Raw genomic sequence first — 72089 nt, 5'->3', positions numbered from 1 at the left:
CTAATAGGAGGCCTTGCGTTTAGGCAGAATACCTTGGTTTGATGGCTCGTATTCAGGAGTGAATCTGAAGCCCATGATAAAACAGGGAACATTGTACCTCTGAGATGTGCCTTGAGGTCCAACCCCACTGCAGGTGTAAATCAGGAAACACTTAATTGAATTTGGTGGGTTTAGACTCACTTACATCAGCCCAGGAACTTTTGCTGAGAGCATGATTCCAGATGGCATTTTGTAAGCATGGGGATTATTTAACTGTGTGGCTATTACCCTTGCATTAATGGTTTACAAATAACCCCTCCAAGGAGCACCCACCTCCACATCGGGACAAACAAGCGATTGAGGTTTAAAGGGTCAGCACTTCTTCAAAAATATAGTTTCGTCTTAATAAGCTAAGAGGACATCAGCATATCCCCCGTGCCTAATTAGGAGATACTGCTCAATCTTTCTTTCTCAAACATAGCAGGGCATGGAGTATGGGGAGAAATGGAGAGCAAGCACAAAATAAACACCTGGTCGAAAATGCATAGGCTGCAAAATGGAATGGGCTCCTTCTGATTATAAAAAAACTCATGCAAAGTGAACATATCAGATGGAGAGCAAGCCCTAGTTACACACAGAGAGAGAAGCCCATATACTATTATTTTTCTTTCAGAGATCTTAGCAAGCGGGACACAACTCACCCACCAAGAAATATACTTTGTCCCTTCTGTACCTCCCCCTCCCCTATTTTTATTCTGGCACCACCACTGCTTGTTTACCTGAGTCCCCAGATGAGACTGAGCAGTCCAGAGGTGGGGAACCTCAGGTCAGTGGCATAGTGTTGGTTGCTGGCTCCATGGGTGGGTGAGAGCATGTGCTGGGCAAGGGGCGCCAGCCCACCCCTCTCTGTTGAAAGTTCTAGAATCATCCCACCCCCACCAGAAAAAGTGGGGCCCTGCTGAGCTCAGGGGGGAGCATGGCCGGCTGAAGCAGCCCTTGGTGGGCAGAGAGCAGCACTGGGCCAGGCCATACTAGCGTTGCATGGGTGTGTGTGCCTGGTTCATGCCCCCTCAAAAATTGTGCACTTGGGACCACATACCCTCCAGCACCACCCACGCTATGCCCCTGCCTCAGGCCCAATGGCCAGAGGCTTCACTGTACCTCTTGGAACTCTCCCCAGACCACACCCCTGACTGGCCCAGTTTCATATCTACGTGAGTGTTTTGTTTTTGTCTTCTTGAAAGGTTCCCTTGAAGTCTGATAATGCCTCTTGCTTGCCTAGGTAGAGGATAGAGGGTGTGTGTGTGTGTGTGTGTGTGTGTGTGTGGGTGTGGGTGTGCGCGCGCGCTTGCAGAAACTAGCACTGTGCACAACCCCTCGGCTAAATCTAGGGCCCTAGATTGCTCTGGACCCAGGCTAGACTGGCCTGAGGAACAACCAACCCAACCAGCATCAATTTGAGAGCATAGAATCATAGAATCATAGAGTTGGAAGAGACCACAAGGGCCATCCAGTCCAACCCCCTGCCAAGCAGGAAACACCATCAAAGCATTCTTGACATATGGCTGTCAAGCCTCTGCTTAAAGACCTCCAAAGAAGGAGACTTCACCACACTCCTTGGTAGCAAATTCCACTGCCGAACAGCTCTTACTGTCAGGAAGTTCTTCCTAATGTTTAGGTGGAATCTTCTTTCTTGAAGTTTGAATCCATTGCTCCGTGTCCGCTTCTCTGGAGCAGCAGAAAACAATCTTTCTCCCTCCTCCATATGACATCCTTTCATATATTTGAACATGGCTAATGGGTTAATGTTTGCCAGTGATGAGCAGGGTTGCCAGTAATGAGCAGGGTTAATGTTTAATGTTGGTTTGTTTATTTAGGGTTTCCTCATCTCCTGACTGCACTGCAGAGTAGGAGGGTCAAACCTGTTGGTTGCTGCTTCACCAGCACAGCACATTCCAGGTTCAGAACGTGCTGGGGAAGCAGACGCCAGAACCATGCAGGACTGAATCATCCACTGGTGAGTGGAGGCAGTGGCATAACCTGGAGGGGCACAGGGGCGGTTGCCCCAGTCGCAAAATTGTTAGGGGAGCAAAATTTCAACACCTGGTGTTGCCTCAGTACAGCTGTGCACTTCCACCACTGGGCTCCATTCAAAATGGTTTCTGCATGTGAACCAGGAAATGCCCTCTCCAGACAACGGCTTTTCTTTTCTTATCTCTTTGGTTGTGATCTCCTGGGTGAAGCAGATGCCGTTGGGCAGTTGAATGAGCATGCATACTCTGTCTGTTTCCCTCCCTCCCCCTCTGCACAGTCCCGGGCACTGGCAACCCACACTATGCTACTGAGTGGAAAAGTCAATCCTGTTCAGTTTGACTGTACATGTGTATTCCCATGCTGGGATCAGTCAAACTTTCTTGCTACCTACTACAATACTCCCTAATGGTGCTGAATTTCCCCGATTTGCTGTGATTTGGAGCTATCTCCACCTGCCTCAACTGAGGCTTAGATCCTGAAGAATTGCCCCAATTCTATTCAAGATTCAGGAGAACCTGACACACAACCCGAGTTGAAATTAGCTTCCTTGCTGGCAGTGTTGTTTTTGCTGCCTTTCCTTAAAAACAGCTTAATTTTTTTGTGATTTTGCTGAAAATGGTCAGGAATTGTGGGCAAAGCTCTGAAAAGCTCAACAACTTTTCTGTCTGGAATTTAACTGTTTGAAATATAATAATAATAATAATAATAATAATAATAATAATAATAATAATAATAATAATTTATTTATACCCCGCCCAGCTACTCTGGGCAGCTCCCAATCGAGTGTTAAAAACAATACAGCATTAAATATTATAAAATTGCCTTCAGATATCTTTTAAAAATAAGATAGTTGCTTATTGCCTTGACATCTGATGGGAGGGCGTTCCACAGGGCGGGCGCCACTACCGAGAAGGCCTTCTGTCTGGTTCCCTGTAACCTCATTTCTCACAATGAGGGAACTGCCAGAAGGCCCTCGGTGCTAGATCTCAGTGTCCAGGATGAATGATGGGAGTGGAGACGCTCCTTCAGGTATACAGGTACACAGGGCCGAGGCCATTTAGGGCTCGTTTATGGCAACCCTACTCCTATACAAAAGTGCATTGTTTGTGTGTTGCTCCACCCACTATGCCCTCTGACTCTGCCCACTGTTGGCATGTGGCCCAAAGAAGGGAATGTGGCCCTCCAGCTGAAAAATGTTCCCCACCTCCAGAATTTACCTCCACCCCTTGACCTGGTAGAAGCCAGCTTTTTGCATCTCCAATGACAGCCAGTCTGGTGTGGTGGTTAGAATGCTGGACTAGGATCTGGGAGACCAGGGTTCAGATCCCCACTTGGTCATGAAGGTGACCTTGGACCAGTCACTGCCTCTCAGCCTAACCCACCTCACAGGGTTGTTGTGGGAATAAAATGAGGAGGAGGATGACCATGTACACCACTTTGAGCTCCTTGGAGGAAAAGGTGGGATATAAATGCAATAGCTAAATAAAAGTTATTTATTAAAATTTGATACTAATGAAATGATTTTTTTTTAAAAAAATGTCATTTCATTAAATTTAAAAATGTAATAGCCCAGTGCAGGGGTAGCTTGAGTCTTCCAAATCAAATTCATAAATAAATGAGAAAGCGAAAGAAAGGTAATATTTTCCAAAGTAATAGATAAACATTGAAGGCAAACAATCCTTGCAGGAAGATACACGTGGCTCAGCTTCTGTCAGGAGTACATACCACAGCAACAGCCTGCTGGCTCAGAAATAAACATTGATGACAAACAGAGACAGAGGATCAACCGGCAGCTGTGACTGACACTGAATAAATGAGTGAAGGAATACATGAATGAATACATGCTAAAAAGGAACGTGGCTCTCCTGTGAGGGAAGTGAAGCTTTTCTTCTTCCCTCTCCCCCTTTTTATAGAAAGTTGTGCTGGGAAATGAAAGGGGGGACATCCTCTCAGTTCCTGAGGGGAGAGACGTTGGCTGGAGAAAACTGTAAATGCAATTCTTGAAATGCACTAAAAAATAAATAAATGAAGGATAGTTCAAGAAATGGATATACAAAATGCAAAGCAACACACAGGGATGGGGGGATGGGGGGCGCTCCAGATGTTGCTGAACTCCAGCTCTCATCAGACCCAGTCAGTGTAGTCAATGGTCAAGGATGATGACATCTGAAGTCCAGAAACTTTCTAACTTACTTACTTTCTTTCTTTCTTTCTTTCTTTCTTTCTTTCTTTCTTTCTTTCTTTCCTACGCTTCACCCCAAGATCCTGGGGCAGGTTACAACATTAAAAGACAAAGTTAAAAATAGTTCAAAAAACACTTCCAAACATAGAAATATAAATAAGGTGGGTCCTAAAAATATGCACCTCAAGTATCACAGGTCAGGGTAAAGGGAGACCCACTTAGGGACTACTACAGAAAATGTCTTCTCCTTGGCCACCATATCCGGAGCTTCTGAGGGCAGAGGAACTACCAAGAGGGGCCCCATTGCCAATCTCAGCACCTGAAATGGTTTGAAGGGAATTAGATGGTGGTTTTTTTGGATATTTGAACATCTGGAGGGTCACAAGTTCCCCGCCCCTTTGTTTGCTTCTGTTGAGAGTTGGAGACAGCCGTGTTTCTGAATACTAGTTGCTGGATGCCACAGGAGGAGAGAATGCTCTTGTTCTTGAATGTTGCTCACGGGTTTCCCATAGGCATCTGGTTGTGAGACCAGGATGGTGGACTAGATTGGCCATTCTCCTGATCCAGCAGGCTCTTCTTACTTCTTATGTGTCCTTAATGTTCCATTAGCTCAATAAGCATTTGTCAGCTAGTCCAATGATTAAAAAACCTGAGGTTCTTGACTATGTCCTGGTTACAAAGAGATTCTTTCCCTCCCTGACACCCTTTCAATAGGATTTAGCATGTATTGTTCACAGCTGGGTTTGTTTTCAAGGAAGGGACCGTTTTATGTCACACTATTAATCCAAAGTCTTCCCCGCCCTCCCCAGTTTGACTTGATCAAAGAATGTCAAGAATGTGCCAGCTTTAAAAGTGAAATGTCTCAGAAAATTTGCATTGCTGGGTTGTTGCTTTTGGGAAAAGAAAAGAAACCACACATTTTAGTTCTATGTCAGAATATGAGCTCCTTTTCAAGTTAACAAAATTGTGAAGTGAGAATGCAGATTTTGGAACAGCCTAGCGCTATTTAATGAATGTGTGACAAATCAGTCTCTCTCTTTGTTTTCCTAATTGTAGCTTGCAAGCATTTCTGGATCTTCGCTATGGCAGGGAAGACTCACTGAACTCCAATGTCTATGTTTTTTTCTGCTGGGTGACATTACCCCACAAACACAGCCCCAGAAAAAAAAACCAAAAACCTCACCTCATTTGCAGGTGGTGAATTTGGGAGCAGGCAGTCTGAGGTGATGTGGGGTGTGGATTCTTTACAAATTTGGTGTTGAACAAACATACGGCATATTTTCCTGCCACTGCTCCTCAGGTTGCATGTTTTGGGATCATATGAAGGGAACCCTATGCACAAGCAGAACACCTACCTACCTTCTTACTTACAGCTAATCTAGGGGCTGGCTCTGGCGGTCCGCTTCCTCCTCTATAGAATTAGTTGTTGTCCTTGGAGAACTCAGCAGGGATGAGGATGGGGAGCAAAGTTGGCTGGCTCTGTCACTGGCTCCGCCTCTGCTTTCTAATGGTCTCTTTGCCCTCCAATCCTAACAGTTGCAACGGACAAGATTGCCAATTGCAACTGCCAATTTATGTTGAGTGCTCTGTGCCAAACCCTGGACCAAACCAGGAGCTTTGTCAGGAAGGAGTGGAAATAGGAGAAAACAGGCCCAACCTGGCCTGTTACTGATGGTGACATTATTAAAATCTTACATGCTGAAATACCAGTACTCAGGGATGTTTTCATGCTGAATGTGTGTCTGGGAGGAGAGAGATCAATTTCGAATTAAAAAAACAGACAGACATTCCACATCTCATCCAGAATGCCCCCAGTCCTTTTGCTTCTGAAACTCACCAGCTCTAAATCTGCCCCTGCAGCTTCCTTCTGCCACCAGCAGGACACCATTAGTTTCATGGAACCCCATTATTTAATGCTTCCCAGAAAGTACTATCCTTGTCTTTAGCACCACCCCTTCTGTCGGTAATTTTAAAACATTCTGTTAATCTTTGGCCAGAAACAGTGTCATATCCATTGGCAATACCCTTTGGCCTCCTACTAATAATACCGAGGGCATGTAAGTGAAAGTCAATTAACAGCTATGGGGAGAGCCTGTTGTATATTCATGAAGAATCACAGTGTATCAATTTATCTCATAAATGTTCTCTTGTGAACTCTCACTCCTGTCTCGCTTCTGCCTCATCTCACTTCACCCAAATCCCCACCTGCTTACTTTCTCCAAATCCTTCCAAATCAGTCATTATTTGCCTTTGGCATTCCCATTCATTTCGACTGCACTTCTTGGCCCACTTAAGTCCAATTGAATTCAATAGGATTCTTTTCTCTCTCTGAGTAGCTCTACATATGATCACATTGTTAATCCCCATTCTGTATCCCAGCCGGTAGCATTTCTATAGTTGGCAGTAAGAGGGTTTCCCCCCTAAAGTTTTGGAATAAATCTCTAAAATTATTTAGGAACACATTCAATTCACCCCACAACTGGTATTCCTTTCTTTATTTGAGAAGGCTACTAATGACATGAAATCCAAAGGTTTGCTGACTTTTGTTTGTTTGTGTCTGCACGCTCCTCAATTGTACAAAAATCAAAACCTTTGAACCTCCATGTTTCTTCTTGGTTTATAATGTTTGGAATACTGCTCTTCTAGAAGAAAACAAAACACATGGCACACAAGAGCCTTATGTGGTACAGCAAAACTAGATTCATTTCAAGCTACATGTAGGATGTTATTGCATATACCATTGCAGAACAACTACAATGATCTTTGCCACCTCTTTCATTAGACATTTAGAATATGCGATTTAAAACAAACAAACTAAGGATACTATTATATCGTGTTTGTTGACACCCATGAAATATGAAATCAGTACAATATGCTTACATCCTCTCTTTTTGTATTTTGTATTATATTGGGTTGTTTGCTTTCCTAAACTTTTTGCTTGGCTAAAAATCAATACAATTATATAGTTAAGTAGGTAATAGTGAACAACAGATCAGTTCACAGTTTTGCTTTGCTTTGATGGTTCTCAGATGCCTAAGGATGTAATAAGGAATCATTTTCTATTTTGCCCTGTATCCATCACGCACATCACTGTTTCCTTTTCACTGCAGTTCATCTTCTGCCAAAAACTATTTATTCATCTCTGTGTCCACTGTGGTAAAATAACTTGCGTAACCTATGTAATTAATTAATTAAATTGCATTGTGATGATATTATTCCACCCCACTCATTTCAGTGAAAGGAAATGCTGTGCAAATGTGGGACCAGGGGGGGGGGAATTTAATTAATTTTGTATCATTTGTGAATTAAAAGCAACAACAGCTAATACTGATTGTATTTGCCGGATTGATCTCCACTCTGGACATGGGGTGAATAAGTGAACATCAGCAATTTCTGCTCCTCATTGGAATTCTTCACCATCCCTACAGATGCCTCCCTGAGGTCCTTACAAGAACCAATAGGTACAAATGGAATAAATTAAAGGCATGAATAGGAATGACAAAAAAGTATCTTGTTTGCATTTAATCATTGTAGGCAGAATGACATGAGAATGATTTCATAAAATGGGGATCCCCCCCCCTCCAAATGCTGTTTTCTTTTAAAATGACTTGAGCAATTTTTAAGTTTTAATCGACAATGCTGCTTCTTATTCTTTCTGCCTCCCAGTGCAGGGGGTGAAATGGAAGAGACTGTTCTTCATAGGACCATTACAAGTGCTGGTGATTCTCGGGGAAGCAAGTTGTCATTAGCAAGCAGTTTCACAGCAGCTGCCGGGGCAGCACTTGAAGAGCAAAATTGCTTGCATTTATCAGTGTCAAAGGCTTTTGACCAGATGGACTGAAGGGCCATAGGGAGGGGAATTATAGCAAGCATATCACTTGTAAATTCTGTCAGAAAGCAGCCGAGAATTCCAAGGCTAGGAAGTTCAAAGCGCCCAGAATTCAGTGTTCTCTGATTTAAGAAAGCAGCAGCTCAGTTTGGCCTCAGCTTGGAGCTGTCTTTTGTACATCAGTGCTGAAAGTACAACAAAAGAAGACACAAATTCATAAGAAATGATTCCTCAGTACCCCAACTTTGGGGGCTCCAAGCAACTGACAACCAATGTCTCCTTGCCATTTCCCATATTTTCTGCATATAAAGATGAGCTAGTGGGGGGGGGGGAATCCTACCTGGCTTTTTAATTGAAAATTTTTCCCTCTAAGAATGAGAAGCTTTTCTCTGTTTTGATCCTTTATTAGTGTGCTGCTCTAAATCATGATTCTCTCTATTTCCAATGTTTTGGTTGGGAGTGCAAATGCATATTTATTTATTTATTTATTTCATTTATATCCCACCTTTTCCTCCAAGGAGCTTAAGGTGGCATGCAAGGCTTTCCCCCTTGTCAAACAACCCAACCCTGTCAGGAAGGTTAGGCTGAGAATGAGCTCCTACCCATGGTGGCTATGTTCTACCTCCACTGCCAGAGGCATCATCACTGCCAGAGCTCTACCTCTCTTTTAAATCAGAACCAATGAAGGCGGTGAGGGTCCTGTATGACCTTCTGGAGGCGTTTGGAGGATAGAGGGAGGCTAACAGATTGAGGTTGAATCCTGACGACAGAAGTACTCTTTTGGGGGGACAGGGGGAGGGCAGGTGTGGAGGACTCCCTGGTCCTGAATGAGGTAGCTGTGTCCCTGAAGGACTAGGTGTGCAGCCTGGGAGTCATTTTGGATTCACAGCTGTCCATGGAGGCACAGGTCACTTCTGTGTCCAGGGCAGCTGTCTATCAGCTCCATCTGGTACGCAGGCTGAGACCCTACCTGCCCGCAGACTGTCTCACCAGAGTGGTGCATGCTCTAGTTATCTCTCGCTTGGATTACTGCAATGCGCTCTATGTGAGGCTACCTTTGAAGGTGACTCAGAAACTACAACTAATCCAGAATGTGGCGGCTAGACTGATGACTGGGAGTGGCTGTTGGGACCATATAAACAGTCCTAAAGGATCTTCACTGGCTCCCAGTGCATTTCCAAGCACAATTAAAAGTGTTGGTGCTGACCTTTAAAGCCCTAATCAGCCTTGGCCCAATAAACCTGAAGGAGCGCCTCCACCCCCATCATTCAGCCCAGACACTGAGGTCCAGTGCCGAGGGCCCCTGGCGGTTCCCTCACTGCAAGAAGCAAAGTTATAGGGAACCAGGCAGAGGGCCTTCTCAGTGGTGGTGCCCACCCTGTGGAATGCCCTCCCATCAAATGTCAAGGAAATAAACAATTATTGGGCTTTTAGAAGACATCTGAATGCAGCCCTGTTCAGGGAAGTTTTTAATGTATGATGTTGTATTGTATTTTTTATATTTGGTTGGAAGCTGCCCAGAGTGGCTGGGGAAACCCAGCCAGATGGGTGAGGTGTGTGTGTGTGTATTCATGCTCCTGAATGACCGTTGTTGGGAAAGACAGGTGGGCAGAGGACTGTTGCCCTCGCATCTATCTTGCAGGTTTCCCACAGGCATCTGAGTGACCATTGGAGAACATGATGCTGGATCAGGTCATTGGCTGGATCAGGTCATTGGTCACATCCATTGCTCCACCCACATTTGGTTTTGGCTCCACCCACAAATGGCATGTGGCCCTTGTAAGACAGTGTGGTTGGAAAGGGCTCCATAAACCTGCTCCTTAATATGTACATGTCACCCAAAAAGTGGCAGCTACCAGTTTGGAGGGGATGCTTTTGACCTCCCAACCCCACCCCAACTATCCTGCGTCCAGAGTGTTTCCAGAGATTGGGGAAGTCACACTTTGGGTTTGGTGAGCTTCAGTATGAATACAAACATGGGCACGTTGCAGAACACTGACACCAAACTGACTCAATTGATGCACTCATGAATCATTTCATCATCTATCTATATCTATATAAATTCAGCTGGGAATAATCCTCATGGGAGCCCAGGGATAGTTTGATTGCTATTGCCTCTATGTGTGTGTGTGTGTGTGTGTGTGTGTGTGTGTGTGTGTGTGTGTGTACACACACCTATATCGCCAGTCAGTGAACTGTCTGGTGCTTTCCACTAAAGCTAGATTTAATTGAACAACAAGGAACAAGCAAACAAAAAGAATCTGACACTGAACAAAGGTCATTTAATAAATGTGGTTTGATCACCAGTAAGGGGGAAAAACATCAGCAGCTGTTCCTCACTACAAACCAGGCTGGTTAATAAAGCTCCCAAGCTGCAAGAGAAGCATGTTAGAAAGGAACTTCATATGTAACCCTCAATGAACCAACCCAAGTTGAAAGCAGAAATGCGCTGGATATCTGTGCCAGATTGAGGAACATAGGAAGCTGCTTCATAAGCCAGAATGTTGGTCCATGTAGCTCACTGCTATCTCCACTGACTAGCAGTGACTCTTAAGGGAAGCAGTCTTCCCTAGCTCTATCTGCAGGTGCTGCCGGGTTGAACTTGGGACTGTCTGTATACAAATCAGATGCTCTTCCACTGAGCCACAGCCTTTCCCATCTGGGTGGAAAATGCACAAACAATCTCTCGGACTGCGCTCGTATGACAGTTCCATTTCCCCGACTGTTGAGTCCCACATTGTATCTGAGCTTTCATACGATGTAAAAGTCACTTCTGGAACCATTGTGGAACCTAGCACAAGTTTGGCGCTCATTTCTGTGTTATTTCCTTCCATGGAAAGAAAACCCGTTTGCAAATAATTTGGAGTGCTAAACTGGCACCGTATTCCACTACAGTTCTGGAAGTGGCTTTTAATTGGTTTGACAATTTAAATACAAGGTAGAAATTAATACAGTCATACCTGAGTTTAAGTATGCTTTGGTTTGAGTACTTTCAGTTTAAGTACTCCGTGGACCCGTCTGGAACAGATTAATCCACTTTCCATTACTTTCAATGGGAAAGTTCGCTTCAGGTTAAGTTCGCTTCAGGTTAAGTACGGACTTCCGGAACCAATTACAGTCATACCTCGGGTTAAGTACGCTTCAGGTTGAGTACTCTGCGGACCTGTCTGGAATTGATTAATTAAGTACACTTCAGGTTAAGTACAGACTTCTGGAACCAATTGTGTACTTAAACCAAGGTACCACTGTAGTTAGGGAAATGTGAAAATGGAAAACTGTCATGTGAACACAGCCCGGGAGAAAGAGATGCACGTGCTCATGGTGTCATGCTAGTAGCATCATGTGGTACCCTCCAGGTGGCAGTGCTGCATTAGCTGGAGCAGGGGAATAGGTGGGGCAATGATGAGGCCAGGGATGCTGTGGACTGACAACATCCTTATCCTGGAGTGGGTTGCTGATGCTCCTCCCTGACCTCCCTGATTCCTCATCTCACACCAAACCCAGCACTGCCAGGAAGGGAACCACTGCTCTGCCCACCCCAAACACAGACTGCTGCTGCTTTGTGGTCACTTTCAGCAGCATTATAGTTCATTTGAATTTATATACAGCCCTTCTTCTCAAGGGCCCCAGGGCAGCAAATGGAACAAAGCAAAGCAATAAAATAAATAAAAGTACCTAAAGCACTTGTTGTTGTTTTTAGAAAACTCTCTCTCTCTCTCTCTCTCTCTCTCTCTCTCTCTCTCTCTCTCTCTCTCTCTCTCTCTCTATATATATATATATATATATATATATAAACAATCCCTTTCAATATTGTCAGGAACAGTATCTTTCAGCCACCAAATGTCTCTTTGCATGGACGCAAATGGTAGCCATCGTTTCAAGGACAATCTAAGCTGCCTGCTTTTATTCCCCTGTTGCTTTGAAAGGTGCCACTATCTTCTTCTTATTTGTACAGGTGCTTCACTAGGCAGGTGCAGCTACGCATGTTCCCTTTTGTGACTCGGTGGCTTTGTCTATATGATGTACAGCAGCAGCTATCGGCCAGGTTGCTGGTCCCTCTGCAATGATGGTACAGGTTTAAAATGTAAATATTTTTCAGTATGTCTGGCTTTTTAGGAGGTTGCATTTTGTATTGATGGAAATGTTTGTTTTGACAGAGAATAGGAAATGTCATGTTATGGGGGAGGGGGATTTCATCATTTAAAAACCAGAGAGCTTAACCTACTGCTCTTTTGTTACTTGCAGGCTGTGTAATATCAGCTTTTGGCCTAACCAAGAAGGAAAAAGAAAGATATTCAAATGTGTCCTTTTTGTGGCTATTTTATTTATAATAGTAAGGCATGGAGGAGAAAACCAATTCAGTTTGCATTTGAATCTACCCAATTCACACTTTCCAAAACAATACATGAAACAAAACGTAACCATTCTTCAAAATTTGCACTTCTCTGAATTTTGCAATGCAGTTCCCCATCCAAGCAAAGTGTACAGAAACATATTAACTAAGGCAAAGTGTGCATTAAAATGCATATAATAGCATATAATCCCATTCATGGCAGCGATTTGTAAATTCCACTCAGACCAGGCTCGGTCTAAACCAATCCAGACCCAATCTGACCTGCCTCGGATCCAAATCCAGATTGTGATCTGCAAAATACATTTTTTCCCGTAGGAATCAATGGAAATCACTGACTCGTTATGCAAACACTCGCCTAATGAACAGTTTACAGGGAACGCAATGTTGTTTTGGAAAGCAGGACTTGCGTGTGTTGTTATATACTTACTGCTAAAATAGACTTGTAAGTGGTTTACAAATTTTACAAACCAGTAGCACAAGCATCAAAATATAAACATCCTTAATTAAAATGCACAGCAAAGCATTCCTGTTAAAAGATTGAAATATAAAGATCCATAAAGATCCCATTAAAACAACACAGCAATTAAAGCAGGAGATTCAGGTTGAGAGGTCACCTATTTAGATACCAGCTGATGCACCTGTCTATGCTACACAGGCATACAATTGCCTGCTAGAAATGTCTAAATACATAGAATTTACCTCTTACTAGCTCTGGCTCCAGCTACTGTTGGTCTCCCTGCCTTCTGCCCCATCCGTCCCAGTGGGCACCAGCCACAACTGTGTAAACACACAAACAAACAAACAAAAGTCATGTGTACAGGAAGATGATGGTTCCAACTGTACTGTACCTACTTGCAGTAAACATTGCAGAGGCTTACCACTCACTGTCCTGAGACTCCAGGCTGTTGGGGTGGAAGGGTAAGTGATTAGCTGATATGCAGAATTCATCATGCAAAAGGTTGGACTGGATGAATCCCAAACTGGAATTAAGATTGCCGGAAGAAATACCAACAACCTCAGATATACTGATGACACAACCTTGACGGCAGAAAGTGAGGAGGAATGAAAGAACCTTTTAATGAGGGTGAAAGAGGAGAGCGCAAAATATGATCTGAAGCTCAACATCAAAAAAAGATCATGGCCACTGGTCCCATCACCTCCTGGCAAATAGAAGGGGAAGAAATGGAGGCAGTGAGAGATGTTACTTTCTTGGGTTCCATGATCACTGCAGATGGTGACAGCAGTCACAAATTTAAAAGACGCCTGCTTCTTGGGAGAAAAGCAATGGCAAACCTAGACAGCATCTTAACAAGCAGAGACATCACCTTGCCGACAAAGGTCCGTATAGTTAAAGCTATGGTTTTCCCAGTAGTGATGTATGGAAGTGAGAGCTGGACTATAAAGAAGGCTGATCGCCGAAGAATTGATGCTTTTGAATTATGGTGCTGGAGGAGACTCTTGAGAGTCCCATGGACTGCAAGAAGATCAAACCTATCCATTCTTAAGGAAATCAGCCCTGAGTGCTCATAGTCATGATGGCTATGTTCTGCCTCGACAGTCAGAGGCAGTGTTGCCTCTTATTATCAGTTGTTGGAAACCACAGGAGGGGAGACTGCCCTTGTGCTCAGGTCCTGCTTAAGATACAGGAAGTCGTTTGTCCACTGTGAGAAGTTAAGTGTCCCTATACAGTATTCCAGGGACTGCAAGAAGATCAAACCCATCCATTCTGAAGGAAATCAGCCCTGAGTGCTCACTGGAAGGACAGATCGTGAAGCTTGAGGCTCCAATACTTTGGCCACCTCATGAGAAGAGAAGAATCCTTGGGAAAGACCCTGATGTTGGGAAAGATTGAGGGCACTAGGAGAAGGGGACGATAGAGGACGAGATGGTTGGACAGTGTTCTCGAAGCTACTAACATGAGTTTGACAGGAGTGCCTGGCGTGCTCTGGTCCATGGGGTCACAAAGAGTAGGACACAACTAAATGACTAAACAACAACAACAAAGGGGCCTGAAGTTTGCAGACTTGCAACATGATTTTGTGGCAGCCTCGTCTTGCATTGCATACATTTGGCTATTTCCTGGAATTAGAAAACAGCCGATAAAATGAGATGAAGCTAATCTCCCCGTTGCTTGAAGCCTAGCACTACATGGCTTCACCTTATCTAGTTGCTTGCCTCGGTGGTTCTCACCGTTGGTGCTTAGCATTCAGATGATGCCACGATTAGCACAGATAATAATGAGACTTGGCTGGCAAAACAGTATTACCTGCAAGGTGTTAGAAGGGAGATATTAAAATTGTTTGCTGGACATTCCAAGCATCTAAGGAATTATAAGACTGGTATTATGCATGAAATGATGGAAAGGAAGATGCCAATATTGGCATAAAAATATTTTGGGGTAATGGAAGAAAGGCAAGGTAGTGCCCTACATTTGAGGGAAGGGCTAAGAAAGGAACATAGGAAAATGCCTTACTCTGAGTCAAGCTAATGGTCCAACTGGCTCAGTATTGTTTACACTGACTGGCAATGACTGCCCAGAGTTTCAGACAGGAAGTATTTCCAGCCAAGCCTGGAGATGTCAGGGATTGAACCTGGAATCTTCTGTATCCAAAGCAGCTTTACCACTGTTCTATGACCTTTTCCTAAAGGTATTTTTTAAAGCTCTGTGATAGCAAACATCTCCAGCTAAAAGTATCTCAAGTAGTAGGGCTTGCAATGGCTCTGTTGAATTACGTATTATTATTATTATTATTATTATTATTATTATTATTATTATCATTATCATTATCATTATCATTATCATTATCATTATCATTATTATACTGTCCTTCATCACAAGATCCCAGAGTGGTTCACAGGGTAAAAACACAAGTAAATAGTTAATAATAATAATACCCCACTCCCACAAACACGTCCTCCTGTTGTCTCCCTCCATACTGTCACATGAAGGAGGCACACAAAGAAGGGCCTCAGATGCTAAAGTGCTACTGCCAGCAAGAGTAGACAATGGTGGGCCAGGTGGAGTCAATTAGCATAGCTTCCTTTGTTCTTGCTTCTGTGATATGTTATTCTAAGGATGGAAGAAAGAGACAAGATGAAAATTGCTTGATCCAGAGTAGATTTACGTGTAAGGGCTCGGGGAGCTCCCCTTTGGCACTAGGGGAGACTTGGTAGAACAAGGGTATGGAATCTGTGACCCTCCAGCTGTTTTTTGGAACTCCAGCTCCAATCATCCCTGACTATTGGCGATGCCGACTGGGAATTCAACAACACTTGGAGGGTCACAGATTCCTCACCATTTTGTCTAGGAACTTGGTCTCGGGGTCAAGAAGGCAGTTGTACATTGTGCACAAACCATTGCATGCCAAGGGCAGGGATCAATATGAGCCATGGCTGGTCATGAAGGCTGGTCTCTTGAAATGTGTACTGAAATGCGAATTTTATGCAGATTTAAACACACACACACACACACAAATTATTGCAGAAATGGGGTGGGATGGACTTATCAACAAACACCCGCAAAACAAAATGGATGATAGACTGATGGATCTATCCCTGTGTTTTGGGTGCTGGAACAAGCTGGAGAGGACATCTTTCATAACCTGGTGCCCTCCAGATGTTCTAGGCTACAACTCTCAACTTCATCCAGCATGGTCAGGGATAATGGGGAGATACAGACTAACAACATCTGGAGGTCATCAGGCTGCAGGAGACTGGTTAAATATGGAATCTTATTCCTCAAAGGCAGAGATGGCGTGGATACATTAAAGCCTGCTGAATGAAGGGTATAAGTGGGGTGGCCTTATGGATGCCCTTTCCAGATGCCCATAGCTCTGTGACTAAGTGTAGTGCCAGCTGAGTGGTATGCTTTCCAAATGATGGAGCCAGGCCGTTTCCTTTGCTCTAAGAGAGACAGTGAGGGTAGAGGAATTCTGGTGTTTTTATATATCACTTTCCCCCGCTAGCAGTTAATGGGCGGTTTAGTAGCACAAATAGAAAATGCTGCATATTCATCTTGCATGTCATAAGGCATCGAAATGCAGACAACTAATCAGGGAGAAATGCCTGGGGCTCATTGTTACAATCTCATCCTCGGCAGCAATCCTGGAAATGAAGAATAACTTAATTACCACATATCACTCGGTCTGCTTTATTTGCTCTTTGTGGCTGTCCCTTGACACCGGGGCCCACATTCTGACACATACACGGCAGGCAGCAAAATCATTGTTTGATTAAAAAGCCCCGTGGAATGACGATCCCTGGCCTATTTCAAGCTCGCATGGAGCGCGACTGAACTGCACAAGAGCCAGATATCACAGGGCTATAAAAATATGCCTGGCCCTACAAAGATAAAGGAGTGAAATCTATTATCCTACCTAGTACATTGACTTAGCATACTGATGATCCAGCCTGCAAAATGATTGGCTGGATGATCTGCACCAACTCAGCTGGAAGATGAGTCCTGGAGAAGCAGAACCACAATGAGCTCTTCTGTGTCTTGTACAAAGTTAGGGACACAACACACACACACCTATCGCTTCGATGAAATAGGTGATCTTGGAGAACCGCCCAGTGGAGTTCTAGTTCCCAAAGCTTGTTCTTCATGCTTGGTGTGTTGCTCGTGGTGGTGGTGATCCTGCATGTGGTCTCCGTGTTGGCATCCGGCTGACCACCGTTAGAACAGGATGCTGGTGTCAGGGGCTGGACTGAGGAGGAATGGTGAGGACCACCCCCCCCTCTCCTGAATCTTCCCGAGAACAGGAGGACAGTGTAGATGTAGATCAGTGGTTTGCAGAAGGGCATAGTTCAGAGGCTGCAGAGGGCAGAAGCTGGGAAATATTGGAAGGGGGACAACAACAAGAAGAAGCAGCACGAGGGGAGAGACAGCTGACAGACTCAGTGTACTTGGAGAACATTCCTAACCCTCCTTCTCCCAGGACCAGACAGGCATTGAGGATAGTAGAACAGAGAGCTCAGTGGCAGAAGGCTCAGATTAGCCGGCACAGGACTGACATAGATTATCTGCTTCCACGAAGCCTGACAGCTGGATTAGATGGGCCTTCTTCTGGATTAGCAGGGCTCTTCTTACATGGGGGAAAGATCCTTAGCTCGATATGGATTCAGCCTCACATTTGTAAGCTTTCGCTCAGATCTCTAAGGATCTCACCAAAGCTTGCCATTGAAAGAAAATGGGTGCATCCCAGATGGAAATGCATGCGTGGAGAATTACAAGTCAATGCGTTTCTCTCAAAACTAGGCATTTGCTTTTAGCATTCTGCATTGATGCTCGTAACGGCCGACACCATTCCAAATGGAGCCAAAGGAAGTCCACCCATCACTAGCTGACAATGGTAAACAATTAGGGGAGGAAATTTTGATAGGAAAGATGAGTAAGTCATTCCTGGAAAGGTAAGACAGGGAAGCAGAAATGCCAGGTGGACAGTTGAAAATGTGGGAGAGGATCGTGGAGGAAAGGAGAGAGGTAAATCTAGGTACCAGCAGCATATAGGTGGTCCAAGTGAGACCTGCAGCAAAGGTCACAGTGTGATGTGCTCCTGCTCAGGGTTCCAGTCAGTCAGTCATGCCCTCTTCCCATATATTCCGTTCCATCCATCTCCCTACATTTTCCAGTGTTTTGCCCCAAAGGTAGGAGGCATTTTGAGTCCACTGTTCAGTCCTTACTGGATATGTTTTTTAGGGTTCCTAAAAAATTTTTGGGGGGCTCCCTCAAGGCTTTTGATACTTCCCTCTTGTCCATAGATGATGTCATTTGGCTACATAAAGAGTGGTACACAGATAACAAGTTTGCTATTGGTATAGACTGAGGGTTGTCAATGATAGGCTTTTAATGAGATTGCCCATTGACAGCGGACTGAAAGAAAAGTTGATTAAAAGATTTACTTTTAATTGTTTGTTAGAGTACAGAAAATATTTGTGAAATGTGTCAATATCACTCCCCCAATCACTGTGGTTCAAGTGCCTTGGGAAAATAAACACTATGATTTAAACTTAGATTTGTCCGTCAAAACAACTCCTCCCTACTGATTCCCCACGCACACTAAGGGTACTTCCCTGGTCAACTTGGTTTTTCTTTTCCTTTTTTAAAGGTAGCTGACTTAAAAATATATATTTTTGGCCACTGTATTTTAAAGTACAAAATGCAGGATTTTTGAACACATGAGTCCACATAATGACCCAGGGCCTTTCAGGAGTCTCCAAACTAATTTGAAACTCCATGTTAATGCTGCAGTCCAGCCCAATGGAACCAATCAAAACTAATTGCCATTCCAAACACGTCCCTCCAAAACAAGAGGAGCCCCAAGGTCAGTTAGGGGCTCCCCTTAAAATTCCTACTCAGCTCTCAAATGGTCAATGAGCACAGCCCATGCTGTGTAAAGAAAGATGGAGGGTGCTCTGAAGAGAAGCATTTTGGGGAGGAGCAGGACTTAGAAATCCTGCTCATCTCACTCTTCTAATTGGCTCACCCACTCACATGGGTTTCTCCCAGCTCCCGCCCAGGGAGAAACTCATAGAGTCTCCCTTCTAGTAGAATCTGGGTGTGGCAAATTCACCCCACTCAAGTATGAGAGTGGACAATCTCTTGGGTTCCTATTTATCAATCCTCAGTTCAGTTCATCATATTTCCAAATCAATTTGAGCAGGGTTTTCTTTTTTTAAGTCATCCTCCATATTGTCAGCATTTAAGTGCACCCCCCTCCAAAAAAACCCCCACGCTCATGCAAATTTACTTAATACACACTTGCAAGCACCTTTCCTTAATGTGGTGCTGGGTTATTGTTATTGTTTGTTCTCTGTTATGTATTTTTTTGTGTTTTTATATTGTAACCCTCCCTGTGATCCTTGAATGAAGGACATAATAGAAATAATAAATCATAATTACACAATGGGTTTTGTGTTGTTTTTTTATTTTTTTATTTTTTGCTGTTTTCACAAACCTAAACAATTTTATGCACACTCTCACCCAAAATGCCCCCCTTTTTTGCTTGGAAACCTGCATCACAAATTTTGGAGAAAGGCTGATTTGAAAGGATAGCTGTGTTCCAGTCTGCATATTGTTTCAGGAAGTGTGAAGAAGATAGGCTTCACAATTAATTTTTAAACAGTAAATACCATTTTTGAGCAGTTGGTTGCAAGATCATTAACAACCCCTCCAGAACTGACAGGTTAACATAATGACAGTTAAATGGAAATGTTAAATATGTTTTATTTGCAAACCCACAACTTTCACTTAAAACTAATAAATAAACTAGGGAAACCCTTTCCCCACGTAAAGGAGGAGACTGAGAGGATATATGATATTAACAAGCTGGAACGTGTGCAGAGGAGGGCAGCCAAGATGATCAAGGGTCTTGAAACCAAGTCTTATGAGAAATGGTTGAGGGAGCTGGGTATGTTTAGCCTGGAAAAGAGGAGGCTGAGGGGAGGTGTGATTGCCGTCTTCAAATATCCAAAGGGCTAGGAAGATAGAGCAAGGTTGTTTTCTCCTGTACTGCAGAGTGGGATCTGAACCAATGGCCTCAAGTTACAGGAAAGGAGATTTGACTAAGCATCAGGAAGAATTGTCTGATGGTAAGAGCTGTTTGACAGTGGAATAGACTCACTCAGAAGGTGGTGGACTCTCCTTCCTTGGAGATTTTAGGCAGAGGTAGGATGGCCATCTGTCACGAATGTTTTAGTTGGGATTACTGCATTGCAGAGAGTTGTCATCGATGATCTTCAGGGTCCCTTTCAACTCTACATTTATATGATATGATAATGAAGATACATCTAAATTATTTCAGTGCCCTCATTATCTGAGCTCTGCAAATTTCGAATGTGGGAGCAGGCAATTCATGAGATCTTTTGTTTATTTCCAAATCCCCAATGAGAGGGGAAGAATTTATTTCTTAATTAATTTATTTGCACAATTTAAATCATGCACCTTCAACATAAATTTATGTTCCCAGGATGGCTAATAATGTACTAGTAAGAAACAATAAACACACACAGAGAGAGGAGACAATAATAAAGCAAGCAAATGAATATGAAACACACACACACACTAGCACCAATCTATTCAAATAAAAAAATAAAATCAAAACTGCTTTAAGTTTAAAATTGGTTTGTTAGCGGTTTATAAACACCTGGAGAAAATCTGCTTTTTCCAATGTTTACCTTTTTTTACATTATAAAAATTCAATTTAAAAAGTTGGGGGAAATCTGGGAATATAGAAATGTTTTCGTCTGGCACCTAAATGATACTACCAGGGTGCCAGGTAGGCCACCATTGGAAAGCATTTCAAAAAGGAGAAGCCACCACAGCAAAAAAAATTTCCCTCCATCTCTCTCTCTCCCTCCCTCTCATCACCACCCACCCTACTGTAGATGGTGGGAAAATCTGGAGAAAGACTGCAGATGACAATCTCAGTGGATGGATACAGGAGAAGGTGGTCTAACTGACATTTTGCTGCTAAGCCATTTCAGGGTGCAAAGGAGGCTGCTCCAGAGTTCTCAGCCTCTGACTTAGTTAACCTTGGGATAAAGTAGTGGTTGGAACATGAAAGTGGGTGGAGAAACAGAGGCAAGTCTTGCTTTTGCTCAACAGGCTACAATCCAATGACATATATATCCAGAGGCTTATAGACTCACACACCCACATCTCTCCATCCAGGCAAGCAAGAGCCATTATCCCACTTCAAAGGCACATTCAAGCCAGGCAAAAACACCCAAGGGAGCACAAAGCAGGTCTAGTGAGAGTCTCAAGGGCCATGCAAAGAGACCTGAAGGGCTGCATTTGTCCCCTGGTCATAAGGTTCTCCACCTCCATCTTACATATGGAAAAAGCAGTACATGCCAGACTTCCAGACTCTCGAAGTGTCTCTATTTTCCCAGGGACAGTCCTGGATTTTCAGAAGCTGTCCCAGTTTCTGATTTGATCCCGGAATGTCCCGTTTTTCCTCAGAAGAAGAGTTTGGATTTGATATCCCGCTTTATCACTACCCAAAGGAGTCTCAAAGCGGCTAACATTCTCCTTTCCCTTCCTCCCCCACAACAAACACTCTGTGAGGTGAGTGAGGCTGAGAGACTTCAAAGAAGTGTGACTAGCCCAAGGCTAGCTGCATGTGGAGGAGCGGAGACGCGAACCCGGCTCCCCAGATTACGAATCTACCCACTCTTAACCACTACACCACACTGGCTCTCCCTATTTTCATCAGAGTAATGTTGGAGGGTATGGAGTTATGTGCCCCCCCCCGAGCCCCAAGGAGAGAAATAACTATACAACCTTTAGAAGGCATTTGAAGACAGCCCCGTATAGAGAAGTTTTCTGTGTTTAATGTTTTGTTATGTTTAATGATTTATTATGTTTTATATATGTTGGAAGCCACCCAGAGTGGCTGGAACAACTCAGCCAGATGGGTAGGGTATAAATAATAAAATAATAGCAATTATTATTATTATTATTATTATTATTATTATTTCACTGGAGAAATGTTGAAGGGTGTGGACTTATAATAACTCAACTGCTCATCGTTATTTAGAAAAGCCCAAGCAAATGAAACAGTGAATTGACAACAACAATTTAACTGAGAACTGCCTCCAGTTGCTGGTCCATCTTGGCTCAGGATTGGCCAGCAATTCCCAGAAGAGATTACGTAGCCCCAACCCCTCACACAAATCCATGCTGTGAAAGTGAAACTGAGATGCCTGTTCCTCTCCCATGGGCCCTTCTGAAGAAGGGACAGACTGCAATTCCTTCTCCAGGAAAAGCGAGGTGTCTGAGCGCAAGATGATGGGGATGGAAGCCAATCGCTTTACTGCTGGGCAGCTGCAGATCAAGCTCATCAGTTTATTGGAAAGTGTGTGACTCGAACTCCGGTTGACAGAGCCACAGGATCCATGTTCAATCACTGTCCTCGGTACTTTTTTTTTTTTTAAAAAAAGAAGCCAATATTTTAAAGCCTTCAAAATGCTGCCTCTCTCACGTAGCAATGTGCCAGAGAAATTTCACAGTGCAGCTGGCAACGGAAACCTGCAGCTCAGAGTCTGGTGACGGCTCCAACTTCTGCCTGCCAAGACCAGGGCCGTTGGGTGCCGGGGAAGGAGGAACGATGCTGTGAATGCAAAACCATCCAGCTGCCGCTTCTGTCATTTCAACCAGGATTTAATTATTAAAACAACATCACAGTCTGCTAATTGATCCAAGGTGCAAATGGAAGCAAGCAATTCCTTTCACTCGACGCTTCACCAAATTTGGTTTGCAGCAACTTGGACCTTAGCTCTCTGCCCCCCCCCCTTTGCAAAGTGAGCAGCACGCCACCTCCTTGTCTTCCTTAAATGCCATCCTATGCAGCAGCTTCTGCTGTTCAGCATCCTCCCGCTTTCCTCCACCTTCCATGAATAATTACCAAAACGCAATAGGTAGGGATTGCAATTGTAATAAAAGTGGCCCATTATATCCGCCTAGATTTAATGAGCATTCAGGGCTGTGGAATGCAGCCCAGCCCCCAGCCCCCATCTGAGCCAGATGAGCACTAGGAAATATTTCATTGTGGCCTATAATTCATTTCTCAGTGTGGAGAAGGGGTGGGAAAGCTTGATTGCTGAGAAAACCCTGGATATGCATATCAGGATACGTCCCTCCCACACCTCCCTATTTATTTGAGTGGTGAGGTGGAATTGCCCCTGAATTTTCCGAGAGGTGCAAGAGGCACCCAGAGTTGCCACTGACATTGGCAAGAGAGGAAGACAGCTACCCGAGCCTAAGTGAAAATTCAGTTGTTATTCTTAGCTTTAATATTTTTAAATTGATTTGTTAAGCAGCGAAAATGCAACAAGGAGTAAGAAAACCATCAAAAGGGTAAACCATAAAACATCACATTCTGAAAGGACAAAAGCACAGCACAGCTCTGAAAGAATAATACAGTATTGACCGATACAAGGATTCCTTTTACAAATAGCAAAGCTATGTAAAAGCGAAAGTATTTTCCACTTGTGAGTTCCATCGCTACTCAAACTAAAAGTTCTATAAAGCCTCAGGTGAGCTAGACATTGCGTGTGGAGACCTTTGAACCATCCCCAAATAAATTCAGACAAGACTCAAATTTTTGGTTTGGTTTTTGGCAGAATTTAGGCCACAACTTTATTGATTACAATCAAGTGAGTGGTTGCAAAGGCTCTGGTTTGACTAGCTCCCTGCACCCTTGCAGGCAGTGCTAACCCAGGGCACACCATAGGTCAGCCTTGGGTGAACACCCAGCATTGTGAATGGCGGGGTCAAGCCAGTCCACCAGCCAGATGCCCGCCTGGACTTTGGCTCCGGGCACAACCCCTCTCAGGGTTGACCAACCAAGAGTCTCAGGATTCCTTTAACGGAATACCCATTGCATAGGGATGGCCAGACCGCTCTGCCACTCCTGTCACCTGAACCAGAGCCTATCTGCAACCTTACAAGTTGTGACGATTTGCTACATGGCAGGCAAAACCCCAAATGGCACCAGCCAATCAGCCAAGTGGGAAAAATTCCTGCCGTGCCCCTGTCCCAACAACAGATGACACACGACGGCATAGCAAGGTCATGCGTGCAAGCCCTAAATATAGTGAGAGGTGGGTGGGTGTTCCGATGCACTGGCCCCAAAGAGGAAGCTCAGGGACATGTGCATGGGCTTAAATAGAGGTCCCTCAATACAATTTTGCTGGTGTCCCATTGGTCTAATTGCACCCAGCATCGAGGGACCTCCAATAGGTTGTTGTGGCCATCCAAACGTTCCCACCCACAACACAGGGTCTGGTTGCCAGGCCACACCGCAACATGTGCCATCTTGTTAGGGAGGACCCGATTTTGCATATACTGGTGACACTGAGCAAATGTGTGCCTCAATATTCATATGAGAAATAAAATCATGCCATATGGGGGAAAGAAAGAAAAACACTAATTCGAGCTCTGCCCTTTAGATACTTTCAGTTTATGAGATATCTTTTCAAGGAGGGCAATTTGCCAAGCCTTAGAGTACCAGCAATCGAAATTGCTAAGATTGAAGGTCTTCCAGGATTTGACAATGGAACCCCTATTAAGAAATAAGTTTTTCACTTTTCAAGTCCCAGTCAGTTACTATATACAGGTTCAAAAGTGACAGGTGGAAAGATGGAATAATAGCTCATTTAGTTACCAAAGATATCTCAGCAAACAACCTATTCAAAAATCCAGCCACCTTGGGGCAATCGTTTTCAGTGCCTTTAAATGCAAACCCAACCGTGTTTCTCCTTACTCAGGAAAATCTGCCTCCCAAACCTTGTCAGGCACATAGAGTATGTGGAATTCCCAAGCAAGGGGGCTGCCCAAAGGCAACAAGAAATGTATAAGACCAAAATTCATTGGTAGAGCACATGCCTTGCAAGCAAAAAGACCCTGCAGTGTAGTCCTGTCCCTCTCCCCCTTGCCTATAGCCTGGGGGAGGGAGGAGCCTGATGCAGCTGGTATTAATATTGCGTGCCAAGGCCCCTGTGCCCCACAGTTCCCAGGAGAATAATAAATACCCAGACACAAAGTATTTGGGTTAATGGGTTCAAATAGGCCACAAATTTTATTGGTTACAGATGTGAATGGTTTGACCTAGGTATTGGGGTGAAGCCAGGCTGTATCTTGACTCCCGTCCATCTGCAGGGACTCCACTTAAGGGTAAACCACTGATGGGGGCGCCCTATGACTTACATCAAATAGGGACACCTCAAGAGGTGCCCACAGGGGCTGTGACATGGCCCTAGCCCATGTCCGGGCATCGGTCACAGAATCCACACACCCAGATCCCTTTAACAGGATACCTTTACTAAGGAGGGGCAGGCAAAGGCTTGCAACCTCCCCTCCATCCAAACAAAGGCTTGCTCAATGCCTATCTTTACAAAGTTGTGACAATTGCTACTAGGTAGCCGAAAACCAAATGGTTGATGTTACTCTGGTCTCCCCTCAATCTTCCAACATTTAGCTTTCATTGGCTGGCCCTTGGTTCAAGTATTACGAGAGAGCAAGAAGAACATTTCCCTAGCCACTTTTTCTGTGCCAATTGTGGGATGCAAAGGGTTAAGTGCAGTCAAGTCACAACAATTCCTAGATAGTCCACTTGGAGGACTGAGGAGGAACACATGACTAAGGCTAGTTTCTTGTTCCTCCACATGCTAATTAGATGGGAAAGGTGGTAGATAAATTCTGAAGCAAGCAGCCATTTCCCTCTCTTACTCTCTTACACTTTGGACTTCTTCACTTCAAGGACTCAACATCTAGTGAGGATTCTCTCTCTAGGCTTCCAGCCAACAGAGAGAGATGAGATGGAGTCTCACTTCTTATAAGTGAACTTCACAAGGTATATATTACTTTTTACCTAAGCAAGTCTACCTCTTGAGTATGCAGTATCTCAGGAAGATTGTAAGTAAACATCTTTTATACTTTTAAAAGCATTGTGTCGTGTCTTTTCTTTTAAGAGAGATAAAGGGGAAAATACCAGGAAAATACACTTTATTTTACAGGCTTAAATCAAGCCTGCGCATACGCTTTTCTGCTGTGCATTTTGCAAAAGGGGAATGTTTTTACTCTGCTAAAGTTTGGTGCTTGCTAGCGCAAGCAGGGATAGGACATATTAAACAATATCTCCTCATCCACATTCCTGAACATTCCCACACCAATCCTGTCCTATGTCATGTTCCCCTCATGCCCCCTTACCCTCCTTTTCTCTAAACTAAAAAGCCTCAAACATTGTAACCCTTTGTCTGAGGGGAGTTGCTACAACCCCTTGATTATTGTGGTTGGCCCTTTATGAACCTTTTTATTTTTATTTTTGCATGTCCCAGAAATGGGTATGGCTTTTCTCCCAGCATCTGGAATATTGTTTTGGGTGGGTCTTGTGCATAATAGGGGGTGGGGAGAACAGAGTTGAGTAACATCAGGCATCCCCAAACTGCGGCCCTCCAGATGTTTTGGCCTACAACTCCCATGATCCCTAGCTAACAGGACCAGTGGTCAGGGATGATGGGGATTGTAGTCCAAAACATCTGGAGGGCCGAAGTTTGGAGATGCCTGAGTAACATGATCAAATTGGTTACTGTGAAAAACTGTTTGGGAGAGCTGCAATTTCTCAGATACATCATTATGGTTCCTGAAAAGCCCTGACAATCTGAAAATGAGCAATTGACAAAACAGTTAAACCGGTAAATAATTAAGCGCTTCCTTTGTCTGTTGAGAGAAACAAGAGGCTGTTCAAACCATTGATCCTTTGATAAATAAAGATTTTGAGAAGAGCAATCTCTTTTCAGTGAGCAATAATATTTCTAGACGTTTTTACTGTTTTGGGGGGAGACGGGAGGGAGAGAAAAGGTGAAAAACGTAGATTTCAAGCAAACACATTAGCAAGTTTCCTAAGGCTGCTTAACACTAATATATTTCCTATGATGACTAAGAAAAAGGCACTGGAAAGAGTTTGGCATGAACCTTGGCTGCAATTTGAGTGCATGGTTATAGAAGTGTGGGGTTTGTGAATCTGACTAAATTGTATGGCTCACTTTGGAATGACAGCCAATGGCTGCAATTTTGTGCTACATTACAAACACGCACCAAATACAAAAGGCCTCAGGTTCATGTGTGAAACCCCATTCTCATTTCCAAGGATGGCCCTATTGTTTGGCAAAGTGAAGACGCTACCTCAGGCAGCTCAGGCGACCTCAGCACACTCCCTGCTAGTAAGAAATAGGGGGGGGGGGTGAACACATATGGAAATTTGGTCTGATCTAAGAGGCCTCTTCTTACATTCCGTGCTCCCATAGTTTTGACTTTGATATAAAATTTCCCTGCTATTAAAACTGTAGTTGCATTCCCATGGGAGTTTATTCCATCTTCCCAATGTCTCCCTCCCTGTTAATCTGTGCATTTTATTTTATCTTTCCCACGAGGAAATGCCACTTCTGGAAACCTGGAAGAATATACCAGAAGTTTAGCACTTGCTTCTGTGTTATTTGCTTCCCCCCCAAAAGAATTTTTTAAAATAATTTTCAGCCCCCGTAATGCAGAAAATCACAGCAGTTCTGCACTGATGAAATTTGAGGTGCTGTACAGTTCTTTCCCACCATTTCAAACTTAGCCTGACATGCTGGTATATTGATCAAAAAGCCACAGTTCCATAACACCAGAAGGTACTGCAGTTTAAAAAAAACGTTAGAAATCGAGGCAGAAGTGCTAGCATTATAACCAGCAATAAAGCTGAATGCAGCCTGTGTCTTTTATATCTCGGAAATTTCACATCATTTGGAGCCATTGTTCCAAGGCTACGAAACAGTACATTTAATTCTAGTTCCTAGGAGCTGATGATCTGATAAGAAGAGAATTGTTTGTGAGCTCCAGGACCTCTTGCTGCCTAGCTCAATGCAGTGTGGAATCATTCTAGTGGAGCATCCAAGGATCATTAATTAAAAGAAACAAACTAAAGACTGTAAATGTGAATCTCTTGCTTGGCAGATCATTGTAGACTTGAACTGCTGGCATTGAGTAATAGCAGCATTGAGTTACTAGTTACATTATAGCCTATATCAGGGGCCAGCAAACTTTTTCAGCAGGGGACCAGTCCACCGTCCCTCAGACCATGTGGTGGGCTGGACTATATTATGAAAAAAATAATGAACGAATTCCTTTGCCCCACAAATACCCCAGAGATGCATTTTCAATAAAAGCACACATTCTACTCATGTAAAAACACCAGACAGGCCCCATAAATAACCCAGAGATGCATTTTAAATAAAAGTGCACATTCTACTCATGTAAAAACATGCTGATTCTTGGACCATCCGCAGGCCGGATTGAGAAGGCGATCTAGCCCCCAGACCTTAGTTTGCCTACCCATGCATTATACCATCATGTTTGAGATGAATGACAAGGAAAGCTGCCACTATAAATGTTAGCTGCTTTGAGATTCCTTCAGGTAGTGATAAAGCGGGATATCAAATCCATCCTCCTCCTCCTCCTCCTCCTCCTCCTCCTCCTCCTCCTCCTCCTCCTCCTCCTCCTCCTCCTTCTTCTTCTTCTTCTTCTTCTTCTTCTTCTTCTTCTTCTTCTTCTTCTTCTTCTTCTTCTTCTTCTTCTTCTTCTTCTTCTTCTTCTTCTTCTTCTTCTTCTTCTTCTTCTTCTTCTATTGCCCCCATCCTTCATGGCCCATCACCTGCCACTGGTAGCACAGTCCTATTTTGCCCCAGGTGGTGAAACAGGATGTGCTGCCGCTGCCTAGAAGGGTGACATTTATCCACCCCAGCCCCTTTGTCTATGCAAATCCATGGAGAGATCTTTCTCCCAGAGGAGAGACAGGTTTGGGAGAGAAAAGTTACACATGCTAGGGGGAGCGTTTCCCCCAACCAAGTCTTTCCAAGGAATCCAAGCTCTTTCCCCCACCCTTTAAAGTTTAACTGCTTCTCTAAATGCTTTTAGAGGTTGTAATTGCAATGGGTTTAAAATGTGTTTTTTATTTATGTGTACATATTGCCCCTTCAGCTTGTTTGGGAGGGAGGGGAGGATAGAAATGTACCACTGCTTCCAATATGAAATGTTCACACACCTTGGAAAACAGAGCTCCTCTTTCTGAGGCATGCATGCTGGTCCACTGACTGCAGCACCACAGGACACTTCCTGAAGTCGCAAGGTAGCCTTTGAGAAACTGAATCATCACTGACAAACCATGGGAGTGCTTAAGGTTCATTGCTAGAGTTCAGATGCAGCAACCCTTGCTTCTCAAATCCTCCTGGCTCACATCAACTCAGCTAGCCCATACGAGCAAAAAAAAAATGCAGTTCAGAAGCTTCAGCTTGAAATGCATGGGCAGACCTTTCAAATGCATCCCATTTTCCGATCTCTGTCCTGTCATTGTAAAGGCCTGGCGTACCCAGCTGCCAGACACATATATCCCAAAGCCATCTTCCTATGAAGAAGCAGGGAAGGTGATAAATTATTAACTCTGGTATTTGCATAACACGAATTTCCCCCAGCTGCAGCCACAGCATGCCGTGGATCAAGGGAAGAGGTTCCGGGATCCCCCAGGGACTCTGGCGAAACATCCTCTCACTTCATCTCCTGCTCCTCTGAACAAAACGCTTCTGTCAGACTCGCTTTTTAAAGCAAAGTGCCCTAATGATGACGGACAGCTTCACGTTGTCCCCACGAAGCAAAAATAAAACAAAAAATGCTATCCCTTTGAGCTGTAACTAACTTCTTGCAGAAAAGCTTTCCGAGTCATTGAGATGATGATATACATACGGCACAGTTAACTGCCAGGCAGTCTTATGGTATAAACCCCCCCCCCAATTGGCTCAAGGTGGAAAGGACCAAGGACAGCCTTAAGAGACACTTAGTGTAAATTGTGGTGGGGCAATGTTGTGAAATTAATTTGGAACAGTCCACGAATTGGAGAGCGAGAGGGAGAGGGAGGGAGGGAGAAGTATCATTCAACATGATGCCAAAACAATCTGATGCATGGCTTGCATTTAACTCATTTTATAGCTACTCAACACACTTTGGCTCATTTGCTCGCCTAATATTCATTGTGCCGCAATCAAGCACTATTTCCGCTTTAACCCTTATGGTGGATTGAAGCAATAATGGAGGACAAGGAAGATTGGATTCTGTTTTATCGATGCACACAAGCACCCATAGGTATCAATAAAATACAGCACAAAAAGGCTGTTGATACAACTGATCATATAACAATGTCAAGATTGCCCTTTCTTGGAGTGTTTTATTCACCCATGCAACAAAAGGCATGAAAATGGGGGGATGGGGGGGTTGGGCATTAGCTTCTGTGCCTGCCTTCCCCAGCCTGATCTTCTAGTTGCCAGACTACAACTCCCACCATCCTCCTATCACACAGGACCCTGATATCCTGGCCTCACTTTTTCTCTAAGCCAGACTGTCACATACCTCACTTCTGTTTTATTAAAATACAAAAGAGTATAAGGAAGAGAGACATGACCTACTTGACTGACTGGCTCTTATTGGTCAGAGGAGATGCTCTGGATTGACAGAGGACAGAGCCTTAGAGGTCGAGCTGCCCTTGCACTTCTCCCCCTATTTCAGCCTCAGGGATCCAGCTAGATCTCCAAACACACTAGGAATATCATATTGTGCTGGGTAGGTCAAGATTAGTCTAGTGTAAAAGCCACAGCACTCTGCTTTATCTTTGACCTGTTGCATGCTTTCCAGCTACCTTTAATTTCTAATAAAGTTACACCATTAGGCTAGCAAAATCAGTGTGTGGTTACCATGCTTGGGATTCAGAAAGGCTCAAACAAAGAACCTTTCAAAGATGTATAATTTACTGCTGGAGTGGCACACTAAAGATGAACAAACGAAAGTGTTGAAAAACACGTTTGTTAAGAAACCAGAAGCCTTTTTACTTGGGATAATTAGAGAGGAATTACCTAAGAAAGCTATTATGTTTTTTCTGTATGCCACAACAGCAGCTAGAATAGTATTAGCAAAGAATTGGAAAACTGAAGATGTACCTATGGTGGACGACTGGCAGTTGAAGCTGATAGAATTTATGGAACTGTCTGAGCTGACTGGGAGACTCCGGGACCAGGGGGAAGAATTGGTGGAAGAAGATTGGAAGAAATTTAAAGTTTATTTAGAAAAGAATTGTAAGATTAGTAGTTTTTATTAAAAGATTTGGTTGTAGAAGAGTATTAGCTGAGTTATTATTATATATTAAGATTAAGTTAAGTGTTGTTATTGTATTGAGTTTTAAGATTTAGCTAGAATAGAATTGTACTTTGAGATAACTATAAGAGATTTACAATATTGATAAGTTAGCAAGAGTTATAATATGTTCAGATAATTATTAAAAAGACTGGAATCAAGATATGGAAAGTACTAAGGAAGTAATATAATGAAATGTAGTTGAGAGGGATTGGAGGAAGTCGACAAAGATAGAATTTTTGATAGAAGATTGTTCTGATATTTTTTATTGTAATGTTTGTAATCTGTCTTTGTGTATATTTTATGTGCTTTTTTGTGTTGTATGTCTTATTTTGTAAAACCAATAAATATATATTAAAAGGGGGGGAATTCAGAAAAGCTCACATGACTAAATCACTTTGGGCTCCACGCTATTAGAAGTCTGTGGCCAGGGTGGTAGAGTCAGGAATGCGCCCTATTCTCAGGAAGAAGCAAAGACCTGCAGAGCTGGCTTTACATACCTTTCATGTGTCCTAATTTTCCCGGGACATCCTGGAATTACAGAAGTCATCCCAGCTTCTGATTTCGTCCCAGAATGTCACGTTTTCCCCTTCCAGTGTTGCTGTTGCTGAGCAAGTCCTAGGACCCTTTTAAAATAAATTCTGAGCAAATTGGTGAAGCAGCAAAAAGTTTTATTGAAATAAAAACATCATTGCAAGGATGGCTGGCCAATGCAGGCACACCTCAAATCAGGAAAAACACAGTTTATAAAGTCTTGCCTCCGGCCGAAAGTCCCTCCTTTGCTAGCCCACCAGTAAGCGGCATGCAAAGTGTACAGTGTATCTGCCTTAATTAAAATATTACCAGCCCACTTGCCATGTACAAATATGGTCAAAAGCCCCCACATTTACCTGTTAACACAAGCAGTATATCCATTCTTACCATTCTTAGTTGTCCTAGTCACATGTGTTAACCACTATTTGTTCCAACTGCAAGCATAAGCGAGTTTCATATCTCATAAAGCTAAAAAGGCAAACTACAATTTGACCCCATGGACCATAGCACGCCAGGCACTCCTGTCTTCCACTGCCTCCCGCAGTTTGGTCAGACTCATGTTCGTAGCTTCGAGAACACTGTTCAACCATCTCATCCTCTGTCGTCCCCTTCTCCTAGTGCCCTCAATCTTTCCCAACATCAGGGTCTTTTCCAGGGAGTCTTCTCTTCTCATAAGGTGGCCAAAGTATTGGAGCCTCAGCTTCAGTCCTTCCAGTGAGCACTCAGGGCTGATTTCCTTAAGAATGGATAGGTTTGATCTCATTGCAGTCCATGGGACTCTCAAGAGTCTCCTCCAGCACCATAATTCAAAAGCATCAATTCTTCGGTGATCAGCCTTCTTCATGGTCCAGCTCTCACTTCCATACATCACTATTGGGAAAACCATAGCTTTAACTATACAGACCTTTGTCGGCAAGGTGATGTCTCTGCTTTTTAAGATGCTGTCTAGGTTTGCTAAGTGTGTATATCTGTCATCTTAGAGTTGTTTGTGGTCACCTATCCATTACAGCGTTCTCAGTATTTGCAACCCTTGTCAGAAATCTGGCAAAAGCAGCACACATTAGAAAAAGCAGTGCACACTTTTCTAAGACAACTGTTTTTGAGGACTTTTGGCCTTTATGAGAAAGCAATTACTAAAAGCATCCTTTATTCTGGAAAGCAATGAAAAAGCAGCATATTTCTCACATACTGGTAGCTCACTGGAGGTTGACTAGTTTACTTCTAAGGTTTGGCCAATCAATATCACAGTAGCAATAGAGGGGCTGCAGCAGCAGGTTCTGCCTGTGATGCAGGATCTTACCTCTCCATGAAACTTCATGCTCCACTTGGGGAAAGACTGTAGCTCAGTGGTACAGCACCTGCTTTGGACAGTAGTACCTCTGGTTAACTTAATTCTGGTTAAGAACTTAACCTGAAACTGTTCTTAACCTGAAGCACCACTTTAGCTAATGGGGCCTCTTGCTGCTGCCGCACCGCCAAAGCACAATTTCTGTTCTCATTCTGAAGCAAAGTTCTTAACCTGAGGTATTATTTCTGGGTTAGCGGCGTTTGTAACCTGAAGCATTTGTAACCTGAGGTACCACTGTATGCTGAAGGTCCCAGGCTCAATTCCCAACATTGCTAGGTAGGGCTGGGACCCTAGTCTGAAACTCTAGAGCAGGCATGGGCAAACTCAGCCCTCCAGATGTTTTGGGACTACAGTTCCCATCATCCCTGACCACTGGTCCTGTTAGCTAGGGATTATGGGAGTTGCAGTCCCAGAACATCTGGAGTCCCGAGTTTGCCTATGCCTGCTCTAGAGAGCCTCTGCCAGTACAACACAGACAATACTGAACTAGTTAGATGAACGATCTGACTTGATATAAGGCAGCCGTTTACATTCCTAAGCATGTTGTACCATCTCAGAGGGAGGAAACACCACCGTTTGAGACCCACTGCTGTAATGTATGCCCTCCAGAGTTCACAGATGGAAACAGGGCCATGATTGCAATACCCAGGGACCCCAGAATGCCAAAAGTGATTCTTGAAGAAGTGTATAATAGTGACACAGCATGATGAGATATGTCTCATGCCAGCTAAAGGGTTCCCTGAACGAGTATTACACAGCGTTCTGGATTGGGCTATTAATTTCATAGCTTAATTGGTAAAAACCATGCCTGGCCAAATGGCTTGTTGCAAAGGTCACAGGCATCTTGCGTGTAATAAACAACGGTAATCAATTTGCTTGGTGTTATTTCTACTTAGCAATTCAGAGCTGCTTGGACTCCCTCCATTGGGCGATAAAAGTTAGCAGGGTAATTTTGCTTCAGGTGTCTTGTATTTAAGGGTTTCAGTGAAGCTGGATGGCTTGCAAATGCTTTCTCTTCAATCTTTTATGCCAGGAGACGGAGGTATTATGCAGAGCTAGAGGGTGAGAGCCGAGATATTGGAACTGAGCATGAGAACCCCTGGCTAACGATGACAACATCTACGACAAAATGCTCTGCAACTAACAAGGCCCTCTAAGGATATTCATTAAAGCATTATGAGAGAGAGAGAGAGAGAGAGAGAGAGAGAGAGAGAGAGAGAGAGAGAGAGAGAGAGAGAGAGAGAGAGAGAGAGAGTTCCTTATAGAGATGTCCATAGTTAGGCTGGAGTCTGACATTTAGAGGAGGAGAGTTCACAGCTTTGGCCTGGATTTCACAGATCCCAACTTTTGTAAGCGACAGAAGGCCTCAGATGAGATCCCTAGAAGAAGCAAAATAATGGGCAACAGCACAGAATGTCAAGCAAGAGTTGAGAAGGCTTTGCTGTCACATTCTAGGGTGATTTCTCAGAATGGCCCTTATTTGCTTCATCTTGGAAATCACATCCAGGAATTATAGACATTGATTGTATCGTCATCGTCATCGCCATTGTCATTTATTTATTTAGATCCCTCAGACTATTCAGAGACAACTTTCTACCACCTAATGAAAGAAATCCATATTTTTACTGAAGGCAAGGCAAAGAAAACTGCAACCAAGCGCCAATCAGGTTCAGGAAAAAACAAACCCAAATTATACAGTATAGGATCTAACCCATACTAAACAAAAACAAAAACAACCCCCACCACCAAAATCCAGAACATTTGCTTTAAAATGTAGAATCCCCCATGGGCATATAGGACCCCTAAAAGAAGACATGTCCAGGAATTCCCAGACATACGGCAGTCCTTTCTAAGATGCTCTGGGGATTCACCTACATCAGGATCTGCTGCCCCTGTGGATCTTGCTTCCTGAGGCTGTCGTCTCTCCTTGCCTCATGGGTGGGCTGGCTCTGAATAAAGATCTACACCAAGGTCTGCTGCTCCTCTGAGGTCTTTAAGCGGAGGCTTGACAGCCATCTGTCAGGAATGCTTTAATGGTGTTTCCTGCTTGGCAGGGGGTTGGACTGGGTGGCCCTTGTGGTCTCTTCCAACTCTATGATTCCATGATCCTGCTGTCTGTGATGATCTCCTCACCTTGCCTCATGGTTCTGACTATGCCTTAGATATCACCCACAGACTTTGATTTGGGACATTACGGTGACCTTTTCTCATCAGCTGTGTAGCCACAGAACTGATCCATTACCAACTAGTCTACAGCTCCCATCATCCATGACAGTGGTCCATTGTAGCTGGGGCTGACCAGATCTGGAATCTAAAACTTCTACAGGGCACCAGATTGGGGAAGGTTTTTCTGGAACGATGCCAGATTCAGATCCAGGGTGGCCTTTGGGAGAGATGCTCTCGCTAAGCTTCTCTCCTCCTCCCTGAAATTGCTTACTTCCTCCCTCTCTGGAGCTACATCCTGCCAACAACAACAACAACAACAACAACAACAACAACAACAGATGAAGGAGCAAGCATTGGCAGTTTTTGAAAAAGGAATCCCCCAGCCCCTCCAAAAAAAAATATTTGAAATTTCACTCAGGTTTCAATTTGCTAACAATAATTTGTTCTAATAGTCCTACCACTTTGGACACTCCATTAGCAGCTGCTAATTGATTGTAACAATGAGTCACCACACTCATTAACTTTTTGTCTATTCTTGCTAGGTATGTGCCAACACATGCATAAACTGCATCCTATATTGGAGAGTGTGTGTGTGTGTGTTTTCTCCCCAGCCTGAGCTTGGAGAATTTTGCTTGGGAATATTCTGCTTTAAAAAGGCATATTCACAATTCAAATAAGTAATTTTAAATATATATCTGTATATTAAAACTCCGAAGCAGCGCCGCTGCAGTGGAGATTAAAACAGGACAGGTTGATTATAACCTGTCACATTTACAAGCTAATGAAATTCTGTCAATGGGGCATGACGGGACTGCCGCTTCCCCGAGACAAGTTTTAAGGCCCTTTCATCTGAACTCCCAACTTTGATCATCAGCTGATGAGTTTCTCTTGAGCTCCTGCCAAGCTAAAGGCAAGCTTATTTCCATTCTCTAAGGCAGTGTCTACCCTACAGACCTGAGATACTGCTAAGTCAATTGCAGGGGGTGTCAAAACTCTTTTCAGAATCAACTGGTCCATCAAGACCAAGCCAGTAGCAAGCGTCAAAAAAGAGACATTTCCATATTCTCTGCACTGTTTTCTCCCCATCCGCATCTGTAATGTACGGTTAGCATCTGCCTTTCCTCTGAGCCTCTTGGGTGCACTTGTTCATAGGAGCATAAGAATCTGCCATACAGTGAGTCAGAATGCTGGTCCCTCTAGCTCAGGATTGTCTACACAGACTCTCCAGGATTCAGGCAGTATTCTCTTCCAGCCCTACCTAGAGATGCTGGGGATTGAACCCGAGACCTTCTCCATGCAAGGCAGATGCTTTGCCACTCATCTATGCTCTTTTCAGAGGTGAGCATTCAGCCTATTCTGAAGGGTGCTGAGAGATGTTAGGAGACCCCCTCCCTGAAGCTACAATTCCCAGCACCTTTAACAAACTAGAGTTCTTGGGACACTTCGGGCGAAGCCATGACTGTTAATACGGTGTAAGAGTGCTTTAAATGAATTGTGTGGGTGTCACCTCTTTTTGGACTCTTTATACTGGGCTGTGAGTTCAATTCAGCATGATTACTTAGGACTTCGGGGATTGAAGTCCTTAAAGACCTTCTTTGGAGGTCTTTAAGCAGAGGCTTGACAGCCATATGTCAAGAATGCTTTGATGTTGTTTCCTGCTTGGCAGGGGGTTGGACTGGATGGCCCTTGTGGTCTCTTCCAACTCTATGATTCTATGATTCTATGATGCTACATCTCCTCTCTAGCAGGACATATCGCCAGAGCAGGGATGGGGAACTTATGGCCCTCTGGTTGTTCTTGGATTCAAACTCCCTTTAGAATCCACCCAGACAGCATAGCCAATGGTCAGAAATGATGTGAGTTGTAGCCCAGCGTAATTTGGAGGGCCAAATGAACTTCCTGGGAGCCAAGAGGAATGGTGAAAATTGAAACTCAAGTCTGTTGCTGATGTCCCCATGAGCTGTGGCTACATTCCCAATCCGTAAAGCTCAGGTCTTATACATTGTCACAAACAGGGCTGGCCCCAGTGTCAGATTTACATATAAGCTAAACAAGCTTTAGCTTAGGGCCCTACTCTCTTGGGCCCCCCAAAAAAAATTAAAGGGAAAAAAACCTGGATGTGTGTTTCCAAAATATAAGATAAAAAACAAATAAAATAAAACGTGCATACAGTTAGAGCTTAATAATTATTTCACTATAATATACTTCTTCTTAATTGTAAAGGTAAAAGGTAAAGGGACCCCTGACCATTAGGTCCAGTCGTGACCGACTCTGGGGTTGCGCCACTCATCTCGCATTATTGACCGAGGGAGCCGGCGTACAGCTTCCGGGTCATGTGGCCAGCATGACAAAGCCGCTTCTGGCGAACCAGAGCAGCGCACGGAAATGCCGTTTATCTTCCCAGTGTAGCGGTACCTATTTATCTACTTGCACTTTGACGTGCTTTCGAACTGCTAGGTGGGCAGGAGCAGGGACCGAGCAATGGGAACTCACCCCGTCGCAGGGAATCGAACCGCCGACCTTCTGATTGGCAAGCCCTAGGTTCTGTGGTTTAACCCACAGCGCCACCTGCGTTAATTGTATTTCGCTATTAATATACTTCTTCTTAACTGTATTTCAGTTCAATAATTACTTTGATAAAATATATCTTTTGTTATGTGCAAATGGCTTTAGATACCTATTAGGTCCATAAATTACCATATAGCATATATTCAACACACACACACACAAAAAACAACGACAATTTGTTGTTGACAAAGGACAAAGGGCCTCATTACCTTCAGTAGCTTAGGGCCTCATCAAACCTAAATCCGCTCCTGGCTGGCCCAATACATTTTAGTGTCTGAGACAAAGGATATGGAGGCACCCTCTCCTTATTCCATGTATAGAAGCAAACTGAACTGGTGGCTGAATCTGTCTTCAACACTGGCAATGTGACAGCATCTTTCACTCCTCTGACAGGCTGCTTAGCACACAGGGCTCTTCCCTCTAACAGAGAGGAGCAGTCCTAGGGTTCAGAGGAATAGTCAGAAAACTGCTGTTTCTGCCCTACCCCCAGCACCTGCTACCTGAAGGGATTGCCTCACTTTGCTTCATGACAGGCCCAGTCCTGGTCACAAATCTCAGCCAAGGGAAACAGAGGCACAGACACTGTATGAATTGGAGGTGACTCTGACAGCATATTTTTTGCTGAAACTGGGAAATTGTGCCTAGGTATAATTCCCCTGTAACGACTCTGGCTTTACCTGAGGGGGAGCTAACGTACGATGCTTGGGAAATACATGTTCTAGACACGGAATCAGGTCTAATAGCCTGCTTACTTTGCTTGATATTTGCCATATGGCTTTGTAGCATACACACGTGTGACAGCGTGTGAGTGGGCTTGTTTTCACCTAGAACCTTTCTGTCACTGACAAGTGGTAGCGAGGAAGTGGAAGGATGCAAAACAGAGTTCTTATATCCTGTGTCAGTTCACTTCTCGGAGAGCATCTGTTTGCAGGCTGGTTATGTGTTACATTTGTGCTATACTCCCCCTGCAATTTTTTATTTTAAAAAGGTTCTATTCCGAATCATCTCTTAAGAGTCATAGATCCATAAAGGACCTCGAAGACCATTAACCCGCTGCAGATGCAGCATCACTGAGAGGTGGGTGGCCATCCTGCCGCATCCATTCATTTCTTCACATTAATTCCAGTGCAATGTCTTTCCCCGAGTTTTTTGGGGGTGGCATTTGGCAAGAGCATTTCATTCTTAACCCATTTCCTCCTCACTTGGCATCTGACCCATGTCATGCAGTAAGATCTTTTTTTGTTGCTGTTATCTTTTCATATTAACGAAAATGCCTCACACAGTCTATCTAGGGCAGTGGTTGCAAACCTTTGGCATGCGTGCCAGAGGGGGCACTCAGAGCCCTCTCTGTGGGCACACGTGCCGTCGCCCCAGCACCAAATTCACTAGAGTTCGTTACTAGAAAGCCAGAGGAATTGAGGCTCGCCATTGTGACGCAGACCCAGGGATAGATTTGTATTGGGTGTTTCTTTCTTTTTTAATGCATTTTTGTAGACTCCAAGTCTGGAACACCCAAAAAGGAATACAGGAGGGAAGGGGGGGGGAAAGCAAGAACAGATAGTGGAAGATTGTTGAACGCAACGGGAAAGCATTCTGTCTTCTGTGCAAGGAAAGTGTTGGGTCTCGCACATCAAGGGTCCGACGGCACTTTGACACCAACCACAAAAGCGTTGCCCAGCTTGGTGAAACAGAAATAAAAGAGTTTTTCGAAGGGAAATTGATGAAATATCATTCCCGGTATCATTGTTTTTGCAACTCTCTTTCTAGAACAGATCATCCGACAGCTTACCAAGTATGAGCCAAGGTTAGACAAATGATCAGCATGCAGACGACAGCAAAAATCAGATTAATTGTTCCAAAGCATGCCAAATGCAAACTTTTCCCATTCAATAGAAAGTGGCTTGTATCATGGAAAGCTCTGTCGTCGTGCTTTTCTTTGAAGGCAAAAGATGTCAATGGACAAGTTGTTTTTTCTAAACGAAAGCCTCACTATTCAGGTTATATTGCTGTGTTGGCCCTTGGCGATCAATAAGTGGGTTTGGGGTTGCAGTTTGGGCACTCGGTCTCTAAAAGGTTCGCCATCACTGATCTAGGATGTGTTTGTATGGAGGAGTGGGGGAATCTTGGCTGCTGATAGAGCTTTAAAGCACTCTCCGCAGCTTGCAAAAGAGTTGCAGGTGCTGGCAATCAACAGATTCTTTAAAAAGCAAACCATAGATCCCATTCGTCATGTGTACACCACCATATTAGTGTCAGAATAGAGAGTGTTTCACACGTACTTGCTGCTATCTCCATGCCATAGACAGGTGGGGATGTCTCACCTGTTAATCACCTGGCAGCCTAATGATGTCACATGATTGTCACTTTCATGTAGCTTCAGGTTGCGGACCCGTCTGGAACAGATTAATCCACTTTCCATTATTTTCAATGGGAAAGTTTGCTTCAGTTTATGAACGCTTCAGTTTAAGTACTCCGAAGGACCGTCTGGAACAGATTAATCCACTTTCCATTACTTTCAATGGTAAAGTTCGCTTCAGTTTATGAACACTTCAGTTTATGAACAGATTTCCGGAACCAATTGTGTTCATAAACCGAGGTACCACTGTATTTGTAGCTGTATAGCTGAGTCCTCAGGAGGGACTTCAAAGGGCCTTGAGAAGGGCTTTGAAGGTGGCAGCAATCAGGTGATCAGCTGTGCCTACAAACCCCTTTTTGACTCAGCTTTGATTTTCACCCAGCCTTATATGATGTCAGGCAGAGGGCAAGTGGACGTGGCTTGGCCAAAATGACCTCAGAGGCTAGATAGGGAGGGCTGACAGTCCTAGCTGACCAGAGGTTTCCCACAGTGGTATCCAGTTGTACCTTGGTTTAAGAACAGCTTAGTTTATGAACAACTTGGATTAAGAATGCTGCAAACCCGGAAGTAGGTATTTTGGTTTGTGAACTTTGCCTTGGAAGCAGAACATGTTCCGCTTCCTGTTGAGTGTGTTGCATTTGTAAATTGAGTCCCCTGCTGCTATGGGAAAGCACGCCTTGGTTTAAGAACACTTTGGTTTAAGAACGGACTTCCGGAACAGATTAAGTTCGTAAACCAACTGTAGTGTGGGAGGAAACCCACAGGGGCAGTTGTCCCGGGCGCAATTTTGTTAGGGGCACAAAAATTCAACACCCAGTGCTGCCTCTGTACAGCTGTGGACTTCTGTCTCTGGGTTTAGTTGAAAACGGCTTTTCCCTGTAAACCAGGAAGTGACCTCTCCGGACAATGGAACGACTCTTTCTTTACTTATCTGTGTGGCTGCGATCTTCTGGGTGATGGGGATGTCATTAGGCAGTTGAATGTGCATGTGTACTCCATCCGTTTGCCCTCCCTTCCACACTCCTCTCTGCATGGCCTCTGGTGCTAGTAACCCATCACTGGTTCCCCACCCCTGCCTTAGCAAAAACAGAATTGTGCAATTAATTAATTAATTAATTACGGCTGTAAAAAAAGATAGTGTCCCCATAATCTGCATGAATACCTGGTGAGGTAGGTTGGAGGACCCAGGTCACTTGGTGCACCTTATGACAGAGTTGAGAAATCAGTGTGGTTTATTCCAACAGTGACACCATTTAACCACTCACAGATTGCCCCTTCTGACACAATTTCTTTCATATAATTCTGTCCCCTCCCAAAGGAAAACTTCAGATCAGCACAGGCCTGGACCTATCATTAAGCAAATGGAGACAGGCTGCTCCAGTCAGCAGATTTTGAGCCCCATTAAAGGCTATCTAATTATCAGTTATTTAATCTAGTGCTCTATTTTGTTTTCTCAGAAAAAAATGGTTTCTTCTTCTTCTTTTTTATTTCCCACCCCAAAGCATTAAAATGTCTTGGAGCACTCCTCACTGCTTAACACCCACTAGATATCTCCAGATAGACTTCCCTTCTTAAAAGGAATTTTTTTAAAATAATGTTTTCAACAACAATAATTTATATTCAGCATGCCAGAACTAATTAGCCTCTCCCCCTCCCCCATTTCCTGTAGGGAGGTGAAATATATACAAATAACATTCTAGCAAAATGGGGTCAACTCAGATTAAGTTCGCTTCCCATTTGTCTTTTAGTCTTTAGCATTAAACTTACCATGCATATTACTAGCAAATTTTAATTTTCCACAGCATTGGGCAATATCTTTTCCTTAAAGCCCGAAAGAGCATTCATTAACATTCTCATCTCCTAGTTCAGCATGTGATGGCCTCCTCATTTGCAATTAAATGTGAAACTCGCTGCTGAAGGAGATTCGGCTGAATGACGCCAAAGGCCTACTAGCAAAATACACATGTGTATATGTATGGTTGCCTGCATACATTCACGTGTTTCCCCATGTTCAAAGTGGGAGTGCAACATTTAATTGGGTTTGGGTGAACACGTTACAGGTATCCAGCAACCATGGGCCAGAGATACATTCCATGGCAACACGGCAGCTTTCTAAAAGCATATCAACATATTTTACCGGGTAGAGAAGGAAGCATGTTCATGTCTGAAGGGAGGGAAGGTCCCACCACTGCAATCAAGAAGACTGGTTGCCAATTCACAAGGCCCTAAACAACTTGGAAACGAAATATCTTAAGGACCGGTCTGATCCATTATCAGGGGCAGCCCACACATAGGGATTGGGGTGTAGCCTGATAAAGAGTCTTGAAGACTACAGTGGAACCTCGGTTTTCAAGCGTCTCAGAAGCCAAACGTTTTGGAAGCTGAACGCCGAAAACCCGGAAGGGATTGCTTCCGTTTCTGAACACGCCTAGGAAGTCAAACAGCTTCTGTTGCGTGTTTTTCTTTTTTTTCTCAATGGATTTTGCTGACCGTCCATTGATCCTTGGTTTTCAAATGTTTTGGAAGTCGAAAAGTCTTCCGGAATGGATTACGTCCAAACTGAGGTTCTACTGTATACATAAAAGCCTGGAGGGTTGCAATAGGACAAAGTTCCCTCACCTCATCACAATAGATACAAGACACATAGGTATGCATGAAAAACACTTTGTCAGACGCAACCCACCTTCTCATACTAAACAAATAAAACTTTATTTCCTTGTGAGCTGTTTCTAATAAAAAAAAGTCTCTTTGAACAGAAGGGAGTTTTCAATGGATGTAAAGCAAAAAAGAGGGGGGGGAGCTGAGGCACTGGAGGTATGAGATATCCCCTCTCACGGCTTGGCTGAGGACAATGAAAGTGGGCATGGATGAGACACCCGTCGCAAGTCACCCGCACTGTAAATAAATGTGCCTGCTACTCTCTGAATTGACTTCTTCTTCATTGTGCTGGAAATGATTCTCTGAATTCAAATGCTTTCATATCTTGGGGGGAGGGGAGAGAGGAGAGAGAAAAATGTTCCCTGAAGATAAAAAGCATAATAGTCTATTTTATTTTCCACTTTCCACATCAATAATGAAAAGTTATCCTCCAGGGACAGCTGGCAACGTTTGCAGCTCTTACCTCGGCAGTACAAAGTCTCCCTTCTGTGCCTGTGCTGTGATACATACCCAGAAAATACAAGGACTGCAGCAACCTGATTAAAGTTGGTTTCAGAAACAGCATGTCAAAGGCCACCTGGAGCCTGAGGTGGTTTGATTCCTGAGCCCCCCAGAGGTGTCTCCTTGAAGGTCACTCCTCGAAGCATCATCCTCAAAAGAAGAAGAAGAAGGGGGGGAAATGAAATATGTGAACTACCTCAGCTGTGGATCAGCAACAGAATAGCCGTGGAATGAGAAGTGATGTGCCGTTGAAGCAAATGCCAAGTGCAGCCTTTTAAAAAGGTCAAAAGGATTATTTGAGGTGGTGCGGGTGGTATGAGTGCAGAAAAGCAGGAGTCAAACACGAGGTCTCCAGTTCAGCTGATGCTCAACGATGATCGGCACTTGAAAGTCCAAACGCATTCATGGAAAATATGTTTCACACATTTGCTTGCCGGTTGAACAAGCCATTGCAGCAGCAGCAAAGCATTGGCAGGAAAGTTGCTTCTCCCCTGCCTAATTGTTTTAACCCAGACACAGAGTTTTCCCATCACCTGCTACCTGAATCTATTAGAAAACAAACAAACCCAGAGATGCAGGCTGGGGCTTTCTACGCAGACAAAATATGTGGTGAACCACTAAGCTATGGGCATTTCTTGTAGCTCAAAATGACCAGAGGGAAATCCAAAGAGTTTGCAGCAGCAAGAGGAAGTCTGTTGCAGAAAAGAAACTATGACAGCTGAGATCTGACAGTATTTTATTCTTTTAAGGGATGGAAAGCTACAGATATATTTTCTGTAAGCCAGTTGCCCCCAAATTCAATAGAATGCTGGTTTGCAGTGGGGAGATCATGACCCACAGATAGGTTGTTTCCTGACAACAACAATTGGTGTGCATGGATGTTTTGAAAAGAGAAGGAGAGAAAGAGAATGTTCAGAGGTCAAAAAGGAGAAGGCTTCCTGTGTCTTTAACACTGGTGTGGCAGAGGTGATGACAAGTGTTGTGCAGCCTTTACCCACCCCAAATGGCAAGCTGTGCTGTTGAAATCCTCCTTTCTATGCAAGCACTGAAGATGCAGAAAAGCTCCTTTGCATCTGGCCATACAGGTGGAAAAAAAGAAAGCGAAAATGTGCAGAACAGTATCTCAAAGTGAGTCTCTGAGATTACAGGTGAACGGCAAAACCAAATGCTACAGTTTTGGAATAGATACCCTGCCCTTTGTTCTGCCCAAAAGACAGCTGCTCTTTGTGATTTAGAGGCAATCCACACCCTTTGGGGGCAAAGACCACGCTCTTAACCCGTGTACAGCAAATATATGTATGCAATACACGTAGCTGGCCTGCATCTGAGCTTAAAGCACAGGACTAGGCTGCACACAGCATACTGAAGCATAAATTGCACAATAAGCCTGCATAGAGCCTAATTAGCTGAGTCTGCTTACCGTCTGCAGATATGCATACTTATCAGCTCAGCAAGAAACATAAAGACTAATAGGGGAAAGCCAAGCCTTCCAGCTGGAGATCTCTGGTCTTGTCAATGTGGCCCGTGCCAACTCATGGAATGCCAGGCAAAGCTAGCCTGTAGGAAGTCCAGTTTCTAGACTTGGCTTTTTTAAAGCTGAAGGCATGAAACAGCACACTTAATAGCCAAGCAGAAGGCTTTCAGGCAAGACCTTTCGGCTTAGGTCCTTCAGTTTTTCAGATTCATTGACAGTGATGGAAATTCTCTCTTATAGCAAGGGTTCAGAATCTGTCAGGGTCGGAGCTGGATGGAGATGTTCCTCCCTCCCTCCTTGATTACATAGTGTTGCACTATGACAAGGCTGATCGGTGTATTCATCACATTCAAAATTGGCTGTCACGTTCCTTTCGCATTCCTGGTGGAAAAAGAGGTCTACTGTAGATATTCTCAGGTCTTTGAACTAAAAGCAACAGTGTGAGCAACTCCCAGCTTTTCTATGAAAGATAACAAGTCAGCTAGTTCTAGCCTCTGATCATCCCACCTGCCATGTTGTTTCTCCTGCTTTATCAGACATTCTGCTATTTTCTACTGAATAAATGCCAAATAGATTCATATTCAACTCCTACAAGCATGGGTTATGGTTATAAAGCATTGCTCGGTCCAGGTCAGAATCTTGGGATATGCAGTTAATTAAAGCAATGAGTGTGGTTAGGAAACTCCTATTCCCTTCAGATAAATGCACTTCCCAGAATGGTTTCATAGCCAATCCCTCTTCCCAGAGGCAGAATTCAAAACCATAAAAGCTGAAGAGGAAGAGTTCTAACCGAGCAGTCCCTGACCGGGTGTCCTCCAGAACTTGTTGGATTCCAACTCCCATCAACCCCATCCAAAGGTCAGGGATGATGAGAGTTGTAGTCTAGCAGCAACTGGAGGTCACCAGGATAGGGAAGGGTGTTCTATTGAAGCAAGTATTCATGTGAGAGAGTGTCTGCAGAACTGAATAGATCCATGTGATGTAGAACTTTCCCAAACCTGTCTTTGGAAGATGAAAGGAGATTGTAGTCATATATGTAGCAGAAGCAGAGCAGGGGGAAAGTGAGGAGCCATTACAGGATTTTTCTCAATTATCCTCTGGCAAATTTTTCAAGTGCCACTATGGATAATAAGACCCTGGCTTGAGAACCAGTATTCTAAAGCAATATAAAACAGTAGACACCATTTCACTCCACATCCAAACAAGCGCTCAGTGTCCCAAGTAATAGACATTTCACCATCCCAAGAGAACAGCTTGAAGTCTAATGCAATTTCTTCAGCATCAATGGCTGTCTAACAATATTACACATTGCCATGTAATACATACTGTTCCCTAAGCTGCAACTATGTACAGCTTTTTCCAGCAGCTACTCCTGGGGAAATGTTGAAGATCTACAGAACCAATAAGACTTTGTCTCAAGAGGCATGCAGAAAACTATTTACCAGCAGGGGTTTTTTTCTAACAGGAACTCACCAGAACTCAGTTCCAGCACCTCTCAAGTGGGCACCATTGCCATTCTAAGAGAACGATGGAGGTGTTCATGGTGAGTTCCAGCACCTCTTTTTCTAGAAAAAAAATAGAACTGTTTACTAGCATTTATTATTATTATTTTACCAGTGTACCTCAGATTGGGACAAATCCCTAGTTGAGGTGGGGTGCTTTGGAGAGATTTAACAAGGTGGGATTCTGAGGAAAAACTGCCTGCAAGGCTGCATAAGTTGAAGTAGAGCCCCCTAATGCAATATGTGGAACCTGGGCTATCCAGTTAGCTTGAAAAAAGAATGAAAAAAGTAATAACATGCAATTTCAAAACACTGTTGAAACAAAAGAGTTTTCTTTTGAAGCTTTGGGAAATGTTTCCATTAGGATTGGAGATGAGGGGGGTTCCTTATGTTCACCCCAGAAAGCATTTATCTTCCTGAAGTGTTGAGCACTCTGTAAGCCACGAGGTGGGGGGGGGCAGAATCTCCTGATCATACAGCATTTCTAATTGATAAACTGCCACTTAGTGATAGCCAGAAAGAAAATGTATCCTTGTGTCTTCTTCCAGAGGTGAGTCTCCCATTCTTGCATGCAGTCTGCACATGCTTAACTTTTGGCATTTTGCTGGAGTGATGCATTCATAATTCGCTCTTGTATCCTCATTTGATAAAATGCAGTCACGGGCAGTTGCTTCTGTCTTTGTCACACACACACTCAACGGAATATGATAGAGAGGGGGAGGATGTTTAAAGTCAGACAAGCACTACCCACCTCACCTGTTTGGAATGCCAAAGGCATGCAGAGAGACACCCAGTATCTTCCTAGCCATAAGAACTGGCTACCAGCCAAGGTAAACCTATCTCAGATCAAACCAATGTACCACAACTCTGCTGCGCTCCCATGGGATCCAAGTGTTAATGGAGAGTAATATTTATCCAGCAAATGGATGGAAAGAGCTGGCGTTGGTGATAAGAATTAATCAGCTTCAAAGAAATAAAATATTACACATGCTAACAAGGCCATTTGAGCAACTGTTTTCACCAGTGGAGCTTATCTTTCATGGGAGGGAACCATTAAGCTGAAAGAACTTGCCAAATCCAGGCTTGAAAGATATCCTTTCAGTGCAGAACATTCTGCTTTTAACAGTTTGCGAGCTGGAGAAATCCGTGTGGGTATGAAACCCTTTTTTCCCCTAGTGTGCTTAGATCAAATAAACTAAGAATGCTTAAGATCTTGGGGTTGCCTCTGTGTTATTCATACTCCGAGGAGACCTACCAAAATGAACGGGCCTGACTAACTTGTACCTGTTGAAATAGGCTTTGTGCTGTTTTTGTTTGTGAGAGCTATTATCACAGAATCATAGAATTCTAGAGGGGTGAGAGACCACGAGTTCAACCTCTTGCGACGCAGAAATCACCGTTTTGCATGTAAGTTGCCAAGAGATATTTTGTATTATAGGTGACTGGTAAATAAAACAATATTTCAAGTCCGGTGTGTAAAGCGTAGGGTGATTGTGGAGACAAAGCAGGCTCGCTAAACAATTTATTCATTGTTTAAGAGCTTACCACACTGAAGTTGTACAATGCAAAGAGCATAATCTAGGGGCCGTGGCCTTTGGCAAACTGTTATCTCTCAGCCGTTGCCCACATTCCTTCGTAATGTGGGACAATAATACCGATTTGCTTTATGCGAAACATAATGTTTGAATGCTTGAGGAAAGTGCTACATGGCCTGGCTGTGAGTCGTGAAGGCTGCTCCCTGCAAGGCACTTTCCACCTGCCCTAGGGTGTGGGGCCCACACTCATCAGCTCTACTAAAGAAGCTCCTGGTGAGACAAGAGGGACATCGCTATGCCTCATGACCCTCATGACTATTGGATTCTTTTGCCCCATCTTTTTTGTGCCTGCCAAACAGCCGTCTCATGCTTATGATAATATTCTCTGATTCTGTTGTGAATTGTGCTGTTTTAAATGTGCATTTTATATTTGACTTCACTTAGCAATGTTTAAGATCTTTTTTGTTGATTTTGTTTGTGTTAAATATGTATTCTGTAGTTGAGCTCCTTTGTAGTGTTTTTTTTGAAATCTTTAAGATAATATTTTAGTTTTGTTAATTGTGTTGCTTTGACTGTATATTCTATATTTCACTATCTTCAGATTGTTTTATTGGTGTTTTATTGATGTTTTAATCTTCTGTAAACCGCTTTGAGATTTTTCTTTAAAATATAAAGTGGTATAGAAATAAATAAATAAATAAATAGTACATAAAGAGTACAATTACTGCCTTCGATTTCCACTTGCACTTATGTCCAGTGACAAAATCAAGAACATTGAGTCCATGTCCACATGCACTAAGGGGATGGGACCATGACCCACTGGGTCGGTCCAATGTTGCCATGCCCTGCCCCCAATATCTGTGCACCACTTCTGAAAAAGAGGGCAGCAATGGGTGGCAAATCTGGCCTCCAAGGAGTGCATCACCCACTGGTGCTGCTGTGATGCCAGAAGCAGCTTCAGCGCCAAATCTGCCACCTCCTTGCCAGCCCAACTGCCCCCCATATTGCCTCCATACTGGCCTCTCCATGAATAGGAGATACTGTTGGTCCCCTCTCACTCTCTGTCCCCAGTCCTGATCTTTATCACCCCTTTGTTTCTGATGTAGAACTTCATAACCCTCTTCCTGTTTAGTGGGGTCTGTGCGGCACGCCATTCTGTGCTTTGCCTCAGATGCCAAAATGTCTTGAGCCGACACAAGTCTATGCCTTCGGGATCTCTGCATTATCAGTCCACCCAAATCCACACGCGGATGAAGGCAGGGTCTCTTTTCAGCCATCCTGCGCAATGTTGGGGTGTAAGGGATGGGGAATAGCAACCCCCATCGTTCAGCCCAGACACCGAGGTCCAGCGCTGAGGGCCTTTTGGTGGTTCCCTAACTGTGAGAAGGGAGGTTACAAGGAACCAGGTAGAGGGCTTTCTCAGTAGTGGCGTCCACCCTGTGGAAAGCCCTCCCATCAGATGTCAAGGAAATAAACAATTATCTGACTTTTAGAAAACACCTGAAGGCAGCCCTGTTTAGGGAAGTTTTTAATGCTTGATGTTTTATCGTGTTTTTAACATTCTGTTGGGAGCTGCCCAGAGTGGCTGGGGAAACCCAGCCAGATGTGCAGGGTATAAATAAATTATTATTATTATTATTATTATTATTATTAGCGACCAAACTAGCAGGATGCATTTCCACCATTCAGCAAAAGAGGCTTTCATGTGAAATGAACCAAACCAGGGAATGGCTCTTGTAAGAACTATTGAATTAACACTATTGAGGTCATTTACCTCAAGGAAATAAGAGAAGAACGAGGTTCCTGTCCCCCGCCCTGTTTCTTTCCCTGTCACTGATGAAGCAACTTGATATTCATCAGCCACTGATCAGACATAATAATCCTTTTAAGAAATGTGTCCTGATATCTGCATATATCTGGTTGGTATATGTGATGTTCAGCCTGTATATATCACAAGCAAAAATTGCTCCCAGGAACAATTCAGTATGCTATATTTATTGCATTATTATCAGGAGGATCTTGTCTGTTAAAAATCCCATTTCTTAAAACGTATAATTTTCATGAAGTCAGAATCTATTAGCACAGTCTTAACTGCTGTGACAAAACAGCAGAACTCACAAATTAAACAAGGGTTCCGCTCTCATACGCTGCCCCCACACAGTATTTACATCATAAATGCCTCTGTCAAATGAGATAAAATCTGAATTATACTCTGACAAAGCTAATGCTATTTGAGATCAGTAATGCTGCAATAAACTTGGACACCAATGAAAGAAAGAAAAAGCTGAAACCGTAGTCTGGAGCACTGTGAGGAATTGTGGGAGTAAAAACCTTATGGTATTGAAAAGTGATGTCTTGAATACAGAAACCCTCAATCTCTCTCTCTCTCTCTCTCTCTCTCTCTCTCTCTCTCTCTCTCTCTCTCTCTCTCATGTACATGAACTTCTTTGCTAAAACAAAATTATTTTCGTCCAAGTTTTTCCCTGAAAAGTTCCAAATGAGCTCATTTTGTTTCCAAACTAGAATTTTTTAAAAAAGAATTTCAGATTTCTACCTGAGTAGTTTGTCGTATCTTCAGTGTATTCTTGTGTTTTTCACCCCGTGTAAGGAACCATCCTCACCCACCCTGCTGTTGAGTCCAACCTGCTTGCCCCTTTAAAGCAGCCCTGATCCACCCACCCAAGGGCTCCTGCCACTCAGCAGGGAGCCAGGTCGAGAAGTTCCACCTCTAGGACAAGGACAGACAAGGGAAGGCTTTCTTCCTCCTCAGCCTAGAGAGCAGGGCCTGCACAAGGACCAGCTGCACCCCCTGAACCCCATACTTATAGGCACCTGGAGCCCAGGAGCTTAAATTCCCTTTGGAAGCACTGGGTGGGATGGGAGAAGAAGAAGACATCTGGGGAGGCATCACACTGGCTGCTCTTGATCAATGTCCTAACTGGCAATGGCTCTTCAATCATCATCAGTTGGATGCTTTCATTGGAGAACTCTAGAGCTGAATGTGTTATTTCCTCCAAGCAAGTATGTGCTGCATTTCTCTCTCTATCCAGCCACCTCTTTATTTCTCCCCGTAAAGAAAGTGCACAGACCTCCCTGAATGGGAGGGTTCATCGAGCCCCATTGTGTCAATCTATCTCAAGAAAGAGCTAAGTGCACAAAGACATCTCCTGCACAAAGAGCTGTCATAAAAGTGTGCCTGGAAACCCAAGTGGTATAAATGTTCCTTCGATTAAGTGCCTCATTGGGGTAAGTTGACGATGCTCCATTAAGCTGATGTGATAGACTCCAAGCTCTTGACACCGTCAGAGGGGAGATGGGTTCATTGTTGGAGGGAGGCCACTCCCTCAACTGCCAAGCCCCCATGCTCCAGGCTGATCTACTGCTACAGTGTGCTGCCACAAAGAATGACAGATTCCCTTCATTGACTGTATTGGCAATGTAACTGGTGCAGTTCTTAAATTGCACATCCTTATCTGACTTTGGAGAGAGGATGTTAAAAACAAACAAACAAAAGTCTTTCAGAGTCTATGCAGGAAGACTGACTGGCAACACTGGGGGAAGAATGTGGCATAAAATCCCAGTTCCTCCCATACAACCATTAGAGATCAGTATAATAGTATTGTGTGCTGCCTGCTTCCCTGAGCCCTGGAAATTTCAGGGGCAACACAACTGTGTTCAGTTTTGTGTGGATTAGAGCACGAGAGACTTTTGATATGTTTGCCATAATTTTATTGGTCTTTAATTACTTTTTTATATTTTCTAGTTTTTTGCATTTTATTTGTGTTGTTTTTAAGTTTTGTGTAAGCTGCCTTGAGTACTGGTCGGGGGGGGGGGGAGTGAGAAATAATGAAGAAGGAGAAGGAGGAGGAGGAGGAGGAGGAGAAGGAGAAGGAGAAGGAGATAGGTATGTCCTACTCAACAACATCAACAATTATTATTTTATTACGCAGCTTCCAACAATAAAACACTCATCTCACTTCAGGGCGAGGGAGCCGGCGTTTGTCCACAGACAGCATTCGAGGTCACGTGGCCAGCAAGTCTAAACCACTCCTGGCACAATGGAACGCTGTGATGGAAACCAGAGCGCACAGAAATTTACTTGCCCTGCCATGCTTTCGAACTGCTAGGCTGGCAGGAGCTTGGACAGAGCATCGGGAGCTCACCCCGTCATGGGGATTCAAACCACCGACCTTCTGATCAGCAAGCCCAAGAGGTTCAGTGGTTTAGACCACAGCGCCACCCGCGTCCCAACACCCACGAGACTGATTAGAACTACTTTGCTTAATGATGTCCCTATAACTAAAATCCATCTCATGTCAACCATCAACCTTTAAGCAATAGCAACATTTCCTGGTATGGGAAAGTACATGTATGAATTCCTGTTTCTGTCACTGATGTAGTGAGTGGGTTAACCCAGTGCAAGAAATGATCCTTGCTGTTGTCAGTTCATCTGCCTCTTCCATCTGTTTGACTTTCTTCTTCCTGTGCTCCCCACACATTTCTCCTGACTCCTGCCCCATCCTCACCCCCGTGCTCCCTTGGCATGCTGTCTGGCTGTCTTATCCAATCATCACTCACTCTTAAAGGATTTTCTTAACGAACCTTCTGGCTTCTCTGTCACCACATCTCTCCCCTAATGTAGCAAGGCGCGTTTGCAAATATCATTTCTGTGCCGCCCTCTGTCCCTGACAGGGCTAAGTGAGATGTGGCTGGTCAGAGGGCAACTTTAAAAGGGACTCAGGATGGGATCATTGCCATCAATAGATCCTTGGGGTTTTTGGCGAGCTTTACTGGCACACATCAAAATGTGATGATTAACAATGAGGACATTAAATGCTAGGAAGCAATGGTAGCATAGTATATTGCTTAAGTACATGAGTTATGTGATGGGCAAGGGGACAGAATTCACAGTAAGCCAACATTGTTGGCTTTTGGGAGGACTTGTGTGGAGGTTTACTGGGTGTCTTACATTTGTATGGCTGAACTATGTGCTGAGCTATCAGAACTGCAGCTTGGAACATCTTCCTAGCATTGAAGGACTCTCAGGCTCTGTACTGGCCCTGCCCATACAGACTGCCCACTGGGTCCTCCAGGACTAAGCAAAAATGACTTCATGACTCTGGTGTATTTTTGTGCAATCCGTCAGTTATGGTCACCCCAAATGTTCTTATTGATCTTATTTGCTAGTTGCTTTATATATATTTTTAAAAAGGTCTCAAAACAAGTTAACAAGGCAAAATACAAATACATAAAAATAATTAAAAACTGGGAAAGGGTAAAGTATTGCACAATACAAAGTTCTACTCCAAGTAGACCCAATGAAATTAATGGACCTAAATTAATCATGCCCATCAATTTCAATGGTTCTTACCCTAGTAGAGTTGGGTACAACTATAAAATGATTGTCCAACAGCACACTAAGAAGAAAAAGCTTGCCTCTCCTAATACCTGATGCCCCTGATGTTGCAGATGAATGTTTTCTTCACACTTGAGAGCGGCTTCTGGGGTGGAGGGCAAAAAACCTCTCAAAGATTTAAAGGAAGAGGATCTTTGCTGGGTTGTGATATTTTTGTGAGAGGTAGTTCTTACAAATAATACTACAAGGTGGTCTGATGGATTCCTCTGTGTCTACCTCCCCCCCAAAAAACCCCAACCCATTAAAAGCAAAGCTGCAGTTCAGCTGAGCACATGGCGGTGTAGCTGCCATGCGCTTTAAAAATGGATACTCCAAGCATCATTTCTCAGAGGCATTAATTTCCCAGGGGCATTAGCAGTGCCATTTTAAAAGCATGCAGCAACTACACTGAACATAGCTTCGGTTTCTGGGAGAGAAGCGGAGGAGGGGAGCTTTTAAACCGTCTCTAAATATTGTTTGAAACTACTATTACATACCCACCTGAAAGTCTATGAACTTGTTTCCCTGAATATCCCTAATATTTTCACCACCATTACCCTATTCAGGAATAAAAACCTACCGTCTGTTATGACTTCCAGACACCACCATGTGCAGCAACTACACTGAACATAGCTTCGGTTTCTGGGAGAGAAGCGGAGGAGGGGAGCTTTTAAACCGTCTCTAAATATTGTTTGAAACTACTATTACATACCACCTGAAAGTCTATGAACTTGTTTCCCTGAATATCCCTAATATTTTCACCACCATTACCCTATTCAGGAATAAAAACCTACCGTCTGTTATGACTTCCAGACACCACCATGGTTTGGCTTCAATACTAAGACACTGGGCCTCGCTTCTCAATTTCCTCTTTGTACAACAGACTCCATCGTGGTGTGCACAAGTAGCTGGTGACTAAAAGCTGTTGCTTTAACACATCCTCATCTAGTAGCTGTAATGTTTGCACAAAGCACACTTTGCCCCAAAGGTGACTTCTTCTAGAGGAAAACGACCAAAAGACATCAATCTAGGCATCTAGGCTCCTGAGATGCAAAGCTTTCTCAGACTGGTCTACAACTCACTTGATCAATAAGCATGGGATGATTGTTCACTCAAGACAAAACTGTAAGCATAGCCTTCTTCTCTACAATGTCAAGATTCTTTGCATAACAACACTGTATTATTCCTTAGCACAAGCAAAATGAGAGCTTCTTTCTATACCACAAGGACAGGCTATTATGCTACCCTCCTGGTGAGGACACTAGTCTACTTCAGAGCACTAATCCTGGTATGAAATTCTTGCCTCCTCTGCATGGGATTCCAAGTCCCCATTAGCCACTTCTTTGCTCTTGTGGAGCATTTTATGGTGTCACGTGTATGGTAGTTGGGTCCAATTTCCATCCCTGTCTTTTACTCATTTTTAAAGCAATTGCAATATGAAATACCATTAAATCCTGCTTCGAGGAGGTCATAATGACCTGGATTCAGAAAGAGGAACCCATTACATCACTCTCTTAAACCTGCAAACATCATTTTCTGCTCCTCTGACTCTGAGGCTTCAGCTCAGAAGCCCTAGTGGATCAACTGATAATGCAGGATGGGTTCCTTGAACTAAGACCTCTCAGCAAAGGCAGAAATAGCAACTGTAATGAAGCTGCAGCCGCTCCTATTTAAGGCTCAGCCTGAAGGTGACTGCTGCTGAAACAACCTTTGAACTCTGCTCCTATAGAACAGGCACGTCCAACAGGTGGATCGTGATCTACCAGTAGATCACTGGACGCCTGTGGTAGATCAATGGCAGATCACTGGCTCCCCCCAAAGAAGCTCAACAACTTTGGCTCCCCTAAAAAAACGCTCAATTTTTTTGCCCTGCACCCCCCCCCCCTAAAATGGAGCTTTCCTCCTCCCCCCAAAAAGCTCAACAACTTTGACCTGAACCCCCCAAAAGGGAGTAGATCACAGCAAGTTTTTAACTCTGTAAGTAGATTGCAGTCTCTTGGGAGTTGGTCACCCCTGCTATAGCGTCTCCAGCCTTAGCCCTGCATGGAGCTATCCAGGGTGCTACTTCCTTGCCTTTACACTTCACTTGCCTCACCACATCTGAGGATATCATTTGAAGCAGAGCAGTCTTTTTTCTTTCCCAGGCTGTTGGGCATTGTTTGTGCCCTCTGTATGCTGCTGAACCTCAACTCACATCATCCCTGTTCTGGCTGGAGCTGATAAGAGTTTAAGTCCATCATCTGGAGGGCCACAGGTTTCTCTTGTCCTCACGCGATGGATTAATCTGTGACTCTCTTGTTATGAATTTTGTGAATGCTGTCTGCTCTAAAATTGGCTGCTTCTGTTTTATATTATTTTGTGCTGGCATTTTATTGACTTTGTGGGTTTAATTTGCTTTAATTGTTCATTACCCAGAAAATCCTTGTTGTGGGGATGACAAATAAATGTACAAAAATCTTAAAATGGTTCTGATGTGGCTTGACGTGCCTGGGAAGGATGGGGGTGGTCTACCCAGTGCTAACCCAAATCAGAGGAGTTCCCATTGATGTTAGTGGACATGACTAACTAAGGTTCATTAATTTCACCAGGTTGGCTCTTAGTGGAACTCAGTTGGGTAGAGCCCCAAGCAACGTGTCCCGTGACCTCTTCTCAATATTTCTCTCATTATATCTTCAAATGAACACAACTAAATGTTGCACTCTAGTCAAATCAGCATCTGTAACACCTCTGACTCAGATGCAGAGCTAATCTCTTCAGGTGCTTTCTAATCTCATGTCAAATCTGGTATGGCAAAGGAGCATAAAACATCACCCTGTTGTATTCCAGTGCCATAATTCATTTATTCATGTTAGCTGTCAAGATATTTGCTTATTGGCCCCCAGTGCTGGAGGAAAGACATGACAGCCAAGATTAGGATAGGTTAATACCACAACTTTATTGAATGCAAGGATTTGTGATGGGTTTGACAGTCATATTTATTAATATCCTGCACAGGCCACTATGTCTTCTTAGGTAAGGCATGGAAGGTTGCATCACTTGCTTTCTCTGGGGAACCACAATCTGAATCAGAACTTTGAGACATGAATGGGTACTACTCCCCACTCCTTCCAGCCTACACCACCCCATGCCGGTAGGCCAGGGAGAGCCAACATGGTGCCCTTGAGGTGTTCTTGATTATAGCTCTCATGATTCCTGACCATCAGCCATGCTGGTTAGAGCTGATGGGAGCTGCATGATAACAACCTCCGGGGGCTACCACTTCAATACATTTTGAGTCAATGAGGTAGACTAGTTCAGGAGGGTTCCCAAGCTCTTCCCCTCCAAGCTGACATGTTCTGAATGCCCCCTTTCCACAAGCTGACATGTCTCTCCAGCATGGTGATGTCTGGGAGTGCTTAAACATCAATGGAGGGTCTTAGCTTCTTTTAACCAGTCCTTTTCCCAACTTACCAGTCATGCAGAATGCCTTGTAGATCCACTTGAAACTCTACCCTTTTGGTGTGTTTCTTTGCAGAAGAGAAGACTAAAGGAGGGGGCATAGCAGCTAATACCTGAAGGCCACCTCTGACTCTGTGATCCCAACAATTATTTGCCCAGAACACCAGGTACGTCCTAGTTCTATTTAAGAATGTAAGAGGAGCCTGCTGGGCCAGGTCGGTTGCCCATCTAGACTAACATCCTGCTCTCACAGTGAAGCCCCCAAGCAGAAGTTGCACTTGCAGTTTCCAGCAACTGGTATTCAGAAACATACAGCCTTCTGGACCAGGTTTATGTCGAGCCTGCAAAATAGCACCACATCAGGGACTATCTGCCACACACAGAGGTCATTGCTGTTGATAAATTTATTACCCATTCTTCACTAGCAGGTCCCAGGGTAGGTTACAATGATTTAAAAATAAGTGTTAAAAACAGTTAAAACAAATTACAGTCACAGGAATAGGGTGGGTCCTGACAACAAGCTTATCCTATACCAGGTAAAGAGCTGATAATAACAGAATCATAGAAAATGCAGAGTTGCAGGGGCTTGGACTAGATGAGCCTTGAGGTCCCTACCCACTCTACAGTTCTATGAATCTATCATCAACAACCAACTGATAGCTGTTTTCTGATCCACGCAGAAGCCCAGGACTGACAAATTAGCTCAGTTCATTTCAAAACGCAGACCAATCCAATATCTCTTTCATTCCTAGCCTGATCTCCATGGGGGGGGGGGGGTGAGAAAGCACCCCTAGAGGTCACCTGTGCATCAGGCCAAGTCACCCCTTCCAGCTCCAGGGGTCCTTTCCCATTGCATAAAAAATTGCTATGTTAGAAACTTGCTTCACACACCCTCTTTTCCTTTATTATAGTGGTGATACATGATGTGGATGGCAAGCAGAGATTTCATTATGCAGTGCTAGTCCCACTTGCCACTGTGCTCCCATAAGTAATAAGTTTCCTTCCACAACCTACATCCTTCTCAGAGATGACAGGGGAAACTGTCGCAGTGAGTTACAGCGCCACAAGTCGAGACAGAGAGATGACAGATTGGGCTAATGCAGTCCCTACTAACAGCTCGGGAGCTGTCAGGATGCGATCTGCAGGGCTTTAACGTAGATTGCTGTTGCTCTGGATCTGCTTGTAGATGACAGCTAATAGAGGATAGCTCTAGGGCCTTGTGTGTGTGTGTGTGTGTTTGTTTGTTTGATTATTGGTTATGTAAAGGGAGAAAGTCTCTCTCCTGGAGGGGGACTCTGCGTTTAATGAACATTAGCTTCCTTCACTCTCTAGTCATTCACTCTTCCTTTCTTCATGCCGAGCAGAGCTTGCCCGTAATTCAGAGAACACAACGGAAAGCCATGTACTCTACAGATTCCATACGGTTTCCAAATCTGCTAATCACCTTGAGTAAGTTTATCAGCCGAAATTCTGGAGAGGGACAGGGTGGAATGAAAACAAAAACGGCGAGTGGTTCAGTGATTAAGGACAACTGCTTTTTTCCTGCTATGGAAGAGCAGCCGGGAAATGGCATTGTGGGAGATGCTTGGATTGTGGGCTAAGGTTACATAATGGAATAGTCATAAGAGGTAGTGTGCAATGGTCTCCTCTCTGATGGATTCCAACTCCCATCAGCCCAGTAGTGATCAGGGATGGTGAAGGTTGTTCTCCAGCAACATCGGGAAAGTCACAGTTTCCCTGACCCTGTTGCAGTTGCATCCTACATTGTAGATCATGCTTAGAATGGGGCAGTGGCTGGAGTAGAGCCAGTGTCCTTCTTTCCTCAATGTCCATTCTCCCTGCTTCGTGGTAGTGGACTGCAACAGTGCTGTATATTCTATGTCCTGCAAGCACCTCTAGATTCAGAGAAGCATGAAAGAGAGGAAGGCAGTCAAGGGAGGGGGGGGGGGCAGTCAATCTCTGGCAGCAGCAGTGGGAGAGCCCAGATGGCTCATTGTGATTAATCTGAACTCCACTTTTCATCTATCTATCATCGAGCCATTAACCCATGTATTGTAGGGATTAATTGATTAATGCTTTCAAGAGTTAGAAATAAGCAGTTGCATGCTGACGGCAGAGGGGAAAAGCACAAACAAAACATCACTAATTGCGAGCCCCTAACTGTTTTCAAATGAAAGCACGCAAGACATAAGACTCCTTTTTGTAATTGCTCTAAAAGTCAGGAGACGTGATTGAATAAAATCCATTAGTTTGCAGAGTTTATACTGTGCAGTCTTTGGGAGAGGTCCACGCTTAGTGGAAAGCCACATATTCTGTTTGCAGAAAGTCCCAGATTCAATGAACAGAATGTTTTGCTAAAGAAGGACTGAGAGCCACTAGAGAAATAGCCTGGCATACCGGTAGTATAAGGCAGCTTCCATTCTTAAAGCCAAGAAAAGATATCAGAAGAACCACAATGGGATTTCCCATATTCCATCTGGTGCTTCATTATATACACTGAAGACACAGGACTTCATTCTGGCCTGTGACACCTGTTGTTGTTGTTGTTGTTGTTGTTGTTCCCAAGGTCCCAGGGGGCATCACAACATCAAAACACAATATTAAAAACAGTTTAAAACAACTTACAATCACAAAAAATAAGGGTCCTAGAAATAATCGCATCAAGTATCAAAAGCCAGGGTAAGGAGTTGCGTCTTCAGGATTTGACAGAAGCTGTGCAATGAAAACATGCACATCTGTGTGGGGAGAGAGTTCCACAACTTAGTGTCTGCCACAGAGAATGCTTTCTCCCAGCCACTACCCGCCGAGCATCTGAGGGCAGAGGAACTACTAAGGTATTAGGACTCATCTTATATTATATTTACATATTAGAACCCACCCTATTCTTTTGATTACACATTGTTTTAACTGCTTTTAAAAGGGTTGTCAGATCTTCAGGCTCTGGGAGGCAAGTGGAAGGACTGACTCTCCAAGCAGGCTATAGTACTGTATCTTTAATAATAATAGGCTGGCATCCACCTGTCTTGGGAGCCAATGGAGGAGTGTGTCTTTGGGGGTGAGGACAAGTTGTTGGACGGTTGCAGCTCCTACTGTGGCTGTAGAGACTGATGCAGGAGAGACATGTTTTGTTGCAGCTGAGACAGATGAAAGCGTCCAGTTGTGCTGCTGCAGATGCAACAGGGCGCTTCTTCTCTCTGCGCTCCTCCCAGCAGTCATTCCTCCTCCGGTCACTGCTATGGATACATGACTAGACTGCCTTCTCCATGCACTGTGGTCATCTGCAAGGGATTCCCACATGGTGGGGTTGCTGTTGCCAACTTTAATGTCACGTTTGCAGACATCTTTGTAACACAGAGTAGGTCTGCCAATTGGCCTGGTGGTGCCAGAAGCCAGCTCCCTGTAGAGTATGTCCTTGAGGATCCTGCCATCATTCTGTGGACATGACCAAGCCAGTGTAGACATTGCTGAGACAGGAGTGCAAACATGCTGGGAATGTGAACTTGGTAATGCTGTCCTGCCAAGTGATACCTGAATCCTCCTGATGAAGCACATGTGGAAGGCATTGAGGAGTCGCTCCTGATGGTTGTAATAATAATAATAATAATTAAACCATGGGTAGGACAACTAAGGCCCGGGGGCCAGATCCAGCCCAATCGCCTTCTAAATCTGACCTGTGGATGGTCCGGGAATCAACGTGTTTTTACATGAGTAGAATGTGTCCTTTTATTTAAAATGGACACATGAGTAGAATGTGTGCTTTTATTTAAAATGCATCTCTGGGTTATTTGTGGGGCATAGGAATTTGTTCATTTTTTCCCTCCAAAATATAGTCCCCCCCCCCAAGGTCTGAGGGACAGTGGACCAGCGCCCTGTCGAAAAAGTTTGCTGACCCCTGAATTAAACTATTAACAAGACTGGGTGTGCAGCTTGCAAGTTTCAGCCCAGCAGGAGCCAGCTGCAGCTATAGTGTAGACATTTGGGGCAGGGGAAGGATCTGCTTCCCTCTCCTCTCCCAGACTGAGGTTGGTGGGACAGGACCGCTTTGCTCTAATCATGGAGCAGCATCCACTTGTTGGCTCTTCCTTGCAGCTACCACCATATGCCACTCATCACACAAGCTACACGGTGATTTACAGCAAAATCAGTTGTGGCAAAAAGAATCCATAAAATGACACAATCCTTTAAAAAAAAATAACAGCACTCATGAGAAAGCACTAGATAGAAATTACTTTTTTAACAGTGGCAGCAACAACTAACACTGTTCTCCTCCTCCAGAGGCCTGCTAAAAAAATGTGTGTCTTAACCAACTGCCTGAAACTAAAAAGAGATTGGACCAGGGACACCTCAGAAGGAAGAGGGGAAGCTCTACATGGGAAGAGCCACCACTGAAAAGGCCCTTCCCCAAAGTCCTGCAGGGGAAGGGCTAGATGACCCTCCAAATTTACAATTCTATTATTCTATGATCTTGCATAGGGACCACCGAGAACTTCATGGGGACAGCTCCTGCATGTTGGACAAGTTTTCCTCCTTGGAGATGTGAGCCCAATATGTGGACAGAATTCAGAAAGAGGTGACATGAGACATGCATGTGTGCATGTGTGCATGCTTAGCATATGAAGTTCTGCTCTCCTGCCCCATGGAAATATAGTTGGGCAGATTTGAATCCCCTCAATAGGGTTGGAATTAATCTGCAATTTGCAACATTTTCTTCCTCTCTCTCTCTCTTTAAGTGACACTTTTCCAGGGTAGCAGCACCCACCATCACTCTTTTTTATTTCATTGCCAGCCATCTCAGGGACATTTGTTAAGTTGACAAGCCCCTTTTGCACAGACAAAAAGGACAGTATTTTGCCAATCAGCTTTTCTCAGGAATAACCTCCGCTTTTAAAATGAAAGGTGTTTTTCTTTCCCCCCTCATTTCTCTCTCTAACGATTAGACTGTACGGATGTTTTTATGGAGGGGATGTGTGAGTGAAGGGGTAAAAGGGAAAAAAGGAGAAGACGAGAGACCTTTAATTCTGTCCAGATAAAGCAGTAGCACTAAATCACTTACAATAGGGGAGCAAAGGTTAAGATAAGGCCCTATTCTGTTGTTTTTTTAAAAAAGTATCTCAATAATTCCATTAGCAGGACGCAATGAAAAAGAGAGAAAAGCCCATGGCTGAGGAGCAAGATAGCACCAAATATATTTTCCTGGGAGTTTAACATAAATTTTGTCTCAATGGAATTAGAAAGAATATTCTGAACAAATGGACTTTAAAAAAAAGGAAAATACAGGAACAGTCAAAGCTTGAAGACTTACAACTTGCAGAAAAACCTCTTAAAAGGTTTGCCCATAAACTCTCTGTGGCTGACTCCGACACTTATCCCTTTGGCCTGCCGCAAAGCTCTGGCACAGCTTCACTCCCCCCCCCTTGTGGGGCTCCTTTTCAGTCAACTTTTCTGCTGAAAACAAAGGTACAAAGAATTAAAATGGCATCAGAATGGGCAAATATGAAGGGGTGGGGGACTTAATTCTGTTTACATTTAAAGGCGAAGCTCCCTAATTCACACTTTCTGAAACAAAGCACAAACTGGGACACGGCCATCTTTCAAAATGTGCACTTCTCTGAATTTTGAAATTCAGTTATCCATCCAAGTAATGTGTGCAAAAATGCACATACCAGGGTGAAGTGTGCATGAAAATGCATAGATGGTTGAAAATAACATACGCAGACCCTCCAAATGTCCCAGCGTGGTGTAGTGGTTAAGAGCGGTAGACTCGTAATCTGGGGAACCGGGTTCGCGTCTCCGCTCCTCCACATGCAGCTGCTGGGTGACCTTGGGCTAGTCACACTTCTTTGAAGTCTCTCAGCCCCACCCATCTCACAGAGTGTTTGTTGTGGGGGAGGAAGGGAAGGGAGATTTATTTATTTTCTAAATCATTCTTTATTAAATTTTCACTTACAAATCAATCATATCAAACCAATTATTCCAAATTATACAAATATATAGCTATTAAACCAAATATTATGCCAAATTATAAAAATTTTGCTTCCCCCTCTTCAAATTCTGAGGGTTCTGAATATCGGGAAAGGAGATTTTTAGCCACTTTGAGACTCCTTAAGGGGAGTGAAAGGCAGGATATCAAGTCCATCCTCCTCCTCCTCCTCCTCCTCCTCCTCCTCCTCCTCCTCCTCCTCCTCCTCCTCCTCTTCTTCTTCTTCTTCTTCTTCTTCTTCTTCTTCTTCTTCTTCTTCTTCTTCTTCTTCTTTTATTTTCCAAGGACATCCCTGATTTAGAGAAGCTGGCCCGGTTTCTGGATTTGATCCCAGAATGTCCCACTTTTCCTTACGATGTCCCTATTTTCATTGGAGAAATGTTGGAGAGTATGAATTTATCTGACCCCTGGGCCATATGAAGGCAATCCTGTATAGGGATGTTTTTTTGTCTTTTTTAAAAAAGCTTAATGTTTTATTACAGTATGTTTTTATATATGTTGGAAGCTGCCCAGAGTGGGTGGGGCAGCCCAGTAAAATGTGTAAATAGTATAGTAATAGTAATAATAGCAATAGTAATAATAGTAATACTAAATAAATAGTAAAAATATCATTATGGAATGGGACGTCCCTATTATCATCGGAGAAATGTTAGAAGGCACGCATACACAAAGGTATTATATCAGCTCCAATTCCCAGAATTCCATGCAAAGAGGGATTGGTTATTAAACCACTCTAGGAATTGTAACTCTGTGCAGCGAATAGGAATCTCCTAGCAATTCTCAGCCCCCTTAAAAAACTACAGCTCCCAGAATTTTTTGATGGAAGCCAGGCTGTTTAAAGTAGTATAGTCATGTTTTAAGTTTATGGCGTGAATGTGGCCATGGTTAGGATTATGTTGTAAAGTTTCTTTGTGACTGTCTGGGTTAAAGGAAGTCTCCCCCCTCAAAATGGAGCTAAGCCATTCTCTTTACCCTACTTTCCTAATACGCCAGGACTATTCGGCTTCTATGTCTCCCATTGTTTTCTTGGCCTCCTCCCTCCACCAGACTTAGCAGCTCTTCTTTTTCCTTTCAGATTCTGCCAACTCTGCAGGACTTTCCATAATTTAGTTCAAATTCTAGCCTGTCAGTAATCAATCATGACATGATTTGCAAATAATATCCTTTTTGCTAACTGCAGGTATCAGTGCCTCATTAGCTGCCCAAGGACACCATCTTTTGATGCTAATCCTGTCTCCCTTCCTTTCATTACTTGAAGTCATCATGAAGAATAGAGCACCATGAACACAGGGATAAGCATGGCCAGCCACATTAGTGCTCAGGGATTAATGTGGCTGGCAATGCTCATCCCCTGAGCAAAAAACAAGTCCCCTCAAGGACTTCAAGGCAGAGGGGAACCTCACACACAAGTTTTGTGTCCAGAATGTTGTTTAATTGTACATTGAAATGGAAATGTGTTTGTATGTATACTGCTGAAAGTATGGTATGGAAAATTCCACTGAGCTAAACGAAAGCTCATTGGAGAATCTGACAGTTAATGGTTGACTGTTAATGTATTTCTGCTACTCTGTCACAAGGTGTTTAGCTTAGATCACTTGAGGTATTCAATTGCAGGTCTCCACTTTGGGTATCTTAGTAGTCTTTGCTCTGAAGCATCCGAGAAGAAAGGCCATGCCAATGATTCTCTCCAGGAAAATAGCAGAAAGGCTAATGGAGGCTGTTTGCAGGAGAGACAGAGCTTTGTTTTCAGCTCTGGATAAAGTTAATTCATATTTCTAAGACCTTTTACCAGTGGTTGCATTATCTTATGCAACTTTTTGGATGTAACATTGTTGTTTTAAGTCTGGTTTTGAAGCAAGTTTTGTTAGTAAAGCTTTTGAACCATATTTTTGTATGGGACAATTTTTATTTCAAGAGTCAGTTTCTATTCAACGTATTGCTTTCAAATGTGCAATATTAATAACCGCAATACATAGGACATCTGTCTGAGACTGAAGAGTCACTGCCAGGAACTGTAGTTAGTATTGATAGGACCAATAGTCTGACTTGAGAAAAGGCAGGTGAGACAGGTGTCTCCAAAGATGGTTTCGTGGTGCAGAGCACAGGTAGATCTGCCTCATCCCCTTTGCTCATTCTGGACCTTCTGGAGCCAGAAAAAGAAAATGGATGTGGCAGTGAAAAGGAAAAGCAGGAGAGAGAGAGAAATAATCTCCTTCTCTTGGCCCTAACCTTGATCTCTCCCTGTGTCAAACACAATAAATTGTGCATGTCCTCACTTGTTTTTACTGCTTGTTCAGCTCAGTGACTAATTATGAATGTGTTTGTTTATGGGACATGAATGATGATGAATGGTACCGGTAATGTTTCACTCTAGTTCATACTGATGGATTGATTGTTTATGTGGTTTGCAGATGTAAATGTATGCCTTCCCCTGAGGGTTAGTCTTAATTTAACTTTTATTTAAATTTATTCACTTTGAAATGATAGATGGATAGGCAGATAGATAGGCAGGCAGGCAGATGTATCTCAGCCATAACCCCCCCCCCCCAAATACAACAGGTTGAATCTGAAGACCCCAGAGAAGGAGGAAAACAGCACGTTTGTGGAACAACTCATGCAAGAATTTGTGCAAACTTTCTTGCATAATGGTACAAAGATCAAGGATAGGGAGATCCCCCTCCCTATCTCATCAAATACTTCTTCACACAGCATTTCTAAAATGGTGATTGGACAAATTCATGGAGAATAGTAATGGCTATCATGGCAATGAACCTGTTCCTTGCTCAAATAAAGAGTTAGGATATTGGTCCATCTGGTTCAGTATTACCTATGCTATGTTAGCCAAGGTACTGTTGGACTACAGTTCCCTCATCCTTGGCCATGGCCCATGCTGGCTGGGGCTGATGGACATTGTAGTCCAAATATCTGGTGGGTGCCACATTGACTACCCCCAGTGTATGCTGCCTAGCAGTGATTCTCCAAAGTTTCAGACACAAGTCTTTTCTAACTGACTGGCAGATGCCAGGGATCTACCACTGAATTGCAGCATGTTAACAGCAGATAAAAACAAAGAGGTTCTGTGAGTTTGTTTGCAAAACTAACTCTCATGCTTTCAGGAAAAATCTCACCATCAACCTCCAGAGCAATAACTAATGTACAGATTAATTTGTATTTAGACTTCTTCTTGCATTGCCATGGCAGTTTCCTTCTTCAAGCACAAGAGACTGGGAACCACAGAAAGATAATAATAAACTACCATATTTATTTTGCTTAATATTGCATTGCTTTTCGGATCCTCTAAGCAAGGACCCACCTATGTGGATTGAATTACGACAGCTCAGCCTGGCAGAAATATATTGTCAGTGCTCCATTATTCATTAATCATAGTTTTTCCTGTCAGGATCAACATGTACATCTTGGCTTGTGACTGCAATGTATAAACGCTTTAGAGAGCAAGGAAATGTGAGTGTGTGGAGATGGGGGTGAGTTGCTTTTTAATTGCTCAGGGATATTAAAGGCAGGTTTGAAGGTGTCACTAATAGCTCCTGAAGGGTGTGTTTGTGTGTTTGTGTGTGTGTGTGCAAGCTTGAGATTGTCAAGTGCTTCTGCAAACAACCCATCTCCACCTTCCGTGTCATACAGATACATAGTATATAAATTAGTGATGAATGTTGTTAATTCATTAATCAACACTGCTCTCCAATTTCATGATCACAGTCTTAAATTAAACATTGAGGGGAAGGTGTAAAGGGGCTGCCAGTCAGGTTTCCTTGGGGTTTCCAACCTGTTTCCTGAGCATAACAAAATGCTGCAGAAATATAGAGTGATGGGAACTAAAAAATCTAGTCCCTGCTGCTGCTGCTGCTGCTGCTGCTGCTGCTGCTGCTGCTGCTGCTGGAATCCTGCCCATCACAGCATCCCTGAGAGGTGGCTATCAAGTCTCTGCTCAATAGAAATCGACATTAACTCAATATGCAGAGCTTTGCAGAAAACCAAGAAGAGACTGTTTTCCTTCGTTGGATACCCTTGCCAGGAAATGCTTCACCAGTTGGATTTCTGTTTATCATTCAGCTCTTCACAGCAAGTATCTGCCGGGGGTGTCTGTACTGCAGCCACCTAAAGCTACATTATAGTGAATCCTACCATTGCTCTGCAGTGTATATTCTTGGTGGTGTTGTCTTTCCAGGACCTTGGACAATTCTCTGCTCTTTGATCCTCTGTGACTTTAGACACCAGGAACTGAACTTGGAACCTTCTGAATAAAAAGCATGGCCTTTTTTGCTCAGCTGTGGCCTCTTTCCAGAACAAATCCAGTTGTTGTGAGCTTGGAGGAGTGGGGGTTAAGCTGTTTGTGTGAGTCCCTTCTAATTCCTGGATCCAGCAATGGTTAAAATGTAAGCAAGGATTCAAATGGTTGTAATATTTCTTGGTTATGGCCCTCTAAGTATGGGCCATTAAGGGAGCAAAGGAAGTGGTTTTATGCCAGATGACAAACGGTGTGCCCTCCCTCAACTCACCAGTAGTTAGAAATATAAAGGAGAGAGTTGAGAGTTGAGGTGTGTGAGAGATAGAAGCTGGAAGCAAGGCTGGAGGCGGAAGCCTGTGAGACAGAGCCATGCCTGATCTGTGCTTGAATCCAAGGCCATGGCTATGAGAAAAGCAATGCTATGAGCCCTTCCATTGTACGTAGGTTAAGATTGCATATATGTGTAAATAAACCATATATCACAAAGACACCACAGTCTCTGCTGTCCCTCATTGCAAGGAAACCGAACCCTGGGTAAGTGCCTGGAACCCCAGGAATCTCACACCACTGGGAGAATAGTGTGGCGTGCAACAATACATACAAATGATTAATATATTTTGCTAGCAGCTTCAGACTGCTAGTTCCTGAGGCATTGCTCAGGAATTCTAAGGAAAAAATACTGAGATTTCTAAACAGATACTTCAGTTTCCTGCCAAATTTGGTTAAAATTAGTGCGGTTTTGAAAGATTCAGGCCACCATCTTGATGCAAAATGGCATCCAATTGTATACAAAAAAACCCCCCACCCTTCTGTTTTTTTTATCTAAGGACCATCATGCAAAATTTGGGTTACTCACAGGGGCAATCCAAAAAGAAGGAAAAATAAAAAACCAACTATCTGACATTTAGAAGACATCTGAAGGCAGCCCTGTTTAAGGAAGTTTTTAATGTTTGATGTTTTATCGTGTTTTTGATATTCTGTTGGGAGCCACCCAGAGTGGCTGGGCAAACCAAGCCAGATGGGTGGGGTATAAATCATCATCATCATCATCATCATCATCATGTACAAAGTTAAAACACAAGGGCAGCACCAGAGGCAAGGTCCAGAAGCAGCCCAGTGCCAAAACACAGGTAACTTGGAAGGCAGGCAGGCAGGCAGGCAGGCAAAAAGCCAAGCAGGTGATGAGAAAGACCTCCACTGGAGAACTACTGCTAGTCAGAATAGTCAGTGCTGAACTATCAGTCATCTAACTCAGGACAAGGTGCTTCAAATGTCAATAAAGTAGTTTTATTGGGGGACAGGATACAAGCATCAGGATACAAGGTGGGGGACAGGATACAAGCATCATAGTCCTTCAGCAGCCTGCAGCCACCGCTGAGATTTACTGGAAACTTTAATACTCTTTTTATATTTAAAAGGTCTTGTTTTATTAAAGCTATAGATCTGGAACACAGACAGCAAAAGAGCAGAAGGAGCTTCTAATATTTTTGTGTTTGCCACAGAGCTTGAGAGTGAAGAATAAATGGCTTTCAGGTCACCCAAATTGACCAGTGTGCTGGGAATAAGAATGTGCCCATACATTAATGTTTATTAGTCACTGACTGCAACATTAATACTAGGGAACAAGCAGAAAATACTAAAAAAAAATTGATTTATATTTTTCCAAGTTCCTCCTGAACTGTTGGAGAATTTCAGTCCTCCACTGTGGAATATTCAGTGAAATAGCCACTCCCATTTTTGCCATCCATGGATTTTGGGTATGACTGCAGATCCAGTACTAAAATTGTTTAATATGATTTAAATATTGTTGCAGGAAGCAATGGGCTTGGCCCCTACTTTTTCCAGCCACACTCGCATTGCCCATTGCTTGCTTCACCCACCAAAACAAACTATGAATTGACTGCATCCCATGTTAAGTGAGCTCAAATTTCTCAGGAGAGCATTTTCTGATCAAATTGGTTGGAGAATTTAACCACCAGCACCAGTCAGTGTCTCTGGCTTTTAACCAAATTGCAAGGGGTGGGACTAAATGACCTTGGGGTCTCTTCCAGCTCTACAGTTCTATTATCCTATGATATTCAGCCAAATACTCCCTTCACCTTTGCCATCTGCAAATAGGGATGGGAATGCAGATATGCTTAAAACACCCCTGGTCCCAAGCCAGGGAGTCACCTGACTACTCCCACCCCTGAACCTGGTGTTCTATTGATTTACTCTGCCTACGGGAAACCTGCAAGCAACAACACTCTCCACATTTGTGATTTTCAGCAACTAGAATTCAGAAAAACACTACCCATGACTGTGCTGATAGAACATAGCCATCATGGCTAGTTGCCACTGATAGTCTTATCCACCAGGAATCTGCCTAAGCTTCTTTTATTTTTATTTTTAGTTTTTTATTTGATTTTGCAAGTTCATTCACAGAAATAATGTTCTTGCAAATATTAGAAGTTTGCACAATATTCTTCCAAACCCTAGGATTTCCCTCCTCCCCTCTGTGGGTTCTCTAAGTAACTTTTTCAACTGCATATTATAAGTCCATCTAGTTCACAGTCCTCCATTATATCCAAAGTCTGTGTCTGGATATCCAAAGCAAGAGTTATTTAAAACCACCCAAGGAGTTCAAGTGTTTACAGTGGTCTTTCAAATACAATACAGCCATACCTCGGTTTAAGTATGCCTCGGTTTGAGTATTTTCAGTTTAAGTTCTGCACAGACCCGTCTGGAACGGATCATTCCACTTTCCATTACTTCCAATGGGAAAGTTCGCTTCAGGTTAAGTACGCTTCAGGTTAAGTACGGACTTCCGGAACCAATTACACTCATACCTCAGGTTAAGTACGCTCCAGGTTGAGTACTCCACGGACCCGTCTGGAACAGATTAATCCACTTTCCATTGCTTTCAATGGGAAAGTTTGCTTCAGGTTAAGTACACTTCAGGTTAAGTACAGACTTCCGGAACCAATTGTGTTTGTAAGCAAATGAAGTGCCGTGGAGCATTGTGGGGCAGCACTTTCTGTGCTGTGCTCGCTGTGACTTGAAAGAGTGTGGGCTGAAGTTAGCCCAGGTCCAGGTCCAGGTTCTCTTCAACGGAGGCAGCTTTGTTGCTGCTGCTGCTGCCTCTTTTTAGTCACTGCTGCCATTAAAGGAGCGAGCGAGGCAGGAGTGCAAGCGCAGGTGGCTCCATGTGCTGCCTTGCAAACGGCCCCCTTTTCTCTGGGGGGCGTGGACATTGACCATGCCTCCTGGAGGGATCCTGGCCACGTCATTGCCAGCTAGGCAATCGGGTGGCTGGGGGCGTGGCTGGGGTGCCCCCCTAGCTTTGATCCTGGGTATGCCCATGGCCCTAGTAGGTATCTTATCAACTTTCCAGCTCTGGGCAAGCAGCATCCTTGCAGCTGTTGTAGCACACACAGTCTTTTTCCGTTCCTTCGGTTTCTCTGCACCTACAATTCCTAACAAAAAGGCTTCTGGTTTTTTTTAACAAATGTTATTTAAACATTTCCCCCAACTCATTATATATCATTTCCCAGAATTCCTTTATCAATTTACAATTCCACCACATATGGTAAAAGGTGCCCTCATTCTCCTTACATTTCCAACAGTCTAAGCTTCTTTTAAAGCTGCCCAAGACTTCAATTTCTCATTTTTACAATCTTCAGTTTGTACTATTGCCACATCAGTTTGCATTAATAACAAAAACCCATATAGAAATGCATATGCATCCTATACTATTAGGAGAATTGCAAAATTTCAAAGGGCAGGTTTGTTTCGGTCCAAGCAGTGTTTCAGGAAATACAGATTTAGTAGGCTTGCATTTAAATGCAAACCAGATGAATTTCTTCCCTATCTCTAACAATCTACGGGTGTGTGTCAAACCTCTTAGGCTCCTGGGGAGAGTCACAGCAGCCCTAGGCAACCAACCAAGCATTTCCCCACTCTATGCTATCCCAGCTCTGGGTAACTGTCCCTCCAGTTGTTGTGGCCACTAGCCTCCCTTCTCAGCCAAGTGCTTTGGCAGGAGTTGTTTCCCAGTTGGGGGGGGGGGGACAGACAGATTTGCTGCTGTTTGGTCCAAGCAGTCTCCCCTTCCAAACAGAACATGGATTCTTCCCCCTCCTTTGGGATTTCTCCTGGGAAGCTGAAAAGGTTAGTCTATTATTCCACGCAGAAATCCTGTATGTTATATTCAGTGTTGATTTTTCCTTCTTAAAAAAATGTTCAGGGGTACTCTCATTTTCCTATTCATATTCAAATACTGCCCTTCAATGAGACCAAACTTAGATCCACAAAAAGTTTAGGTCCATGCATACCCCTGCGTACCCTCAGAAAAAAAAAACACTGGTTATACTTATTCTGGATGTTCTACAGGGTGTGATTTTGCTCCCTTAATGGGTAGGAAGATGTTCCTTGGTGGGCAGTGGTGGCCCCCTCTCCCCGGCTTGTTTTTTAACTTAATAAGGTACAGACATAAATCACAGATCTGATACTAGAGCACATGGGCTGGAAGCATGCATTTTTTATAAAGAACATTTGCTATGATTTATAATGCACGCGGCTTTGAATTAGTCTAGCTTGAAAACGGAATCAAATCTTTCCATCAAATCTTTCCCCCCACTCTCTTTGCCTTATGAATGGTTGAGCAGGGTCATAATGGAATGCCAATCAGCCATTGCTTTGTTCTATAGGCAATTCTGGGGAGATCAGCTCGGAACATAGACACTGTGATTAACTGAAATGAACTGTAAAGCTGTATTTTGTTTAAACTGTTTGCCTGATGCTCATTGCCAAGTCCTGCCTTGAGGTGCCGGGTTGCATTGTACAGCCCCGTTGAAGCCTGTGAAAAGCTATCAGGCTATCAGTGGCTACTAGCCATGATGGCTATGTTCTGCCTCAACAGTCAGAGGCAGTCATGCTTCTGATTATCAGTTATTGGAAACCACATGAGGGGAGACTGCCCTTGTGCTCAGGTCCTGCTTGAGATACAGGAAGCTGTTTGTCCACTGTGAGAAGTTAAGTGTCCCTATATTCCAGGGACTGCAAGAAGATCAAACCTATCCATTCTGAAGGAAATCAGCCCTGAGTGCTCACTGGAAGGACAGATCCTAAAGCTGAGGCCACCTCATGAGAAGAGAAGACTCCCTGGAAAAGACCCTGATGCTGGGAAAGATTGAGGGCACAAGGAGAAGGGGACGACAGAGGACGAGATGGTTGGACAGTGTTCTTGAAGCTACTAACATGAGTTTGACCAAACTGTGAGAGGCAGTGGAAGACAGGAGTGCCTGGCGTGCTCTG

The sequence above is a fragment of the Zootoca vivipara genome, chromosome 6, assembly GCF_965207765.1.
Source record: "Zootoca vivipara chromosome 6, rZooViv2.hap1.1, whole genome shotgun sequence".
In the NCBI taxonomy this organism is placed as follows: Eukaryota; Metazoa; Chordata; class Lepidosauria; order Squamata; family Lacertidae; genus Zootoca; species Zootoca vivipara.
This window is presented reverse-complemented; position numbering follows the sequence as displayed.